The sequence below is a fragment of the Hevea brasiliensis genome, chromosome 4 (genome assembly GCF_030052815.1).
Source record: "Hevea brasiliensis isolate MT/VB/25A 57/8 chromosome 4, ASM3005281v1, whole genome shotgun sequence".
Lineage (NCBI taxonomy): Eukaryota > Viridiplantae > Streptophyta > Magnoliopsida > Malpighiales > Euphorbiaceae > Hevea > Hevea brasiliensis.
Genome location: NC_079496.1, coordinates 7,783,428 through 7,855,516, shown reverse-complemented (window position 1 = coordinate 7,855,516; position 72,089 = coordinate 7,783,428). Strand labels below are relative to the sequence as shown.

The following is a 72,089-nucleotide window of genomic DNA, read 5'->3' as shown; positions in this document are numbered from 1 at the left end:
ATGTGAGAGATAACAGACCTATTATTGGAGCTAATCAATTTGAGCTAAAGACTGGTCTCATTCAAATGGTTCAGAATTCACAATTTGGAGGTAGTCCACTTGAAAATCCTCATTCTCATTTGAAGAAATTTTTGATGATATGTGGCACACAAAGACAACCTGGAGTCTCAGATGAAGTGATTCGGCTCACCTTATTTCCATTCTCTCTTCGGGATTCAGCATTGGAGTGGTATGACTCACTTCCACAAGCTATTATAGCTAATTGGGAGCAGCTATCTCAAGCTTTTCTATCTCAATTTTTCCCACCTGGGAAGACTACTCATTTGAGGAATTTGATGGTAGCTTTTAAGCCAAGGGATGATGAAACTTTGTATGAATCTTGGATGAGATTTAAGGAGCTTAAAAGGCAATGTCCTCATCATGAAATACCTAAATGGATGATTGTTCAGAATTTCTACACCAGAGTTACTCCAGCCATAAGAAACACAATTGATTCACAAGCAGGAGGAGATTTCATGAGAATGACAAGTGAAGAATGCTATGATCTATTAGAGAAGATTGCTCATAATACCCATTTGTGGGGAAATCCTAGAGCACTTGAGCCAAAGAAGGCTGGGATTTATGAACTTGACTCAGTTAGCTACATGAATGCAAGATTTGACCAGTTGACTCAGCTTCTTAGTGATTTTTGCACAAAGGCAACAACCTCAACTCCTACAACTATGCAACAAGTTGCCTACACAGATGGAACTCAAAGTTGTGGAGTTGATTACTCTTCTTATGGTGATGATTGTTTGCAAGAACAAGCTGCTTATGCAGGAGGTTATCAACAGAAACCTATGGGAAATTCTTACTCTAATGTGAACAACTCAACATGGAGACCACAAGCAACTTTTGCTCAACAAGGTCAAAGCTCAAATTATGCTCATAACCAGCAGTATATGCAGCAGAATAGGCCTCAATTTCAGTCTCACTTTCAGTCCACAAGGCAGCCACCACCGGGATATCAAGCAAGAGCACAACAATCCCTTCCACCTCATGAACCGAAGCCAACCTTGGAAAGCATGATGGAGAAATTTTTTGCTGAACAAAGCAAGATGAATAGCAAATTGGAGGAAGAAATGCAACACATGACACAAACCATGGATAAATTACAAGTCCACAACCGCATGTTAGAGACTCAATTGGCTCAACAAGCAAGCTCATCGGGAAGCAAATCCTATGGCAAACTACCTAGCCAACCACAAAACCCTCATGAACAATGTAAGGTTGTGACCTTGAGGAGTGGTAAGAAAGTTGGTTAAGAGAGTGAAAACAAGAGAGAAGAAAAAGAGAGCACAAAAGAAGAAAATTCAGTTGAGAGCAAAAAAAATGAAAAAGAAGAAGAAAGCAAAAGTGAGCAAGATGAGGGAGAGAAACCATACATCCCACCTGAACCTTACAAGCCCACCCTTCCCTACGCTCAAAGATTCATCAAGCATAAGCTAGACAAACAATTTGGTAAATTCCTTGAAGTGCTAAAGAAGTTGTATATCAATGTGCCATTCACTGAGGCACTATCCCAAATGCCAAGTTATGCCAAGTTTTTGAAGGAGATTCTTACCAACAAGAGAAGGCTAGAAGATTATGACACCATCAACTTGGGAGAGCAATGCAGTGCTATAATTCAGAAGAAGTTACCTCCCAAACTCAAAGATCCGGGTGTGTTTTCCATCCCTTGTCATATAGGTGATAATTGTGTGGCAAATGCCTTATGTGACCTTGGAGCTAGTGTCAGCCTAATGCCTCTTTCAATATATGAGAGGTTGAATATGGGAGAGTTGAAGCCCACAAACATGTATCTTTCATTGGCTGATCATTCATTTAATTATCCAAAAGGCATTCTAGAAAATGTGCCTATCAAGGTTGGGAAATTCTACATTCCAGTGGACTTTGTTATTTTAGATATGGAAGAAGATACAAAAGTTCCTATCTTATTTGGGAAGACCCTTTTTGGCAACAGCTGGTGCATTAATTGATGTAAAGGGTGAGAAATTGACACTTAGAGTGGGAGATGATCAAATGATATTCAACATCAATCCAGCCATGAAAAGGAAACATGAAGAAGTTAAGTCTTGTTTGCGGGTATATATTATTGATGAGATTGTTCAAGAGCATTTCAGAAAAAGCTATCCACAAAACTCACTTGAAAATTGCTTAGTCCATGGTGGGAGCATTGATGATGATAATCACAACATAGCTACTTTTACACAATACTTGGAGAGCTCTCCACCACATCCTGAAGCCACAATTTTTCAACTTGAAGGGGTACAAACTTTGGAGATTAAACCACCATCATTAAAGGTAGAGGATGCCCCAAAGGTAGATCTTAAACCTCTTCCTTCCAACCTCAGGTATGCTTTTCTTGGACCAAATGGAATATATCCTGTTATAATTAATGCATGTTTGACTGATATTGAGATTGACAAATTGTTGAGAGTTTTGAGAGAATATAGAAGAGTTTTGGGTTATGCAATTGATGATATAAAGGGAATTAGTCCAACAGTTTGTATGCATAGGATTTTCCTAGAGCCAAATAGTAAACCTTCCATTGAACACCAAAGAAGATTGAATCCTACAATGAAGGATGTTGTGAAAAAAGAAATCCTAAAATTACTAGCTACTGGAATTATTTACCCCATTTCTGACAGTGAGTGGGTGAGTCCTGTGCATGTTGTACCAAAAAAAGGTGGGGTGACAGTTGTTAAAAATGAGAATAATGAATTGATACCCACTAGAACTATTACAGGTTGGAGAATGTGCATAGACTATAGGAAGTTGAACAGTGCTACAAGAAAAGATCATTTTCCCCTTCCTTTTATGGATCAAATGTTAGAGAGATTAGCCAAGCATTCTTTCTTTTGTTACTTAGATGGATATTCTGGTTTCTTTCAAATTCCAATCCATCCTGATGACCAAGAAAAAACTACCTTTACCTGTCCCTATGGCACCTTTGCCTATCGAATGATGCCATTCAGATTGTGTAATGTGCCTGGCACATTTCAAAGGTGCATGATGGCCATTTTTTCTGATTTTATTGAAGAAATTATGGAGGTCTTCATGGATGACTTTTCAGTATATGGCACTAATTTTGATTCATGCTTGACTAATTTGTCTAAAATCTTGCAGAGATGTGCTGATAATGATCTGGTGTTGAATTGGGAGAAATGCCACTTTATGGTCCAAGAGGGGATCGTTCTAGGCCATTTGATCTCAAACAGGGGAATAGAAGTAGATAGAGCCAAAATAGAAATTATTGAAAAAATGCCCCCTCCAACCACTGTCAAAGGAGTGCGGAGTTTTCTTGGACATGCCGGGTTTTACCGGCGATTTATTCAGGATTTTTCTAAACTTGCTAAACCCTTAACAAATCTCTTGAATCATGATGTTAAATTTGATTTTAATCAAGATTGTATGGTTGCTTTTTGCAAGTTAAAGACGGCATTGACAACAGCTCCTATCATGCAACCCCCGGATTGGACTTTGCCATTCGAAATCATGTGTGATGCAAGCGAGTTTGCTGTTGGAGCTGTCCTTGGCCAGCGAAAAGATAGAAAACCTTATGCCATTTACTATGCAAGCCGAACCCTTGATGAAGCTCAAGTTAATTATGCTACAACTGAAAAGGAGTTCATTGCGGTAGTATTTGCACTTAATAAATTTCGTTCTTATTTGGTCAACTCAAAGGTAATAGTTTTCACTGATCATGCAGCAATAAGGTATTTAATGAGCAAGAAAGAAGCTAAATCTAGGTTGATTAGATGGATTTTGTTACTTCAAGAATTTGATTTAGAAATAAGAGACAAAAAAGGTGTTGAGAATGTGGTGGCTGATCACCTTTCTAGGATAAAAACTGAAAATAAAGATGATGAGATTGTGCCAATTGATGAGTTTTTCATGAATGAGCAGTTGTATGTGTTGAAATCTGCACTTCCATGGTTTGCTGATATTGTGAATTTCTTGTCTTGTGGTGTATTGCCACCTGATTTATCTTGGCAGCAAAAGAAAAGATTCTTGCATGATGTTAAATTTTATTCTTGGGAAGAACCTCTTTTGTTTAGGAGATGTAATGATGGAATAATTAGGAGATGTATACCAGAGAAAGAAATACATTATGTTATTTACCATTGTCATTCTTCTGAATATGGTGGTCATTTTAGTGTCTCAAAAACTGTTGAAAAAATCTTGACATCAGGTTTCTATTGGCCTAATATGTTTAAACATGTGAGAGATTTTGTATGCAAGTGTGATAGGTGCCAAAGGGTAGGCAACATTTCCAAGAGAGATGAGATGCCCCAACAGTCCATATTAGAAGTTGAATTATTTGATGTGTGGAGAATTGATTTCATGGGTCCATTTCCATCTTCTTATGGAAATAAATATATCTTGGTAGGGGTGGACTATGTATCTAAATGGGTAGAAGCTATTGCTACACCTACCATGATGCAAAAGTTGTGGTGAAATTTCTGAAAAAATTTGTTTTGACCAGATTTGGTGCCCCACGTGCCATAATCAGTGATGGTGGTAGCCATTTTTGCAACCACCAATTTGAAAAATTGATGAGAAAGTATGAGGTAAAGCATAGGATTGCCACACCATATCACCCTCAAACAAATGGCCAAGTAGAAATCACAAATAAAGAAATCAAGCAAATCTTGGAGAAAACTGTCAATAAGTCCAGAAAAGATTGGTCCCTTAAATTAGATGACACTCTTTGGGCATATAGAACAGCATTTAAAACCCCCATAGGAACTACACCTTATAGGTTAGTTTTTGGGAAATCATGCCATTTGCCCGTAGAGTTAGAACATAAAGCTTATTTGGCCATTAGAGCAATCAATTTTGATTTACAAGCTGCTGGACACAAAAGGCTTTTGCAACTTGATGAATTAGAAGAATTGAGACTTGATGTTTATGAAAATGCTAGGATCTATAAAGAAAGAACTAAAAAATGGCATGATAAGCATATCAAGAAAAAGGACTTTAAAGAAGGAGATTTGGTTCTCTTATTCAATTCAAGGCTAAAATTTTTTCCAGGAATATTAAAATCAAGGTGGTCCGGTCCATTTAAAATTGTAAAAGTTTTCCCTCATGGCGCTGTGGAAATTTTTGGTGAAAAATCGGGTAATTTCAAGGTAAATGGGCAAAGATTGAGACATTATTCAGTGGGTGAGCCAATTGAGAAGATAGCAACTTGCTATCTCTCTCATTCTCCATAAAATCTTGAGTGAGTATGGTCAAGCTAAAGACCTAAACTTAGTATTTTTGTGCATAACTAACAATTTTTCATTGATTCTTTATTTCTTTCATATATATATTTGTTTTAGGTTTTTCTATACTCCTTATTCAGAGTTTAACATTGTTCTAATTTCCTTGTGTAGATGGGATGCAATGCATTACAAGCAAATGAGCATAAAATTTTTTTTATTTTAGTTTTAGCTTTAAATTTTAGTTTTAAATTTGTTCACTTACCATTTTCATCTTTCTATTGTTGAGTATTTGCTGGTGCATATTGCTGGATTCATTGCCCTTTTTGTTTATTTTAAAAGAAAATTTTTCCAAACCTTGTCATCTTGGTTCAACAAGAAAATTATTTGAATGTGGATGTGTGAATTGGTGCTTTGAAAAATTATTTTGTATGAGTATTTGATGAACATAATAGGTTGAACAATTAGAATTCATGTTATGAAGGTTTAATCATTTGAAATCTAATTTGTTTTGATTTTTTAGGTACTCTCTAATTCTGTCAAAATTGGGCAGCAGATTTCACAACCTGCGACATAACCGGTTTTGCTTGTGTCGTCGCTTGTGTTCACTAGGCACATTTTGGGCAGATTATTTCACAACCTGCGACATAACCGGTTTTGCTTGTGTCGTCACTTGTGTTCACTGGGCACATTTTGGGCAGATTATTTCACAACCTGCGACATAACCGGTTTTGCTTGTGTCGTCGCTTATGTTCACTGGGCACATTTTGGGCAGATTATTTCACAACTTCCGACACAACCCCTATCCTTATGTTCTAACTTGTGTCGTTTGTTTGTTTTGCAGGATAAGAACTCACTTCACCAGAATGGGCCAGCAGCTACCCCAAGCCCAAGCCCAAAAGCCCACTAACCCATTCTGATAAAAAAAAAAAAAAAAAAAACTAACTAAAGCCCATAACCCATAGCCCATGCCTAAAACACAACCCTTAGCCCATAACCCGATAACCCCATCTCACCTTCTTCCTCTTGGCTTAGCCCCGACACTACCCTCCCTTCCGCCGTAGCCCTCATCTTCGCCATCACCTCCACCACCCACCATTCCTCTTCGACTTCTTCCCATTCTTCTTCTTTTTCAGTCCCTTCCCTCCATTTTGCCATGCCCGACTCCCCACTCTCCTTCGAAAACTCCCCTCCCCATTCCTCACAGCCGCCGCAGCCCCAAACCACTCCACCCATGAATGCCGACTCACCGGCGGCCCATTCTGGTGATGCCCCCATCGCTACATACAAGAAGAAAAAGGCAAAAAGCATTAAGCCGCACAAAACAACAAGCAGCGCCAAGAGGAAGAAACCTGAACAGCCGACACAGCCCCACCCAGTCTCGCCACCAATTTCTGTCGCACCTGATGTTCGCCGTGGAATCCCAAAATCAGCGGTCAAACGCCCAGGGACATCTAAAGGTAACTTCGCCATTCCCTCCTCTTTGCCTACTGCTAGACATTGGGTGTTGCCTACTACCGAAATGAAAAGAAATAAGGCAAGAGTCGAAGCTCGAAAAATGGTTCAAACTCGGTATTTGGATGTGTTTACACTTAAATCTTTGAAAATATATGATGAAATGCAGACTCTGTTAGATGCTTTAGGTTGGGTACGATTTGCACATAAGCAGGAACTGGTTTACCCCATTCTAGTGCAGGAATTTATGGCCTCCCTGTCCACTAGTAAGCATAAGAATGACTTAGATAATGACTTGACAATCAATTTTAGATGCCTTGGTCAAGATAGGGTGCTGTCTATGGATGATTTTCACCATATATTCGGCTTTCCAACTGATGGTTTGCTCATAATACCTACTAGCCGAAGGGATTATAATGGGTATGAATTTTGGCAGCAAATAGCACCCTCAGCAGGTGTTTTCAAACCGGGGAACAGTAAGGCCTCTAAAATTGAAAGTCACTCCTTGAGATTGCTTCAAAGATTAATTGCAAATACAATTTTAGGAAGAGGAACTAGTGTTGGCACAATGTCTCAGTATGACTTATTCTTTTTGTGGTGTGCAAAAACTGGTAAAAAAGCTTCCCCTGGTTATTATTTTTGCCGTAATGTGATCCACCAAACTACTAGGGGTACTGGTAACATTGTATTTGGAGGTTTGATCACACCCATTGCACATTATTTTGGCTTTAATCCTCAAGTTCACAAGTGTGCTGCTGTTCCAACTGGTTTGCTATTTTTGGATGGACCTCATTTGGCCAACCAAAAATTTTATATAAAAAATGAGGCTATACAGCTCTATGAGATTCCTGCACCAACAGCAACACCACCTGGCTCTCCTACTGCAATTAGCTCCTTTTCAGCATCTGAGAAACCATTTGAGCAGCCTTTTACACAACCTCCACGCCAGGCTCCACCAGCTGCCCAACCTGCTTCATCAACAGCTTCTGGACCATCCATGGCAACCCTTCTAACATTCATGGAGAATCTCAGTGATGAGATCTACTCTTTTCGGCAAATGACGGATGTCTCTTTTCAAACATTAAGGGATTTAGCTGATATATATTTGGATAGAAGTGCTGAAATGCAAGACGAGTTGAAAGTCATGCGAGCTAAGCTGGAGCAGATCGAAACAAACCAGGCACTGATTTTGAGCATCATCTCTCCGCAGCAACCACCAAAAGCACCACTACCTCCACAAGATGGCAAGGGCAAAGGAGTTCTCATACCTGACTGACCAGCTTTTATTCTCAATTTACATTTCATGTCTTTAATTTTGTTGCTTAATTAATTAGTGTTTTGAACTTGTTTAGTTACTATTTTGCTTGTGTTTTTTTTTTTTTTACTTGAACCATTTACTTATTCAGTATTTTTTTTAGTTCCTTATAAAGTACATTGCTCACTTGCTTTGATTTGCTACTTCGGATTTACACTTGATGGCTGTATTTTTTAGCTTAACCTCTCTATTTCAACTTTTTGAGTTTAATTGATTTAATGGATTTCATTGCACTGTTTCTTTTGCAATGAGTGCAGCAGTTGTCCAAATTTTATTTAATTATATTGGCTGCACTTCAATGAGGTAACAATTCTCATCTCAGCTTGTGTCACTTTTAACACAAGTTGTGCTATCGCTTATGCAACAGGATAATAATTCTTTATGCACATATAGCCAAATTATCCCATTCCTTGCAATCTTTTAACATTGAGGACAATGTTCATTCTGAGTATGGGGGAGAGGGTAAATTTTTTGTGAAAATTACTTTTTCCTTTTTCATTTGCATATAGTGACATACTCATTCATTACTTCATACTTGTACATATTCACATATATACACTCGCATATAGCTTCATACACTTAGTTATGCATACTTAGTTACATATAGGTTGACTATACATTTATACACTCATGCATTTCATTCATTCATTTAAAATTTTTGGATTTTTAAACCAGTCTTTAAATTCCATAAGCCACTTATTCAAGCAATCCAACTTGCCTTTAGATGGTTAGTGGAATGAAAGTTCTAGCTGGGTACAAAGTCTTAAGCATTATTCTTTCTCTTACTTAATAGCTGAAAATTAATATATTTATCTAGGTATGCAGATTCTGATTAGTTATTTTGAGTTTTGAGTGTCTGAATTAGCCTTTAAGGAAGAAAATGGTCATTGTCGTCTCACCATTCCTAGAACAAGCATCCTAGATCTTTCAAAGCGAAATTTTTAACTTGCATTTGATAAGAATATGATTTAGGCATTCCTTCATATTTTAAACCTAACATTTAGCCTTAACCTACCTTAATCTCATTTCAACCCTTGCAAACCCCCTTGAACCTTAATTCCCTAAGTTCTTTGGAAACCAAATCATTTACCTAGCCATTAAACTTAAACACTACCACCTATTTATGAGAATAATATTTTAGCAATTAAATGCGTAAAAAAAAAATTTGGAGGATTGAAATATCTTGAAAAGTGCTAAAATAATTGTGAAAAGTTGATAAAAAAAAAGTCACCACAATATCCTAAAGGTAATTTCGGGTGTGACATGAAATAGGAACAAGTACACAATAAATATATAAAAAAAAGCATAAAAAGTAGTCCCTTTATATAATCATTGTGATAGCACTTGAGATTCATTGTGAATTTCTTTCCTCTTGGTAAAAAAAAAAATGGATGCACTTTGAGTTTCATGATTAATATTATTCTCATATTTTGTTTACCTTATTCCCTTTCTTTGCTAACCACAATTTTACCCTATTTGACCCCATTACAACCCTTAAAAAGACCTAATGATTCTTTGAAAAATACTTGTTACATTAGTAGAGTTAGATCTTTTATGCTTGCATATGGGTTTGGCAACATAATCTTCCATACATTACTCACCATCTATTTGAGACACATTGGCTATCTATTTCATTTAGGTTTGTTTTGGCACAATTGACTCTTGTAGCTGGTTGGTATTTGTTGCTTGGGTTGATTGGTTAATTCCCAGCTATTTTGTAATTGTTGAGAGTGATTGCTTCATTCTTTGTGCTTCGCTGGTGGGAACTTGGAATGTTGGTGGCTAGAGGTAAGTTGGTGGTTTGGATTAGTGATTTTTGTGTTTTCAAAGACTGATTCTATTCCCTTCCAAATGAGTTGTAATGAAATTTTGCTTGGGGACAAGCAAGAGTTTGAGTATGGGGGAATTTGATGCATGCATTTTAGATCATCATTTAGGTGTAATTTTTGCACACAATTTACCCTTGTTCATAGCTATTATTATATATATTAGCATATATTTAGTCAATTTTATAATTTTTACACTTCTTAGTTTAATTTTTGGAATTTATTTGTTTTGTAGGTTAAATTTAGAGAAATTTGGTGTATTTTGATCAGAGTAGCCATTTGGAGGAGATTAAAGTTGAATTGCAAAAATTTTTGAAGTTGAGTAAAAAATGGCCGAGAGTTACACAACCTGCAGCACAACCGATTTAGCTTATATCGCAGGTTGTGTCGATCGTCAGATATTCAGGCCGAGAGTTACACAACCTGCGACACAACCCGCGACATAACCGATTCAGCTTATGTCATTTTTACTAGAAATGGCTGACGTGGCATTTTCGTTACTCTGATTTTATACCTCACTTTCTCTGGAACCTTCCACCTTTTTACCTATTCTAAGGCAGACCCCTAACCTATATAAAGTCTCCTTTATCATTTTCTTTCCATAAGGAGGAAGAGAGGCATTTTTGGCAAGAAAAGAAGGAGAGAAAGAGGGAGCACGTGAAGCCATTTCTGCAGCATCAGCAGAGGCGTTCTGCACTCATCTAGCAGCAGATTCTTCTGCGTTTTTCTGGGTTTTTCTATTCCTTAACTTAGATTTCCATTATTTCTTCATTTATACATTTGGGTTTGTCTTGAAACTATGATTAGTGAGTGGTTGTTTAAGATTCTAGATATGGGTTTGTAAATATTGTTTTGTATTGTGGTTTTGAACTGACTTAGCCATTTAAATGAGTTTTGTTACATTTTGATTTATTGCTTGTGAGCTTGTTGCATTGCTTGATGAATGGGCCCTCATTAAGTTAAGCTTTAATCCTTAATAGATGGACTGAAAAGTGAATATTTGGGATAGATAATCTTGCAATAAACTTAGTTTTCTTGGTGTTAGAGATAAGCTAAGAGGATTAAGGGGACTTTCCAAAATCATTTAGAGCTTTAATTGGGTTTTTGTTATGTTTGAAATACCGTGAAAACAGGATTTGATTTAATGAAAACCAACTTTGAGGTGCTTGAAAAAGGTTTCAAAAATTTAAGAATTGATTTCCCTCAAAATTGCAATTCTCATGTGTTTGGCTAAATTAGGGATAAACCACATGCAAACAATATTGAAAATCCAATCTTTAGAATCACTTTAATTTTTATTGAATTTAGATTTAATTCCTCCAAAATTTATAAATAGCAATTTCAATTTAAATCTTCGTAATCTAGTTTAATTAATTTAGTTAATTGTTTGATTTAGCTTAAATTCCTCAAATACCAATTTTAATTTCAAATTTTATTTTACATCTTTAAATTTTATCATTCTAATTAGTTTATACTTTTATTTCCAATTTAAGCATAATTCCCTGTGGGATCGATATCATTTTTTAAAACTATACTACTGTGACCCGTGCACTTGCGGATTACACGCACATCAATGTGTCAATAGGATTTTAATATATAATTTATTTTTATCAAAATAAATTTACAATTTATTATATTATAAAATTTTTATTTCTAAATATACTAAATAATATTAAATGCTATTATTTTTTTGTTTTTCCAGTAGAAACGTTACTTTCATTATTTTTTTTTATTGTAATTATTTGGAGTACATTTTTTATGTTTATCTTATTATTTTTATTTTTTTTATTGTTTTCATTATAACATTTTACTTTTATTTTTTATTAAATTTTATAATATTATAAATAATTTAAAAGTTAAAGATATGTTTATCCATTCACAAGTTTACCCTTTACTCTTTTATATATATATAGAAAGGGGCTAATTTATTATTATTATTATTATTATTATTATTATTATTATTATTATTATTATTATTATTATTATTATTATTTAATGTATATTTATGAGTTTTATTATATTTATTTACTATAATTTATTTATAAATATAAAAATAAAAAATTTTTTCCTTTGCCTAACCAAATAACAAAAGTGATCTTTGAAGATTATGAATTTACCGTATCTCCCATTAATAACATTATTAATTTATTAAAATTAAATTTCAAAATTATAGAAATGACAAAATTACACTACAACTCAACTTAACTAAGCCTTTATCCCAAAAATTTGGGGTCTGCTATATGGATTCTCTTTTTTCACTCTAAACGATTTTGGGTTAAATCCTCATAAATGTGTAATGTTTCTAAATCATGTTGTACTACTCTTCTCAAAGTCAATTTAGGTCTGTCCCTTTTTTTCTTTCTATCCTCTACCTAATATGCTAAAATTACACTAATTAAATTCAAATTAAATAAATTTTTATATTATTAATTTAAAAAATTTATAAAATACTAGAATTATTGTCTTCTTATAATTGTTATGCCGATTAAGCTTTAATTCTTTTGTATAGTTTTTAATCAATAATATAATTTTATTTTATAAATATAAATGGAAAATATCTCATATTAATATAATTCCGATTATATTAGTATTCCATTTTTTTTATTTAGATTTTATATTAATTAATTAATATTTTATAATAATTTAAATAACCAATTATATTAAATATATAAGAGTGTTTAGTATTTAAAATACATGCATTGCACGTATATTAAATTTATTATTTAAAGTAAAATTTAATGTTATTTTATTAATTCAAAAAATGAAAATATTTATTGATTTAGAAATTTCTATAATTTTATACAAAGTTATATGTTATAATTAATCTAATTATAACATAAAATATTATATCAATTATTAATATGATAAATAATATTATATGCAAGTTTTATTATAGTATTAAATTTGTTTAAACTCTGTTTTTTTTTTAAGTTATATTTATCTATATTTTAATATTTTTAATAATTTTAAATAAATATTCTTTTTTTTAATGAGATTGTAAATATATCCACATATTTAAGTTTTCATTCATATACTTATAATTTATTATTTTTAATGATATACTCACACTTTCCTTAACTAACATATGTAATAATATTTTCTTAATATTTATAATAAAAAGTATAAATAGAAATAAAAATTTTAAATTTATTAAAATTTTAAAATTAATTTAAATAATAAAAATAATATAATTATAAATAATATAAAAAATAAAATATTTTTTACTATTTAAAAGTTGTCTCGTTCATATATTTATATACATTATAGATTATTATTTATTATTATTTTTTTCTTTACTTGTCAAGTGAATGGGATTTTTTTTTTTTTTTTTTCTTTCCAGAAGTGAATGGGAATCTACTTTTCTTTGTGTGGGACATGGAATTCTTGGTTTTCTACCCACGAGGAATTGACTTAGAGATTAACTTAACTCTGCTTAGAATTTTAGAATTTATTTTAATTTTAAAATTTTATGTTTGTAAGTAAAATAAATATAAATTTTAATTTTATTATTTAAATTCTATAAAATTAAACATAATTATTATAAATTTAATTAAAATAAATAAAATTTATAAATAAATTCCACAAAATTTACCATAAAAATGGTTATAGCTAAACTATTCATATTATCACCTTCATATCATCTTTTTTTTCTCCTCACAAAATCTAATTATTCACACCCGTCAATTTCTTACAATCCGTTTTAATAATATATAAAATACGAGTATATTATATATCTTAATAAAAAAAAATACAAATACAAAATTATTATGTTAAATAAAATAAATATAATTATGGATTTACATTTTATTTTTTTTTTTTAAAAATTAGTATGTGAATAATATTTTAGAAAATAAATGTTAATGAATTGTCAATTCTACCTTATTTCAAATATAATTTTTTAGAATTCAATCAAATATATGTTTTAAATTTTAAAATACCAAATATGAAAATTTATTTATGAATGAATTCTGTGTTTAGAATTTCAACTTACCCAAATGGAGTGTAAAAAAATATTATTTGAATACTATTAAAAAATAATTTTAAGAAGATTTCTTAATTACTTGAAATTTATATATTGAGAGAGAAATTTTCTTAAATAATATCAAATAAATGATTTAAAATTTTTTAGTAATATTATTTATTAGTCACAATACTTCCTTTTCATTAACAATTTATAATTTAATAATATATATATATATATATATATAAAAATCAATATATCTTCTAGACGCAAGAAAGAAAATTGCATTTTAAGCCAATAAAAGATGTTAGATGCAATTCCCTGCTACTTCTCAGTCATTGACCGGAGAAAACAAGCATTATTGGTTGGCGTAAGAGGGTGAACGTATTTCCACGTATTTATTACTTTTTAAATAATGAATAAATTCATTGCTTACAAGTCAAACGTTGACAGCGCAAAATTAGTAGAGCAATTATCGGGTGTGTTCGGCGCAGTGCGTTTATATTTCGCAGTCGATATGGTTCAATCCGGTTTCGAGCTGAAATTATAATGGTTTAAGATTGAGAAAAGGAGATGAATCAAAATCTAATTAATTTTAGGCAGTTCCAGCCAATTTCAATTTAAAATTTTTTAAATTGGTATTCGTTCAGTTCAATTATTATTTTAGTTTTAGATTTTGAGTGATTTGATTTGATCTGATCTATTTGATGAATTTTGACATGCATTAAAAAATAAATAAATAAATAATATCATCGATTTTGAATCAGAATTAACAAAAGGAGGGGTCTAAATCGATTTCATATATAAATATTTAGAGCTGATTTAAGTGTTCAGTTTAAATAAAAATTTATTTAAAATTCTTAAAAATTAATTTTATTAAATTTATTATAACTAAATCAAATTTTATAAGATTAATAAAATTTATAAATGAATTCTAAACTTAAAATTATATATATTTCAAATGATAAAATTATTTTTTTATTGTATAATATATTATTTTATTTTATTTATTTTAAATATAAAATTTATTTCATTTGAAGTAAATTTCATTTTTAATATAAAATATATCAAATAAAGATAATCATTTACAAATAAAATGAATTCTATTATAAAATTGAACCAAATCGGATTTTAGAGATTTAATATCTTCTCCATCACTTAATGTGAGCCAAATATGAAGAAAATGATGTGATGGATTTGGAAGCGGATTAATTTAATCTAAATTAAATTGAATCAAAATTAATATAAAATTAAATTAATTTAAAAAAACTTAAATTTTAACAACTAAATTTAATTAAAATCATAATCAAATCAAAATTTGGATGAAGAGAAATATTGCGGTTTGATTTTAGTCCTTGAATATTAAATTGAGATCATTGGTTTTGACTGGGAACCAATCCAGTGAGAAACTCAAATGAATTATTCAAGACATTGATTGGAGCAAATTAATGAAAACCAGAAGAAAGAAGAATTGACGGGGCAAATACCATTGAATATCAAAACAAAATTTTGTCCTGTTTTAGATATTCAAAGTTTATAAACAACAAAAAGTTGGTTCCCTGTAGAATTTTTCTTTTTCTATACAACTTAGAAGTCACATGTTCACATGTATGATATAGACAATTAACCAACTCAATTATAAGATCTCACATATATTTGATGAATTGATTAATAATTATTCTTTTTGTTTTTTTTTAACTTGTTGGTTACGTAAATGTCAATTTTATGAATATTTTTATAAAAAATTTTAACTTTAATTTATTTTAATAAATTTATTAAATTTTAATTTAATTTTAAAAAATTATTGTGATAAAAAATTAAATTTTTTTTAGATTAACTTTCTGACTTATTAATTATTTTATAAATAAAATTATCTTATTTTATTAGTTTATAAAAAAAAAAGAAATATAATGCATAAAATTTATCCTCGTCGACAAATCTCTTTCCTTTTTTCATTTCTTATTTATCAATAATTACTAGTTAGGTAATTTTATTTATAAAATAATTAATAATTCAGTAGATTAATTTAAAAATTTTTAATTTTATGATTACAATGATTTTTAGTAAATCAAATTTAAGTTCAATTAGTTTTATAAAAGAAATTAAATTTTAATAATTTTTATGAAAATATTTATAAAATTAAGTGAATACATATAATAATTTACGTATGTTGATTTGTACAACTTGAAAGATATTGCAAAGGGAAGCTAGTAAAAGAAAAGAAGAAAAAAGCCAGAGATAGAGTAGGAAGACATGGCCTACAGCTACATCACACATTGAATTTCCATCTAACCATTTTACTCTTGTAGCAATAATTAATGTTTATCCATACAAAAATTATAATATTCTTTTTAGAAATATTCAATTTTTATACTTATAAAACCTAATTTAATTTAATTTAATAATTTAAGTCACATGACTATTTAATAAGAGTCAAGTTCCTCCAAAATTTTCTACTGAAAAAAAAAAGAAATCTCCATACCTTTTAAAATTTTGACCAAGGCAGAGGAACTCAGGCTAAACTGGGCTTGTTCTAAAATTTAGCCCCAAGCTCAAGTCTACATTTTTTGGAATTGGCTTGGCTACCCATAACCCATAATCAAAATAGATTTCGAGAATTGTCACTCCTAAAAAAAAAGTTTTTATTTTATGGATATAGCTATCACTTCTGTGGAAGATAGAAAAAATGCTGCTGTATTAATGACAAAATGTTTAAATTTATCCCTTATATTTATTGGGAAAATTCAATTTTATTTATTTTTAACTTTTTGTTGAAATAGTTTAGAAGTTTCAATTAAAATTTAATTTAATCCAAAAATTAAAATTTATATGCCAAGTTTTTTATTTAACTAAAAAATGAAGAAATTCAATTTCTAATCTTGGTGTTTCTTGATTTAATTCAAAAAATCAAGAAACTTAATTTCTTGTTTTATTTATTTATTTTTAATTTAGGCTAAATTAAGCTCAAATTAAAATTTTTGGATAGAGCTGTGCGATTTTAGTTTCAATTCAGTTTTTTATAAGAATCAGAATGAGAACCGAACTTTGGTTCTTTCATTTTTTGGAACTAGAAAATGAATCAAATTTTGGTTATAGTTTTGATTCAATTCTAAGTGCTTTCAATTCCAATTCGGTTTTAGTTTCGGCTCCTATTCGATTTAAATATCAGTTTCTACATTTAAATTTATAGCATCATTATATTCATTTCAAAAGAACAAAAAGAATTATATATTTTTAACATCAAAATATCAATAAAAATAAAAACAGTAATATTTAAATAATAAGAATAATATCAAAATAAAATATTAATAAAGTAACATAAATATAATAACTTAATTAAAATAAATACTAAAATTAAACTGATAATTCTCATATAAAACAGTACAAGATAACACAAAATATCCATAAAATTTTCATTGAGTGGGGATAGATTAGTGGATCAGTTCAGTGGGCCAGCATCCTACCCATGTCTCTTCAACCCATGGGCCATGGCGCTTGGACTATTATACTATAAAGTTGTACCTCTATTAAAAGTTTAAGCTTTTGGTATGGCGATGAGTACCCATTCTTACAATTAGTATCACAACTAAAGTCATAGGTTTGAATATTTGGTAGGTGCTGGGGGTGGATTGTTGACACTGAATGAGGATAGCTCAGCGAGCCAACATACTACCCATATCCTTTTAGCCAATGAAATTTGAGCTACTATACTATAAAGGGTTAGAGTTACGCATCCGCTAAAAACTTAAATTTTTGATATTGTAATAAACGCTCGATCCTATGCATAATAAGTCATATAATATTTCCATATAATTTATAAAATAACAGCAAATCAACGAGTATAATGTGAGTTAGGATTAATATAATCTAAACTAAAAGTACAAAATTACGTAATTTTTAGCTTTAGAGAATTTCTTTATTATATTTTCATTCAATTATTTAAAGTTAAAATTTTATTAGATAATATATAATTTTTACTAATTTAAAATTTGATTCACAATAATAAGTATTAAAAATAAATTTAATTTTAATATAATAGATGTTTTATAAAAATTATGTAAATTATAATTAATTTTTTTTCAAATTAAAGTTAATAAAACAAATGTAATTTTAAATTTAATGAATTTAATTATTAACGCTGACTCTTAAATATTGTTTTAGCCTATGCACTTCACCATAATCACATACCACATAAAATATTTTATTCGAATTACACTAATATTTTAAGTGAATTATAATTCAATTTCATGAAACAATACATATATAAATTAAGTTATTTCATTGTATACATCTTAATAAATATATTCTACTATCTTATATATATTTGTTAATTATATAATTTTTAATAAAAAAAGTATAATATAAGATAAAAAAGTGATTTAATAAGATAATTAATAACTATAAAGTGATTTAATATATTTATAATTAAAAATAATAAAAATTAATATTAAGTTATGTCACACCTTACCCCTCTGTAAGGCATAACATGATCCTGTAGAATACCTAATGAACTACCGAACTTTACCTACCGATAACTCATTAAGTACCTACAAGGGATTTTAAAACAATTTTCTTATTTTTGATAAGTAGTGAGTATTTTCTAATAGGTATTGAAAACATTTAATTAAAATTAAAACTAATTAGTATTTTTAGTCCATATTATTTTTCCGCAAATTTTATAAAAATTTTGACAGAGTTCCGTTTGTATTTTGAGAAAACAGTTCTTCAAATACCTAAAAAAAAAAACACTTCCAATAATTTTTCAACCACTGCTTCAAATTCATACTCAATCTCAACCAATTTCTCAACACATTTTTCAACTTTCAAATTTCAAATCCATTATCCAATGATCATCAAAATACTAACAATCCATTTCATTCAAATTAAATAAAGTAGTTCCATTCATATTTCATTAAGGACAAAACAATTTATATATATCATTATAAAATTTACATTAAGAGAAATTGAACTAAAATTTATTACAAATTTTATACAAACTTTGTACAAGCTGCTCAAGATCAATTTTCATGTCCATATATTTATGTGCAATACATACATCAAAAGAAATATTTACAGTCAGAGTATAAATTGTACCCGATAACTCAAAGCTGTTAGATCCTCAATCCTCAGCAGCTCAGTCTGCTGCTCCTCTAGTCTCTATATCTGCGACAGCAATAAAAGCTATCGTTGAGTACTATAACTCAGTAGTGCACAACATACTAAAATAATCTTTATGCATAACTTAAATCACATTTATTCAAAATTTTGACTGAACATGAGAATTAAATACAAATCATGCATTAGGAGATTTTAATCTCAAACAATTTCATTTTGAAGTATCAAATCACATTTCATAAAACCCACAGTTAGATCATGCCATTCGAAATAAATAGAATCTCAATAGCTAGAGGCTAAAGAGAAATCACATCACAAGGCTAGCTAGCTCAAATATATGGATATCCATTCACATCCTCTTCTACTGGCACACCTCAACACTTCTCCAGAGAATGAATCAAAATTCGAAACTAATTACCCTCACTAGTCATGCTAGTGAGGTGTTCAAATATATAGTTATAACACTGTGGTTTCAAAACTTATCTTAACAATTTGCTAAACATTGCTATTTCAAATATACACAATAACTTTCACAATTTAAATCAAAATATCATAAATAATGTCATAAATAAACTTTCAACAATTCAAAGCAAAAGTAAAATACATATTTTATTCACTTTATCAATGAATTTTAAAGCATAGTGATGTTGTGCACAAACCTCAAGCGAGTCGCCTCTTGGCCTTGACTCGGTTCCTCGGGTTCTTTAACGATATTCTTTTCAACTGAAATATACAATTTTATAGTGTTTCAGTACCATAACTTAGTATAAATCCAAAAATAAATTTAACTTCACTTTTACCTAGCTCTAACGTGCTAAACTCGATGTTCTTGAAATTTTGTATTTCGGGGTTACTATTTATTATACTATTCAAGTCAAATTGTTGACTTTCTAAGGCTTAATAGGTATGGGAATTCCAACTTCACCCACATACTACATTTTAGTCACTAAATTTGTTGGTTTTGGTTGTTTATTCAAATTCTAAGTCTTTTAGGCAAATTTGATAAATTTTCAGTTTTGGTGTATAAGGTTGCACTGTTCCATTGGTTACTTTTCTGTTGGAATTTGACAAAACTTCCTTCATAGAAAATGTTCCCTAATGTCTTAAGTTTATTCTCCTTTTTGAATCACTCCAATTAGAGTTTTGTAGCTCAAGTTATAGCCATTTGAACTATGGCTGCCGGATTGGATTCAACCGAGATTTTCTGGGCAATTTTTTATGCTGGCAGTTTTAGGTCACCAACTTGGGGTGACCAAATGACTTGGTTAATGGCATAATTTGAGTTTGTGTTATTCATGAAAGTTTTAGTTCTATATCTCATCTAACCACTGGTAAAATTTCAGGTCATTTAGACCTTCTTAGCTCATGTTATGACCAAATGAACAAACACTGTTCATTTGGTCAGTTTGTACAGAGGCAAACTGTGATTTTTCAAGTTTGGTCAATTTGTTCACTAGGTTTTGGTCACTTTTTGGGCATGCTTCCTAAATGAAAATTGTGTCATTTAGTGTCTATTTTCATTTCCAATTAGTCTCACACCAATTGGACTTGTAAATTTTCATATTTGGTCCCTCAAAGGAAATTTAGTCATGCTGCTAGCAGCATGACTATACTCCATCCGAATTTGGTTTTAATTCAAACACCTCTAACACTCTTCATTAGGTCACAAATGACCATTTCTCACTTCAAACTAGATCAAATACATCAGCATGACTATACTCCATCCGAATTTGGTTTTAATTCAAACACCTCTAACACTCTTCATTAGGTCACAAATGACCATTTCTCACTTCAAACTAGATCAAATACATCATATGGCTCATTCTCAAATTTTTCTCCCCAAATCTTAGGTGCCAGGAACCTAAATTTTCAACTTCTCAATTCTAAGCAATTCAAGGTAACCTCAACCTATTCATCATATAAGCATCACTAATCAAGTTAGAAGGCATGTTTAATTAAATCAAAACACATCAATTCCATAAACTTCCATGGCTGCCAAAAATTCATTATTTCCATACAAGCATCAATTCTACAATTACATATGAAATTTCAACTCAACTTCACTTAATTAAACTAAAGAAAAAGATTAAATTAACTTACCTCTCTTGTGAGATTTCCAAGCTAACCCACACTTCACTTTCTTCCCTTCTTCTTGGTCCCAAACTCTTATTTGAGATCTATAATCAAATTTATGTGTTGGAAACTTAAGAGTTTATGGTAAGAATATTTGAAAATTTAAGCTTAAAAACTCAAAAATGGAGGATGGCTTGGGTGGAGAATGGTTCGGCATATAAGTGGGGGAAGAAGAAGAATATTTTGAGTTTTTACTTTTCTTTTGTCATTAAGTTAATATTTATCCCCAAAACCAATAATTATAAAGTAAAAGTTTAATTGTGTCATGCTTATGTCACTTGATGTCACTAATGCAATTTCTTTTCCTTTTTCTCTTTTTTTTTTTTCATTTATCTATTAGTTCTTTAATTTAATTTCCGACTCCAAAGTTTTATTTTCTCTGATTTTATTTGACAGTTAGGTCAAGAGTCAGCTCTCGGGGTCAATTGACCAAATTGCCCCTCGTCGGTTCAACCCGGTTTGTAAATAATTCAATATTTCTTCCGGCTCCCTGACCTAATTATTTGACTGGCTTAATAGTTTTTTTTCGTGATTTTCTCTTTTCCACTGTGTTCGTAAGGGTCCTAAGGACCGCAGCGTTATATTTTACGATTCAAATTTTGAGTTTAAATTGACTTCGCAGACCTTCCCGAGAAGGTCACCCATCATTGTGACTCTCGGCTCGTTTAACTTCTTATGTTCTATTTTTCTTATTTATACTTAACTAATTGACAATTACTAATTATTTGTGTTTATGGCTTATCTAGTTGTCTTAAGTGTGGTTATAATTCTCTTAATTGTCCGGACTGACACCGATCACCGGAACAGTGAAATATACTAGGCTATACAAATAGGAGTGTTACAAGTTATATACATACACTTATAATTAATAACAAATTATAACTATCTTAATTACATATCATGTATATAATTTTATTAAAATTATGTAATATATCAAAATTAAATAAAATCTACTATAATTTTGGATAAAATTTATTATAGCTTAGATAATATATTATTTATAAATTAAACAAATATATGTAATTGGATTAATCACTTTTAAATTAGTTTTATTTGATTTAAAGTCATTTATCTATTTTACATAAAAATAAAAAAATTAAAAATAATATCTACGTGTCACGAGCTCATTAAACTGATATATGTAATTGATCCATAAAAAAATAAATAAACAATTGTCCATCTCTATCACTAATCGGTCTCTATCACTAATCGGGAGAGCGTGTTTTTTTCTCCAAGAAAAGAATAAAAAAAAGGCCATAACAAATTTGTACCTAAATCGGGTTCACTAAATTAAAATTCCAACAACAGGAGACGGGCTTCTTCTAGCGCTTGCGGATAAAATTTTTCCACGGGCCGTCTGCTTCATCTAGGTTTCTAATTTTGCGCTGCCATTAGACGGACGGCAACCGTAAAGAGTTGTCTAGTCGTCGCCTTTCGCTGCCCATCCCAACCCAAACAGGCAATCTCTTCACTACGCCAACTGCTTTTCAAGGTACACCATGCGTTAAACTTTCTCCCCCCTCTTTTTCTGTTTTAGAAATGTTGCTGATTTCAGTATTACTATTGAACTCTTGCTTTTAGATGAATAACTCCGGAATTTCTTCGATTAGAACCAAGAAATTGAGTGCCAATTATCTTGCATGAATTTTAGTTCAGTGATAATGGCCCATTCTTTGTTTTTTGGTCCCCTATTACTGCAAAATTGCCCTAGTAATGTTTCTTTTACCCCCTATAACCCTGATGTATTAGGAATTCGTGGGGGCTTTTTTTATTTGTTGTGCTGTTGTTTGTGGGTTTCTTGTACTATTCGTGTCTTGGTTTCATGGAATTCAGGGAAGCTGCTGTTGAATGATAGTTTGGCAAGTTCATGCACACTGTTAGGATCTTAATTAACATTGTCAATGCCATGCTTATACTGAAGCTTGTAAATCTTTGTATGTTGTTTTAACAATTCCCTGGTCTGTTCTTTTGGCACTTGATTGTGTTGTTCTGCCTGCTTTGTTTTTTGAAGGTCTTTGGCCTGTTTAGACAGATGGAGCATTGGCTAACATTTGCTTGATACTGGTTCCATTTTCATTCTCTAGGTGCAGTAGTATTTGCAAAAGAGTTAGTTTGAGTAACAACCAGCATTCAATTGGCTGTCCTGTCTTGTATGTTATGCTATCAGACTAGATTAATGGCCTGAATGTTTTCCATCCTTCATTAGGGCAGCAGAACTTGTTACTGCACTTAGTTTGAATCGGGACAAATGAGCAGATCTGCCAGTCATAAAGAGAAGTATGGAAAAATTAGTAATTTCCCTCAAAATCGCTACCATGAAGGAACTGCTGCACGGACAAGGCCTTTAAGCTTTGATGAGATTATGTCAAAAAGGAAAAACAAAAAGAAACTGTTTGAAAATGAAAAAGAGGGAGTTGTAGAAGATATAACAGGTGATGGAAATGCTGAAAAAATTTCTCTTCATTATGGATCTGATAGGGTTAATTCACGAGGTAAAGATTCTTTCCCTGTTCTCCAAAAGCATTTGTCAGAGGAAGATGGAAAGGCAAGTTCCAAAAGGAAAGAAGAAAATACCTACATGAAGGATGGCTATTTAGCTAGAAGCAAAGATAGAGAAATTCGGGATTCAGAAACCAAATTGAAGGCCAAAATGGACAAAGATCAGAAAGCCAAAGGCAAGACTGATGAAAAAAGTTATGACAGGAGAAAAAGAGATGAGCAGAGAAGCAGTAACGCTGAAAATGAAGCTCTAAAGAAACATTCAAGAGAATTAATGGAGAGAGATAGACATGTGGATGAAAGTAGGGGAAAATTTGAGAGAGAAAACAAGAGAAAATACAGAAATAGAGTTGAAGAGAAAAACAGAGATAGATATTCCAAAAGAAAACACGATCCAGGAAAAGGGCATGATTCAGAAACTTCAGACAGAAAGGAAAGGAAGGAACTATCAAAATCTCATTTTGAGGAATTAAAGCTTAAAAGAAGACGCTCAAGGAGTCGAGAGCGTGTGGACAGAAAAAGAAGGTCTATTTCGCCATTGCCAAGGTCACAAAAGCATGCATCTTATTATGGTAGGGAACGTGGGGAGTCATCCTTATCTCTTAAAAGCACATCTGGATGGCAGCAGTCTGATACTGACAAGAAAAAAGTTACAAACAATGGTCTGAGTGGCCATTATAAGAGACATGGTGGCTCAATAAGTGGGCTTGGTGGCTATTCTCCAAGGAGGAGAAGAACCGAGGCTGCTGCCAAGACTCCTTCACCAACTAAACGATCTCCCCCAACTAAATGCACACCGGAGAAGAAAAATGCTAAATGGGACCTTGCACCAGAAGGAGCAGACAGCACCTTTTCTGTATCAGTTCCTTCTAGTTTTCAACTGTCAAACCAAATTGCATCCTCAAACACACATGAAGCAGTTAGTGTAGTTCCTGTTGCTTCAACTACAGTCAAGCCTCTTTCACTGGTTTCTTTCAATATTTTATCAACCAATAAGAATGACTCCATTGACTCTGTGCAACTAACACAAGCTACCCGTCCTATGAGGAGGCTTTATGTGGAGAATGTACCAGACTCAGCCTCAGAGAAAGATGTAATGTCATGTCTTAACAATTTTTTGATTTCTTCAGGTGTCAACCATATCCGAGGAACCCAGCCATGTATTAGCTGCATTGTAAGTTTCTAAACTTGTCAGTTAATGTGCTTCATATTTCTTGTTAAGTGTGTGGTTGTGATTTGGGGTTTTGGCATGTCTTACCAGTTACCGTGTTGTAATTGCAGATGCACAAAGAAAGGGGCCAAGCTCTTGTGGAATTTCTTACACATGAGGATGCTTCAGCAGCTCTTGCTTTTGATGGTTGTTCATTCTCTGGTTCCATAGTAAAAATCCGACGCCCAAAAGACTTTGTTGAAGTGGCAGTAAGAATGACTATCCTACCATTTTGTTATTTTTTAATGTCCTTGCACTGATCTTGTACAATTTTTGTTTATTGCATAACTTTACAGTATTTTGTGGGAATTTTTTTGATATTCTTCATTCTAAAGGCACTTGGCAATGCTGGATTCTTTGGAATGGATTAAAGCTTGTCATGTGTACTTGTTTCATATATCTGTATCAGTTCCTTATTATTTTTGGCTCTGTAATGCAATTGCTATAGGATCCTTTAAATGTAATTTGATTACTTTTCTGTTCATCTGATATTAGCCTATATAAAATATGGTTGTTTTGGCTAGTGAAACTTCTTGGTCTGTGAAAATGTACAGGCAAAGAGAGTAAATTTAGTGGAACTGCTTGTGCTGCTATTTGTAATCAATTGCTTAGCAAATCATATTGGGAAAGTGATGGCAGTATTTATTTCATATATGCATATACATACATGCAGTTCTCTGTGTATATTAGTTAACTTATTTGATGCTACTATCACTTGGGAAATGGAAGTTTAGCGCTTTCAGTTACTCATATGATGGCTGGCTTGCTTCTTCTTCTTCTTCTTTTTTTTTTTTTTTTTTTTTTTTTAAATCTTCCTCCCCCCCATTTTCTAGCGGCATGATTTGGAGCCGAGTGCCTTTTTTTTTTTTTTTTAAAAAATTTTTGTCTAGGCTATTCAATGGCTTGTTTTATGATGTGAGCTTAATTGTTAGACTATGACTAAAAGTTTGTAGGAAATGTACTAACATGGCCAAAATTTGAATTCAAGTGACTCAAATGAAATATGGCCGACTTTCAAGTACACCTATTCTGTATAGAGTTTTATTTTGTCATTCAGTTTTCTCATTAAAGATTACTGCAGTGCTAATCTTCAAAATTGTATGTAATGGAAAAAGTCATGATTAGATAATGGCATCTAGATTTTTACCTTGAACTTATATGCACTTTTTTAATGTGGTTCATGAACAATAATAGTGACCATTCCTACCTTCTGGTCACATTAGCTACTCTTTGGTATTGAGATGGCACTATTTAGTCCTATGTGCTGAAGTCCCAAGAAATTGCTGATAGGATCCGAATTAATTTCCAGCAAAGTAACTGATTAATTATTGAGAGACACATGTGCGATTGTCCCCCAAAAAGCAGGAAGTGATCTCAGAGATAAATATTAGTCCATTACTTGCTTCGAGTCCACTAATATTAGTCCATTACTTGCTGTGAGCCCACTTACAAATTGCTGATAGGATCCGAATTAATTTCCAGCAAAGTAACTGATTAATTATTGAGAGACACATGTGCGATTGTCCCCCAAAAAGCAGGAAGTGATCTCAGAGATAAATATTAGTCCATTACTTGCTTCGAGTCCACTAATATTAGTCCATTACTTGCTGTGAGCCCACTTACCATGTCAACATTGAGTCAATGTTTTTAATAATCAACCCCAGCACTAATGTAATACTGGAGATTAGCTTAGGTGTTAGAAAGTATAAATTAAGTTGTCACCTTTGTATTCTTCTAGTACTAGATTGTGTAAAATTATTGTTCTAGGACCACGTTGCACAAGTTTATTGAACTTATGTTAAAAATCTGGATTTATGCCTTAGATAATCCTAAAGATCTAGGGAAGGTTCTTGTAATTGTGAGATTTTGCATGATTTCACCATTGGCTTTCCCAGGTTTCCTTAATTTTGTTTGAATTGTAGATACAATTCAGATTCTTTGTCAACTTTAAAACTAGGAACAGTTGCTGTAGCTTTACTAACTTTATATTGCAGATGGAATATTCTGTTTGTCTAGTTACATGAGATATATTCTGATTGTCATGTTGGAATCTCTTAAATAGGGTGTTTATGTTGGGTGTGTCGTAATTCACGTACTGGATGGTGGTGAAGCTGTCTCCTAAATAAGAAGATATCCAGGTGTAGTGACAAGTTTCATGTGCATGGAGCTTCTTTTTCTGGCATTGATTTTGGGCCACTGTTCTAGGCTGCCACAACAGTAATTTTTTCTGATAAAATATAGTGCAGTATTTTCCTTACTCAATACTTAACTTCCAAAATGTTTTTGAGATGTATTGCTTTAGGATATTTGGTGGTATTTTGAGTTATATATTATGTAAATTTGCCAAGGCTATGCTTGACTTTATGTACCAATTTGCTTGGCATAATGTTTTGATAATGATCTCCTCATCATATTGTCGATGCAGTGTTATCAGACCCAGCTAGGGCCTTGACCCGGTTGAGGGACTGGGTCGATGGATCATTAGTTCAATAAGTGGATCATAAAAAAATTAATTAAATATTTATTAAGCAAATATTACACTTATTAAATTAATTTTAAATATATAATGCAAGTTTAATTAATTAATTTCCAATATACATAAATTTAGTTAACCACTTTTTATTTTTAAATTTTATATAAAAATATTCAAATTTAAATATTATTAAATATTTTTTGTTTTTGATATTTATAATTAATACATGAAATAAAAAATATTTTTATAAATGAATAAGTATCTTCTTAATATTTATGAAGTATTAATTATATATATTAAAAATAAAAAATAAACATTATTTTATAAATTATTTCTATTATTATAAATAAAAAGGTTATAGTGAAATAACGTCTTAAGTTGGGAAAAGCATATTTGTTTTAATACTTCAAAAATCAAATCCATATTGACTTTTTTTAAAAAAATTTCAGTTTATAAATTATGGATCAGGTCAATGCTTGGGTCACTGGGTCACATGGGGTTAATGAAAAACTCAGCCGGGTCACATGGTTTATTCCAGATCAATTTCTCACTGAGTTCAATGAAAGACCCAGCCTAGTTTAGTGCCTGGTTAACCTAGTCAACGTGCCAGACCAGGTCTGATAACACTATTGTCCTGTGATTGCTGCCTTTTCCAATTATTCATTATTTCGTTGTGACTGAAAATGTCCTTTTTTGAGTGCGGTATGTATGTTTTCACTCTTGCATTTAAGTATTTGTTATTTGGCATTTTCTATTGAAGGGAGCATGTGATTTGTAAGGGGGGCAATATGAGGTTTGTAGTTCCACTAGAATGACATGCTCTTTTCATTGTTTGCATGTGAAGATGATAATGGTTTAAGTGAATATAATGCTAGCATTATTTTTCCAGATCACTTTGGCTCTGAAATGAATGGATGGGACCATCCAAAAGTTTTTATAATCAATTCAAATCCTGATCCTTTTCCAACCATATTGAGGCCCAAGGAGATATAGAACACACATATGCTTTGTGGATATTTAGTTTTCTGAGAAGACTTCCTGGAGTTCTTAGGTTAGACAGTGCTTCATATGCTCAATTGAGAGTGAGCATTTGTGGAGATGTGTCAACATTGCACTAAGTTTCATATGATTTTTGCTTAACAAGTATTATTATTATTATTATTGGCGTATTTATGTTGTAATTACTGCAAAATTTCTTTTCTAATGCAATATTTGTGCATTTAATGTACGTGGTATTTGGCTTATTTCTAGTGGAAGTTGGCATTTGTCAACAGACTTAATATTTCAATATTCACCACGTAATTAGTCCTCTACTATATAACCTTTTGGCATTATCTATCCTGTCTAAAACATGAGGATGATGACTTGGGGTTTTTACTTTTGCTGTATGCACTACACACACTGATATGTGGGTGGATTACTTATCTTTTGGCTTTGTTCTTGTGAGATAAATGGTCTGGTCCCTTGTTTGACAACATATATCAAATTATCAGGGATTGCTCTCTTTCATTATGGAACCAGCCTTGTGCAATTAAAGGCGTCGCATTTTTTTCTCCATACATTATTGTGTTTTGCTTAATTTTAAATTTTTTTTGGGAGGTAACGCTATGCTGAAGTTTGTCTCTGTTGTAAACAGAAGCCATTTCTTTAATTCAACTAGTACTTTCTTCCTTGCATTTCTGTGCTGCTTTGTGTTTTCTGAGGTATATTTGTGGTTATTATTCATGAGCAGGTTTTCAGACAGTTGCTATTTTCATGCAGACTGGTGAACCAGAAAAATCAATGAATGCAGTCAATGCAATAAGCAATATTGTGAAGGATTCACCACACAAGGTATGCATCATCATCTTTCTTCTTATTCTTCATCATTTTACTTTATAAATGTGTTTGTTTCCTTCTGTTTCTGGTTGATGTGGATTTACTGCCAATTTATTTAAATAAATCTACAATTTGTGGATTCTCATATAAATTCTGAATGGTTTTCTTTGGAATCATATGCAAGAAAATGAATTTCTATACAATTATGCTTGATTTCTGTTTCTTTTAAAATGAATTATTTTTTTTTTTGAAAGTTAGAAAGAATTGAATTTTCTCATTCCAAACATGAAAATTGACCAAAAAGAAATCAATTGAATTGAATTCTTGTAAAATTCTAGTTTCCATACAGGGGGAGTATGTTCTAGTTTGAGCCTAACCTACATCCTTTTTATCTTTTGCATTCTTTGATTGAATGGAAGTTAAGAGTCACAGCAGAAATTTTGACCACTTGAGCTAGTTGCCCAAGGCTTTGAGAGAGTATGTTTACTTATAACATAATACTTTTTGTGATATCATTTCTATTCCGTTTCTTGGGCTGCCAGAAAGTCACCTTATGTACACTTTCTTTGACTAGTGGCTCATCTTCGTTGCTTTGTTGTTGTTGTTTCGCGGGTGGGTCTTTGACTAGTGGCTCATCTTCGTTGCTTTGTTGTTGTTGTTGTTGTTTCGCGGGTGGGGTGGGGTGGGGTGGGGTTATCAAATGCATTTAATCTCTGTGTTGACATTAATTAGATGAGGACTTTGTCTGGATTGTATTGTGATTATTGCACTTACCTCTGCTTTCTTCTTCTTTTTTTGTTCTCTTAAATTTGAGTTGATGCAGATCTTTGTTGGTGGAATTTCAAAGGCTCTTTCTTCTAAAATGGTAATATGGCGCAAAAGTTTGTGATCTTTAGTAGACATCATTGTTTCTAGGGGGGCCTATAGTATCTCTTCCCCCTTCCCCTCCCTCCCCCACCCCCCCCACCAAAACATAAAAAAGGTTCTGAACTCCTTTCCATTTCTCTTTATTTTCATTCCTGACACTTTTTTTTTTTTTTTTTTTTTTTTTTTTGTGGTGGTGCTTTTCTAGATTATGGAGATTGCAAGCGCTTTTGGACCTTTGAAGGCATACCATTTTGAAAACAGTGATGATCTTAATGAGTCTTGGGCTTTTCTAGAGGTAATGGAGCATAGTTTGCCATTCCTTAACATTTGCTTTGAGAGAGGCATGCCCGTTGTGCCCTGTTTCCGGGCCATACTGTTGCTTTGCATATGTATTGCAATGTTTCCAACCATTCTTTGTGGTTTGTTTTCCTTTGTTGTAAATTCTCTCTCCTTACCTGGACTGTCTAAGCATTTTTATTATTATTATTTTTTAATCTCAGTATGCAGACCAATCAGTTACACTCAAAGCTTGTGTGGGTCTGAATGGTATGAAGTTAGGAGGGCAAGTAATAACTGCAGTTCAAGCTGCTCCAAATGCATCAACCTTGGTAAGTCATACTTTTCTATAGATTCTTAATTAAATAGATTATGTAATACACGTGCATATGCACTGACCTAAGAAATGACTTGCGCTAGGAAACTAGTGGAAACCCACCATTCTATGGGGTCCCTGAGCAGGCAATGGTACTTCTTAAGAAGCCTACACAAGTTTTAAAGCTTAAAAATGTGGTATGGTTTATATTACTTGGACTTAGATTTAATGTTCTATTTCTTCACTTATTGTTTGACGACCCTTTAGTTTTTGTCAAATTTGATTACTGTTTTCCTAAACTACCCTTTGTATCTGTGTTCTTTTTGGGATGTGAATTAGTTTGATCCAGAAGCCCTTCCATTACTCTCTCATACAGAAATTGAAGAAAGACTGGAAGATGTACGTCTAGAGTGTGGAAGGTTTGAGAAAAGAACCATTCTTCATTTGGTTTTACCTTCTTTGTTCTTCAAAACATGGTTTGGATACTTTCTAAACTCTCTATACTGCAGGTTTGGCACTGTTAAATCTGTTAATGTTGTCAAGTGCGATGTAACTCCCATGTCCACCTTAGTAGCATGTGGAGTCGATGAGGATATGGAATCTGCTAGGTCTCAGCAAGACTTGGGATGTAGTGAAACAAATGCCAAAGCAGAGACGATGGAAGAGACTGTGGACTTTAAAATTGTGGAAGGCAATGGCGGAGAGGATGTTAAAACTACATGCAATCTTTTGGAAGATGAGTCATTTCAACCAGTTTCAGTTGATGGTGACACATCTGTTGAAAACCTATGCGGCAAGAGTGTATTTGAGTCTCAAGAACTTGCTCAGGAGGCCTCAAAAGATGAATCAGACCGCTTTGATGACAAGGTCATTGATAATATTCAAATGAATGGTACGAGTGTGGAAGACAAATTGGCCAATAGAGAAGAGTTGAATTTGGAGGTAGTCAGTGGAAATATAAAGGAATCATCTTTAGATGATCATGCAGTAGGATTAGATGCTATTGAGAAGGGGGGCCATAAGGAAGAGAGTTGTGATCTTGGCCACATTTTTGAGCCAGGCTGTGTTTTTGTAGAATTTGGAAGAACAGAAGCGTCGTGTATGGCTGCACATTGTTTGCATGGCCGGTCATTTGATAACCGCACTGTGACAGTGGGATATGTTCCTCTGGATGTCTACCAGGCTAGGTTCCCGAAATGACAGTGGGATATGAATATTTTTCAATGAAAATGATTGGTTAAAGCACATGTATTCAGAAAGATGATGGAAGGCAGCAAATCTGCTCTCTATGCGTGGCAATGCCAGTACGCAACACATTTTCAACTTTCTGGGGCTGTGATGTTGCACATATCAACATTTGCCTATATGAAATGTAGGAAACAATCAATTTCCAATCTGTTTGTTGATGCTGAAGCCAAAGTTGAATGGCCGGAATCTGGAATTACATGGGGGGTCAGAGTGGTCTACAGAAATTTCAGCTGTTGTGTTGATGAGTCACATCAGGTTTGAGGGGCCCCTTTTCTAATACATGGAGAGGGTAATGCTGGAAGAGTTGTTTCCTGACTATTTTTTTTTTTTTCATCTTTTTGGGTGGTGCTTTCTGATGTACACTTTCGTTTTTGAACTATACTGATTTAATGGAACTTTCCATTATACAAGAAATTATGTGACTTGTAGTTGAATCTATCCACATTATGTGAAGAGGATGGCTGGCCCTTTGCTGCTACTTAAAAATTACGAGTTAATTATGATCGTGTAATTGGCAATGCGGTTTGATCCCCTTTTTTTGCTCCAAAAAATGAATAAATCGTGGGGCTTCACTTGTCTAGCACATGAAAGCGAGAAAACCTAAAAGGTTACCAAAGTAACTAGAGGGGAAGTGGCGGTGGTGTTAATGAGGCGTAGATATTATAAATAAATTTTAGGAAGTTACTTTCTCAACAAATCAGAGTGGCGCAGCGGAAGCGTGGTGGGCCCATAACCCACAGGTCCCAGGATCGAAACCTGGCTCTGATAAAGAGAAAGGCTTCCTGTACTTTTTTCTAAAGTAGGCTTTAACCCGCGAAAACGATGCAAAGAATATTTTAACTTACATATCTCAATATTTATCATGTAAAAAGAATATATAAGCAATTCATTGTTATTGGGGATCCTTTTAGCTTTTATTTCTTTTTTTTTTTTTTTTATCAATATGAAGGTCCTTCAAAATTGCCTAACTTAGTGTAGTTAATTTGATTAGAAAATGAAGAAGAAATAGAGAAAGAAAGCATCTTTATTTTATGCTTGCTATATGGAATGAAATTTATGTTTTTCTCTTCATCTTTAAATTTGTCTTTGTTTATAAATTTTGCTCTATTTTGATAAAGTAAAATCAAGTTCTCACCTTCTCCATAATCCAACATAAAGAAACCTTAACAACTGAACTTAGATTTCTGCTCTATTTTGGAAAAGTAAAATCAATTTCTCACCTTCTTCATAATCCAACATAAAGAAACCTTGACAACTGAACTTAGATGTTGTAGAATTACTAGTAAACCATTTACGAGTTACTGAATTAGGTGAAGAAGGTGGCTGAATATTATTAGTAAGCTACTCTAGTTTTGAGTTATTACACAAACACCCCCATAATAGATATTCTGGTATGCAATTAGTTTTTTTTTTTTTTATAACTTTTGTAGACCTGCATTCAGAAATCATACATACATTTACATTAACAATATCAAAACATTCTTTCGAAATGCTAGTCGTACCTCTGCCTGAAACAGCTTAGATCCTTGGAGTGATAACGGAGAGAGCGTATTCACAGCTACTTCAGTGCCATCTACTTCAGCCACTTCATTTTAGTACACAAAGCTATTTCATCTAAGTGGCATTTTATCAAATATGTAGTGGCCATGGCTGAAAATTCATAGCTACCAACGCCATTGTCTATCCTTTGCTTTGTACTGCTTCTTTTCCGAAATAGATACCGAGGAATGACAATGAGATGAGTTTTAATGGTGGCAATCTACAAAAAGTAGCTCAAAATTTCAATTTTGGGAAAGATGCAATCAGAAGCTGAGATTGTGAATTACACAGCAGTGGATGCCAATAATAGTTCAGGAGACATGACTTCTAAACCTGGAATAGTGTGAGCTGAAAGTGGTATTGCTTCTATCTTGAGGGTCTGCACTTTTCTCTCAATGTTATTGGGCATGTTTAGTAAGAGAAAATGAAGGGAATAAGAGGATGAAGAGGGAAAACGACAAGAGGAATAGGAATTGAAGGGTTGTTTGAGAGAACTCATCTTAATTATTAAGAGTTGAATGTTTAAATTCTAACAGTTCCATTTTTTGTTTGATTAATTGAATTCTACTAAATACACACTAACCACTTAGTAAGAATAAGTGTGGTGTAAAATTATTAGGGGAAGAGGGATAAAAATGGGAAATATAAAAAAATTTAATGGAGAGCCACTCGGCACTTTTAGGTGAAGTTCTTTTAGAGACCATTTATATAGATATTCTCGGCAGTAATTTTACTCTCCCCCTGTTTCGTATTGCTTTTTCGTTCTTCAACTGCTCTTTTACCACTTCTCATTTTCTTTGATTGATTTTCTTTGATTGACCTCTATTGTGTTTCAGGAGGTTTATGCACAGGCAAGGATTTCAGTCGTGATGGGTTTTCATACAAGTTTTCAACTTTCTGGATTTAATTATATTTTCAATTGTTTTTTAGCTCTCTCATCTCTGTAGACAATACATGGCAAATAACAGATAACCCCCTTTGAAGGTGATGTATGCTTCAATTTGTATACTGCATAATCGTTTGTATAAACATCCTAACATGCTAGTTTCTTAGACTAGGCATTTGTCCCAAATATTACTTGGAATTCTGTTTCTTTGAGCTCTTCGATTGGTCTTTTGAATTCTTCCTGTAATATGCCATTGGTACATCCTGCAAGTTTTGTGAATTCAATTTTCTCATGTGATATCATGGAGCTTTTGATCTATGTTGTTACTAACTCGAACTCATTAGCATTTCTTTAATAATTTACCAATTCAGGGGTCTCTCTCTCTCACAAATATGCATAGCATTATATAAAACTCCATCAAATCGGATAATACCATTCCCTTTCCCTACATTGTGTAAGCTCCAAAGCAACGTAATCAATAAATACATATAAATTTACTCTTTCATTAATATAAGCTTAATTAAGTTAAAGATTACAACAAGTGGGATCTGACTTTCAGTGAAGCAAACAACTACATAACACTTCTTTCTTTTTCTCCCATCTATTCTTTTTCCCGCTTTTGCACTTCCAGTATCATCCAACAAAACTTTCAACAACATGCCTAGGTATGGAATAACCTTTTCAAAGTAATAATTTAAAACTACACGAGAACTTACAGAGACAAAACGTACGTCTTGTGTCATCTGAAGGGTTCAACTGGTGCAGATTCTTCCAAAACAGCTGCAGCCTGGAAGCATTCCGCTGCCTCAAGTGCTGATGCACTGGCATCATCCTTGCAGAGCAGCCCCAGATTGTACCATGCAGAGTGGTTCATATTGTCGAGTTGAAGAGCATCAGTAAGAAAGCTTCTGATAATGGGCTTCGATTGGCTACCAAGCAGTCTGAGGACACTAGCAGTAGATATCAAACTTGGGACATGAGTGGGGTCAACATCTAATGCTGCTCTGAATGATTTCAGAGCATCTTGGTGCAAACCCTTTGCTTCATAGAGTAAACCTAACAAAATCACCAGGTTTTCAAAAACCATAACATAATTGAATCAGGCAGAAATCCATTTTGGTTTCATTATAACAAATTATCTCAATAACCTAAAACAATTATGACATTTCATACTTAAAAGGACAATGCTGTAAGATATGTCACCAATCGAGCTCATGGAACAGTAGCTAAAATTAAAATTTCAATCTGATCAAACAATAGAGAATTGATAACCACAAAAATCATATGCAGCTGGGTGTTGACGTAGTGTGTGCATACGCACAGACAGAAATAAGGCATGAACGAAAAATCTGCGAACCATCTAGTCACCTGTGGTGTGCCATCTTGAAGCAGAGTAAGGACTGATAGCCTTGGATTTTGTAAGACAGACTTCAGCATCCCACCATTGAGACAAACCTGTGTACACATTAGCTAGATCATGCCATGTTTCCATTTCCAATCTTCTGTCATGGTTTCCTCTACTCTGCGAATTGGAATGGAAAAGAAAAAAAAATTGTGATATCTAAAAGGACAACAAAAAACTATGATATGTGTCACAATTGATTACAACAAACTTAAACTGATGAATTCAAATTATCAGGGATTAAAAGTTCATGAGAGTTAAAATCCTCAGCAAATGAATGGACCTTCACGGTTGCTAAAATATATCCCCAATTCGCAAGAAAATAACCTCCAGATGCTCTAAATATTATTGCTAAAATCAATAATGAACTTCCATTTTTTATGCACCGATGACTACTGGTTGCAAGATAAAATACTGAAAATCACTTGTTACAGGAAAAGAATTGCCAACTACACAAAATCCAAATTGTCCATTTCTCAAATCCATTAAAAATGCTACAAGAACAAGCCTAATCTGCATGTCAATCATCTGAATACCTTTAGAAGCTTCTTTCCACCACCAAAGGTTTTAGTTCGAACTTGGACAACAGCAAGAAGATGAGTATAGGTCTGTATGGCATCCTTTAACTGGCCCTGAGCAATCTGGAGTTTAGCTTTGGTTCGTAACAGTTCTCCTTGGTCCCACTTCCCAGTCTGATCTAGAGCAGCATTGATTACTGTCTCCGCATCAATAAACCGTTTTTGAGCTGACAATATTCGCGCTAAAAGGATGAAACTTCTAACACTAGATCCAGCCTCCAGTTTCAAAAGCTGCTTTGCATAATGAAGTGCAATATCCAACTTCCGCTGCTCAGCATTTTCTAGGCTAAGATGGAAAATGATATGAGAATCTCTTTCCCTCATTATCTTCTCAGCAGTTTCAAGCGCCTCAAGTGCTTCAGACTTCTTAGAAGTCCTCTCAGTATCAGAAGGAACTGATCTGGACTGAGTTGACAGTAAAAGACCCAGCAAGCAGTTTGCCACACTTACCATCTGGCCACATATACCATGCAATTCAGAAAGTGCTTTGGAAGTGTATGTCATCCCTTCTTCGACACAAATCATATTCTCTGCACAAATCTTTGAAGCCAGTAATAATTCAAGTATGCAATCTGGATTCTCTCTGTTATTAAGTAAATTCCTCAAAAGATTCAAAGCCACCGTATCCTCACCCTCTCCATGGTAACAGAGAGCTAGAGTGCAATATCTTTCTCTTCTCTCCATGGTTCCAGGGAGCAACTCTTCTATCTGATGGGATAGTGCCTTTAGTTCCCCAGAAACAGACAGGGCAAAAGAAAGGTGATCAATGATCATTGGATCCCATCCAATCCTTCTGTAAGCAAATTTTCTTAACAGAATCAATAACAAAAGAACAGCCTCTTCTATATTGTTTCTTGGCACAAATGATCCTTCCACCTGCAAACGGAGATTTGGAGGGCTTGCCTCAGTACCGCTATACAAAAGAAAAGTAGCAAAATCTTTTTCAATCTTGGTTGTGGTTTCCGTCTCCAGATTCCAATGATAGAGTAGTGCCCGCCGGTATGATAAGATAGCTTCCTGTGGAGCCCCAGCAAGCATCCACAGCTCTGGAAGTAATTCAACAGCTTTGTTTAGAATTTCTTGTAGTTTATGATCTGTAGGAAAGTTCTCAGGCAGGCCCTCTGGCAATGCAGACTCAACAGTATCCAAAATCACTTTACATGATTGAGCAGCTTCTGCACAAACAGGTGAGGAAGAAATGTTAGCCACAAAGTAGTGGTAATACCAACTATGCTGCCACAGAAAGCCTTTGACTCGTAATTTCCTTTCTTTCTTTTGTGGCTGTGTTTCAGGAACTCAGGTCACACACATATGCAAATGTAGATGTGTGTGTGTGTGTGTGAGAGAGAGAGAGAGAGAGAGAGATTACCATGCTCAAAGAATAATAGATCATGGTACCGTATAGAAAAAATATTATCAAAGTCAACCAACTTTACATTACTTGATATATAATGCAAAAAAATTTGATAAGATTCATGTTTGCATTTTTTAATTCTTTAACTAATATTGCTAGAATCACAAATGCATAATCAAGTATATTTACCTTTCTTAATAGAAAAAGTATTTTCATTTATTTATTGATTAGATTTGAACAAACTCATAACCTGAAGCATTCAAGCAAAGTGAATTTCACGAGAATTTCATCACCCACAGTTGGTACAACAAACATGGGGATCCTGCAGCTGCAACTGCAAGAAGAAATTTGCTTGAGCAGGGACTCCCAAGACTCAAATATATGCATTTATGATTGGAAGCAACAAGATTTTATACCACTGCACCAACCAAAAATAATTCTGTAAAGAAAAATGGGAACTGAAAATAAGATGACAAATATACCTCTAAACCTTCCAAGACACTGCAGTGATTTTGTTTTCAGAAAAATAGCTTCAAGAAGTAAACTAATAGCATGCACAGACATAGTTGGGGCATCATCACTTTGAGAACGGCGTCGGTTTTGTTCACACTTTCTAGAAATTGAGACTTTCATCTTGGATGTCACAGCAGGAATGTCGATTCCTTCAAACACATGAAGTGCTGCTTCTATATTTCCTTTCTGATACTCAAGCCTTCCCAACAATGCTCTTGCCTCCTATATAATAAGATGGCACTTTAGCTAAGAGACATGTTTGGAAGGTATTCTTTAAAGTAAATTAAATCACCTATTGCAAGAAGATAACAGCAAAACAAACAGATATCATAGAAATGAGATTTGAAATTCTAAAAGACCCTATAGAAATCAGTCTTTATTCCATATACAAATTTTAACATGAGATCCGAATTTCACACAGAACTTAGTTACACATTTGATTTTCATGTCAAGTGGAAACATTTTATAACAAAAGAATAATAATAACAATAAAAGGCATTGAAAATAAACATGTTACATGTGTGACACATGAATTAATATTTTACAAGTATTCCAGCAAGAGGAAACTGCTGCATCCAGGATGTTATAAAATGCATGGAAAACTGAATTTCTAATGTAAACAAGAGAAACAAAATTGAACCCCAAACCATAAAACTTAACCAACAGTACTGTTGCATCACCGCTATATCAACTTTGCAGTAAGTATGTTATCACCATTTTCATCATTTAGATGATCCATTGAAAGGAATTGCCCAACAAGAAATTATTCCAGTGTATGACTATTAGCTGCTCTATTGAAACAAAGAAGGCGCTAGAAGTAAATATCATCCATAAAACCCTAACCAGAAATGACAACTTGCCAATGACATTTTGATGATAATGATTTTGCCAAAATTAGTAGTAAGCATCTCTGCAGTATTGTAGGCAATTTTTGGACAGCTGTTCTTCACAAGAACATAGATGCCAAGAAATTGAAAGGGTATAGTACACAGACATCCTGTTTAAACTGATTTATTAGCAGAAGTTGCTACTCTCAAAACGGTTATGCCATTGGCCCATTTTGCAACATGATGATTCATGAAAGAATTCGGTTGTCCAGACCTGGCAAGGACACAGCTAAATAACTAAGACACCAAAAGAGTTTTGTCAAAACTTTTTTCCAATTACAGCATTTCCATCCACTGTCAAGAAAATGATATAATCCATTAATGCTTGCATCTTCAATATGATAGATTCATTCAAGTGGCAGCCATCACCACAAAAGTTACCATTAAATTCACATATGACACAGAAGCCATAATTCTTTCACCTGGTTAACATTTACTCATAGCAATCAATATGCAATAGAAAAACAAAATTTAAAGGGAGAAGAAAAAAGTACTGACCTCATAGTTGAGATAACCACTCTCGCGAAGAGATGACTCTGCTTCCTCAATGTTGCTATTATCAATCTTTGTATCTATCTCACCAGCTCGAGAGGAATAACCACTCGCTGAGTAGTCCCTAGTTGCCAAGGACTCCGATGAAGCAACCATGTCATCTACTCTTAACTGCTCCCCCGAACGAATACACTTCATCATCTTCCACAATCTCTCCCCAGCGCCAACTCCCCACTTTTTCATCCAATTCTTAAGTCTCATAATGTTTCAGTACACTTGATATTCTTCTAAAATAACATCGACGGTAAGACATACAAAGTTAGAAGTGATTCAGAAACTTAAACAACATATCGTTCATGCAAATATTACTTCCACTGTCCTTGGATGAGGAATAAAACATAAACACTTAAGCCATTTAATTTGTAAGAGTAAAGTTTAAATACTTTTTCCTACCAAAGCAACGAAATTGACCTCCCAATCAACCAAGAATAAAGTTAGAGAAAATAAACCCAAAATGTCATTTTTTTTTTGTTGAAATTTTCCTAGAATTTAACACGCTGCAACTCTTCAAAATAATAAACTGAGAACTCATTCATCCAAAAATTTTTTTTCTTGAAATGAAAATCAATTTCACTGATGCAGCATGATCAATCAATCAGAGCATAAAAATATAATACTAGCTCAAGAAAAGATAACTTTGAAACGTAAGAGAAGAGGGAAACTTCAAAACCCAGAAAAAAAAAAATCCAGCCAAACCCAGACGAATTTGAGCACAATATACGTCACAAATGAACAAAAGATCATGATTGGCAACTATACTCGAAAGTGTATTACAGTATAGACAAAAATAACAGCTGGGATAAAAAATATATATATAATAAAAAAACTCCAAAAGAAAGTACCTTTCATCGAAAAAAAGCATGGACTGAGCCCACAACACATCAAAACCACCACAGTGCATCTCCACAATTCAACCAAGAATCCGAAGCACCAAAAAATAATGTCTTTTCCTTCACTATTTGTTAATTTTTCCCTCTTCTTCTACTCTCCCCGTAGAATTTTCTTTATTCTTTTCTTTTCATTTTAAATTACGTAAGCTCAGTAGTTGTTGAAGTTTGAAACAGTAGATAGAAACTGCAAAGGTTGGATCATGGATGGCTGAGGATGTACCATTCAATTTATGAAAAATCAAGCCCTTGGTATTCTTCTGTGTCAAAGGCGTGAACAGGGGATGATTGGAGAAGAGTATTGCAAATTAATAATAGTATTTGCATACCTAATTGGTTAAAAAAAAAAACAAAGTAATCAGGAGCTTGTTCAAGAAGAGATGAATGGGACCCAGTTGGATATCTACCACTACCACTCCAATTTTGGTCAACTGCCGGCCCCATAATTATAAATCAAACCATTGCTTCTCTCTCTCTACTGTTTTTCAGCGGCGGGTAATTATTAATAAGACGATGGGGAAAGCCAATCTTCAAAGCTATTGATCCCTTCCTGAAACCCTTTGTTTGGTGAAGGAAACGGAGAAAGAAAATTTTTTTCTTTTTATTTAGTTATTAAATGAATAAAAAATTAAAAAATAATTGTTAATTCCGTCAAGAAAAATTACAATTTTTTCATATTTTAAAATTTTATTAAAATAATACAGAGTAAATTATTTTTTTTTCTTTTTATTATCCCCTTTTTAATTTCTATCCATTCTCTTGCTAAGTTATAAAGAATAAAAAAATAAATATTAATAATAAATAGAATTTATCTCTAAACTTTTAAAGATGTTATTAAATTATTTATAATTAAATTAAGATATTGTTAATTGATTTTATTATTTTTATTTAACTTAACTTTATTTAGTGATTAAAAGTATAATATTTACTTTATAAGTCGTTCCTTTTTTTTTTAAATTAAACTTTATAATGTTCACAGCTATATAATTAATAAGAAAATAACAAAATATATTTATTGTGATTTGATTTGTAAGGCCAAACCTAATTAATAAAATGAATAAATATTATTTTATCAAGCAGGTTAATCTTCAAATAAACTCACTAATGCCAAATTACAGGATAGACTAGCTGGTTTTTCTTTTGTAAAAAGTGAAAGGGTGATGATTATCCCTTCATGCAAACTATCAATTATTAATTAAATTTTTATTAAATAAATAAATAGACTCATTAATTTAATGATTAATATTTATTTAATATTTTTAAATTTTATTTATTTAAAAAAGTTTTATTTTTTAACATTTGAAATATTTAAAAAAATAGATTAATAAATAATATTTTTTTAGTTAAAAAATAAATTATTTTTAAGAGAAATGAGTTCCTCATTTTAGAAGAAAAAATTAATTTTAATTTTCTGAATTTTAATAATATCATTTAAATGGATAATTCAATTTTAATTTTTAAATTCATAATTAATTAAGTTTAAAAAATTAAAATTTAATCATGGTGCAAGCATTATTATTTAATTATTATACTATTATGGAAATAAAATTAATAGAGTAGGTTTAAAAATCCCATTAGGTTCTTCTAATTCAAGGAGAACCCATTAATATCTTAAGTCGTTTTCGGCTCCTTTGAGCCCAGAATCCAATTGACGCCCTCCACAAGGCCACAACAAGCTGCTCCAGCCTTTTTTGACTTCATCAACTGATATCATGAACTGATAATTGTTTAGCTTCGGCTTATTTAGCCCAATAACTAAATTTTTCATTCATGATTAATCAAAGGATTAAAAAGCTCTGAAGCGCAAAACTGTGTTGTTTTCATCAGAAAAACATCCAAAAGTCTCGAGCTTTGTTATTTTCAGGGTACCCACATGCTTTGTTATAGCTAGCTAGGCAACTCAAGTTTCAGTAGGCATAGTGCAGGAGAAGTAATAATGAAAGATGACACGTGAAATAGCCTTCCTTCTTACTCCAGAGGCCATTAATTTGTTGCTGGACATTCGAATTCGAAGCAAAGCTTCTGCTGGTCCCATTCCATCATAAATTCTAAAGAAAAGAAACTTAAAGACAAGGCATGGGATGAACAAGGAATTGGCTTCAAATTCCCGTGTTTTGGATTTGTAGCCATAAATGCAATAGGGCACATACAACAACAGAAGCCCAGCCATAGCAATAGATCAACTCATAGCAATTAATACAATGTCTTTCCCTACAAAATTATAATTATATTCTTAATTCTTATTAACTCATGCATGATATTACACATCAGTAATTCTACCCTGATTAAGATCAAATCATATATAGCAATAGAGAAATGATTTAAACTTTTTCAAACTAAAGCTCTCATCGTATAGCTCATTCGTGAATATTATATATGTTAATATTGCATGCATGCAACGTTCAAGTTTAGTGATTTCCAATTCCACCACTTCTTCCAACTCCAAATCGACCTCTTCACCTGTCGGCTTTCTCTAGAACAAAGTTTTCTTTCCATATTTGTCTTGCTAATCAGGCCTCATGCATATTTCATCATGTAATTAATGAATTCATTTTAATTTTCAAAGTGGATTAATTTAATAATTTTCTTAGCTTATGGCGACCAGGGCTTATGTAATTCATAAAATGTTAAGAGTGTATATAATTATTTAATAATGTCTGACTGATCATGCAAATTAGGAAATATCCATTTTGATTGTTTTTACTATTTCAATGTTTTATAAACATAATACTTTCAACTTTATACGTATATATATATATGATAAATTAATAATTTTCACAGTAAATTGTACTGTACTTTATCTAAAATGTACTTGGGCCTTGTAGTAATGCGGGTTTTTTAATGGGCTGTGGGCCTTACGGCTCTATTCCTTCAATGAAATATTTTTCTTACTTATGAAAAAAATTAGAAAAATTTAATTACAGAGGTATTATTATTATGTGCATCTAATATAAATATATCACCTCTTATAACTATATGAAACTCATTCTCTATTTACAAAAAAGATTTATTTTTATATAAAAGATGAAGCATTACGTTTATATATAATGAAAGTATTCTATAATTTTTCGTTTAGATATTACAGTACACAAGCATTTACTTCAATACTATGTACGAATCTTTTTAGAGTTTTAGATCGAATTGAATAAACTGTATTAATTCAATAAGAAATATATCAACTGAATTTATTACTTATAAAAATTAAATTGAGATTATATCCAACTTGTATCAAAAATAAGTTCAAAATTTATTTACATGTTCATATACTATTGACTTATTATTTCATGAAAATTATCTAACATGAAATTACAATGATATTATATAATTTTTCTATTTGGCAGAGATAATAGTTATATGATATTATTTTGATGAGATTTTATAATTTTTAACTTAAAATGGCTTTAGGATATATTTAGATAATTCAAAATTTAAAAGAAAACCTATTTAATAATATAAAAGATTTGATATTTCAATCTTTATAAGCTTATCCCCGATTTAATCCAGTTTAAGCTGAATATAAATTTAAAATATATAATTTTCATTTCTCCAAAATTATTCAGCCCGTATTTGTATTTTTCGCAATATTAATTAATAAATTCATTCCATAAAATGAGTTAATTAAGATCAGTGAGCTATAAATTTGAAATCTGCTCCACGTTGATTATTTAAATCAGCTATGTGGATGAAGGCCCATGAACAAGTTGGAGGCTTGAAATTGTGTTGCTCATTGATATATGTGGATTAAGGCCCATATATGACACATGTCAGGATTTGAAAAGCAAATCATAAAGCATGAGAACAGACGCGCCTCGTATACCTGTGTCGTTACCGTCGCAGGATTCTTCTTTCTCTTTCCTTTCCGATTCATCGAAAGTCCAACTAGCACCCTCTGCCCTCTGGCCTCGACTAAAATGACCATTAACTCCTGGTTTCTCTATGTTTCGTTTTTTTTTTTTTTTTTTATATGGAAAAATTACAATATAAAGTTTATACAATTTGCACTTAGATCCTTAAGTTTTCTTCAAATTAGTAAATTATACAGTCTTTAATGAATATAACTAAGGTATTACTGCGGCAATTAATGGGTTTTGTAAATAGAAATATATTAATAAGAGAATTGCTAAAAAAAGATAAAATACTATAAAAAAATTGATTAATTATTATGTCCATCCTTCCCCACCACAAGCTGCTCCTGCCAAATGTTGGACAGTGAAATTACCACTTAGTACAATATGCGCGTTTGCCTTTTTTTCAATATTAATATAATGGATTATATCATGATGTCATTTCAAAAACTAGATCCCGCCACGGTTGATTCTGGCTTGAACCGATCCAAATTCATAATTATGGACTCTAATGTTTTGATTCGGTTTGATTTAATTTAAATATAATAATCTAATTTTTTAAATTTAAATTTAAATTTTTTTAAATAAAAAATAATTTAGCTTGAAATGGCATAATTCAGTTTCACTTTAATTTTAGTATGAATTTTTTATAATTCAAATTAAATATAATTTTGATTAATTTTGATTTATAATTTACTCTTAATAATCTAAAATTTTTATTTTCATCGCTGGTTAAAATTACCAAATAATTAAATTAAAAATTTATAAGTATAGCTTTTTACTTTTTAATTTACTTTTTCTTTATTGCTCCTCGTATGATCCAGTTCATCGTATATATTTACGAACTGACAATTAGTATAAAGACATGTAATTTTAAGTAAAACACACACAGGCACCCCTATTAAAAGAGATAACTAATACCCTCTTCGTCTCGTAAAAATAGCTTTACTTTTTTTTTATTTGTTTTATAATATAATCTCAATTTCCTTTGTAAAAAATAATAAATTCTAATGCCAATGTAAAGTGATTTTATAAAATATTATTTTATTTAATAAATAATATAAATATTTATAAAAATGTTATATTACATCTATTTTAAGGTAAATTTTATGGTTATTTTTGTTTAAAATAAAGTAAATTTACTTTATTATGAAAATTAAATGTTTTAACGAAATTTTATAATTCAATTCACTAAATTTTTGTAAAATGATAGATTTTTTCTATAAATTACTTGTGAAAAATTTATTAATTTAACAAAAAAAAATCCTCACGTAAAAGAATATATATATATATATATAATATTTTTTAATAATATCAACAAAATATTATAAATAAAATAAAATTAAATAAAATATATTTATTTAATATTTCATATTTAATATTTATTATTGTAATTAAAATTAAAGATGTTGTAAAACATATAATTATTTAAGATGTTGAAATAAATTTCCATAATTAACTACTTTAGAAAAAAAATTATCATTATATAAAAATTTAATAAAATGAATTATAAAATTTTATTAAATTATTTTATTTTTTATAATAAAATAATTTTATTTTATTTTAAAACAAGTAGCTAGATGACATACCTTAAATACAGTAACATTTCTATTTTAAATTCAAAAATGTTTTTTTTTATAATTTTTATTTTTTTTGATAATATATATTTTTCAATTATTAATCCATTGGGGTGGAATTTGATCGGTGGGGACACTTTTGTCATTCCAATACAAAGAATGGCATTCTAGACATTTTGTTAGGGACACTTTAGAATCACCGGCCATATAAAATTGAAGAGCACCGATTTTCCTTATTCGTCTCTTCTTCCTCCTTTATAAATCAGTTTCAACTCTCTCTTCCTCTTTCTCTGTTTTCACTCTCGCGTCTCTCTCTTCTGCTCTCTTGTTTGAAACCTCCACCGCCGCTTCGCCGGTACGAGTGGTGGCGAGGCTTTCAAATATATTTTCTTGCAACTGATCCGGCAGGCAATAGTCGGATTCCGGTTGCCGTTTTCCTCTTATAAGATTCATTTCTTAATCAAATTTTAACCAGATAGCATTTGCTTTCCTTTCCTGAAATTGGCTTTCTCAATTTTTGCTTTGGAAGGAAGGCTTATTGGGAAAACGTTGTGTATTTTTATGGTTTTAACCTTTGCATTTGGTGGTTTTTACCATTTACTTATTAATCAAGCAAGTTGTTGAGTCATTCCATCTCTCCCTCTCTTTCTCTTCCCATTCTGGACGTTTTAGCCCACTTCTCGATAAAAGATAATTTGACAGCTTTACCCAAAACAAAACTCCGTTTGACGCTTTTGTCCAACAATTAATTGTTGTTTGACGGTTTTACCTCCTCAAGGTCTTGGTTTTTTTTTTTACCTTTGACGTGGCATGTTTTCACTTTGAAGATGAGCTATCATCCTCGTAGGATTTTGCCACCTGGCGCTTCCAAGAAGCGCAAGGAGCGAGAGGCATTTTATCCGACGAAGCCATTGTCTTTGGCTCAGCTCTCAGCTAAGCCGGCTTTAAAAGCTGATGAAGAGTCCGTTTCTTCTAATCGGTTGCTGGCTGGGTACATGGCCTACGAGTTTTTGACAAAAGGCACTTTGTTCGGGCAACGATTCGATCCGGCACGTGCTGAGGAGGTGCCTTTAGCCGGCGGCTCGGTCCAATCTAAGAGAGGGAAGCCGGGATGGAAGAAAGAGCACAATAAGAGTTATGCTGAGGTGGCAAGCATATTGAAGACCGATGGGGCCCACATCACGGGTATCGTTAACCCTAGTCAACTAGCTAGGTGGATCCAGCAGTGACTCTTTGCGTGGCGGTATCTGGTTGGAGGATTGAAATCAGTCCAGGGAAGAACATGCTGGGTACTCAAGTGCATGATTAACTCTCGCTCTCGAGGTGGTGAGTTCATCTCATTACCTAAAATAGGATGGAAATTGGATGCCATTAATCTCTCTCTTTCACTCTCTGAAAACAGAACTTTGCTTTCTCTCTGTTACAAAATTTTTACGTGGAAGAAGCATTGTTGAGTTGGTTTTATGTGTTTAATTAGCTCCATGTCCATAATAACTGTTTAGATGTTAGTTTCTTTACTTAATTATTATTTTCCCTTGAAATTAAGATGGTTTGTGTTTTTTGATCAATCAGATGTGTGTGAATGCTTGCGTGCAGATGCTTTGTGTTAGCCTGTAATTAAAGTGAATGGTTATGTGCAAATGCTTGCGATTTGTGGGAGTTGATGGGGCGACATGTGGGTCATTGATGAATGCACGCTTAGAGCTAGCAGTAATGCATGTCGTGCATGCATGTTTTTGTATGTTTGTGTATCTGTTGATAATTGGGGGATATGATGATGAATGCTTGGGATCGAGTGATCGAGAGTTGAGTACGTCGACCCATGGCCACGGATCGAGTGGGGTGAGATTTGATATGCATGCATTTTAAGACTTCATTACTTATTATGCAATAAAACTCGAGACGTGATTATGCTGGAAAGTAAGGAACCTTCCATTTTGTTGGCCTAATTACGAATTATATATCCTTAAGAAAGAATATCTTCTTAAGCAAGGTTGTCTTTTCTGGAAACCCCTTGCTGGAGGTAATATATCGACAAAGTATAGAAGTTTCCTTGGGCTTTCTTATTATCTCAGGGTTATTCACACACATATTATAGTAGACAGAATAAAGTTTGGAGGTGGAAAATCCGATTAGATACAAATTCTCTTCTCCGCCTGATAATATAGAGTGTCAAACGCACATTAGAAGTTTCTTTGTGCTTTCCTCCATTGTTAATGTAGATGCACACTACCAGCATTCATATTTAGGGCAGAGAATACCACTAACCTCTGATAGATATCTTGACATTCATATTATCCTCACATTACATCTAGAGGCTAATTAAAGTTGTTGGTAGCCTTGATTTAGTTTAGTTTGATTTGTTTCTGTGCTATATTGAACCACCAAATTGATGAAATTTTGTTTTTCATGGGAATCTAGTTGTACTTGAAACCCACTATTTTTATATGTTAATCCAAGCTATTATTAATATTACTATCGACAGAATGAATCCCACCCACAACCACTTGTCAGTGTTCCTATTAAAATAGCACATTATTCACATAATAATTACCATTTCAAACTTCAAATTTTGCATGGTTGACTGCATACCATCAATGGACAATCAAGGGGGAAAAAAAAAAAAACACTTTTGTTCTAAATGGGAAGGTCCCACGTGTAATTTTCCTTTTTTTTAATCTATAAAATAAAAACAAAACAGATTTAAAATATATATACATATTATTTCCATCTTATTAAATATGAGAATTCTCTTCTTTATCGAATAAGATTCGATTCTATTTTTAATTTTATTAAAAAGTATTTTAAAATTATTTAAAAATTTTAAATGCATCACATTATGTGAGAGAATATGGGTTTAAAATCACTAAAAAATTAAAATGAATGAATAAATAAATAAATAAAAATTCATTTGTCAACATAGATAATCAATTAGGATAGCTTTGTTTGTCACCACCTTAGTCATAAAATCAAATGGAGAAGGGAGGGGTTGGGTTATCCCACCCTCTTTAAAAAGTAGTGTCATAGTGATTTATTCTCCAAATATTCAAAACACCATTCCAAATCAGGCTTCTGTGGGAGAAAATCTAACAATAGTACACAGTATTTGATTGAGTTGGGATACTGTACAATCGAGTTTTAGAAGAATTCTAATTTTATGTCGCAGATATTAATTACTCGAATTTATTTATATAGATTTTATTTAAAATAAATTATTTATAAAAAAAATTTAAATGAATTATCACAGAATAATGTATGAATTTTATTTTTTTTTAAATAAAAAATTTTTTAAGTTAAAAATAATTAAATTCTTTTGAATTAATAAAAAAGAAATAATTGAATTGAAATCTTGTAAAATTTTACATTTTAAATGATAATAGTATTTATAATTTTAATATTATATTTAAAAAAAATTAAATTCAATTATTATAGAATTAGTAATTTTAAAAATGATAAATTATTAATATATATAAAAATAAATTTTATATAAATTATTGATTAAATAGAAAACTAAATTGCCAGAAAATAAAAATTATTCAAATCGTTTACTAATCAAATCGTTTTCACAGAAAATAAAAATAAATAAGTCAAGTTTAAATTTAAATATTAAAATTAAAATATATTTTTATTTATAAAGTTTAACTATATACCGTTAGGGATGATAACAAAATAAAATATTCATAAAAATCATCTTATCTAAACCCAAACTCGATTAATATTCTTAAAACCTCAACTCATCCCAAACTCAATTAAAATTTATTTTTAACTACTCAAACTTGTCTCAAATCTAATTATTATTACTCGAAAAATAACTAAACTCGTTTAATTTTATATATTTTAATTAATAATCTACATAAAAAATTATTTTTATTAATAATTTGTATTTAAAAATGTTAATAATTCCATAAAATATTTAATTTCTATTTTATTTAAAACAAAAAATATAAATATTTATAAATATTATTATAAAAAAATATATTTTATATTTAATTAATTATTTATATAAACGAGTTCGGGTAACGGATACTCAACATTTAAAACCTAAACCCACGAGTATTATTTTTTAAACTCAAATTTATCTTAAAGCCGATTATATACTACTCAAACTAATTCTATTACAATTCAATTGAGTCAAATACCTTAAAATCTTGACCCCTTGCCATCCTTATTGGTTTACATGTTAACATTAGAGGATATTGCCAGCAATTTATGTAGAAATTTTAATTTTATATATATATATGTATGAAAATTTTCATAATATGAATTAAGTTAAAAATTAAAATTTCTAAATTATCATTGAAAATTGCGACTTCATTTTAAAAAATGAATTTCCTTTATTCTTCTAATTTTTAGACTTGCATAGACAATTTTACCCCTGAATTTGTGTGAAATCTCAGTGGCACCCATAGGCCCCTATGTAGGTCCTTCCGTTTACCATATAATCCCAAGAACACGATTAAACATTATATATTCTTTTTATAATTTAAAGAAATCACTTTACAGATCTTAAAGCAAAGGTGATTGCTTTAGTGCATAAATCACGAGATTAAACTAACATCTACTACTCAAAGAAGAACATAAAGTCTCAGGATACCAACAAACAGCTGCCAAATTACAGGAATAAATCAATCTATCATTCTAAGTTCTATCAAAACGTGGGGTTCTATGCTAAAAATGCATAAAGGAAACTAGGAGAAAAAGGTTGCCCCATTCTATGCCTGCTCAATTGTGGCAGTCCTTGCTCTCAGATTTAGAAAGATAGCCCTGGAGTCAGTACAAAGAATCAAGAGTGCATTAGTACTACACGATCAATACATAAATTATACCAAAGGGTAAATTAGTAGTAGTAGTAGTAGTAGTAGTAGTTGTAGTAGGAGTAGTAAGAAGGAAAAGGGAGAGGCTTAAAAGGACATGGAGAAGACTAGTATAAAAAAAAATTATAATTTTTGAATATTAATGACAAACTGGTCTCAAACAAAGCTGAATAGTTAATAAGGATTTATATGGTCGACTCTAATTAATTTGGAATTAAGGCTTAGTTGTTGTTGAAGTGGTATTGCACAATCTGTATATTAATTATCTTTATATTTTAATGCTCTATATAAAGAAAAGGCAAACTCAAATGCTACTCCATCTGTGATATTTGCCAATCCACAAACCCAGAATGTGGTCTTGACACAAGCAGACTTGCAACATTTTTGCCAAAAAAACGTTCTGCAATGTGATTTTGCTAGCCTTACTTGAATTGTCAAGCAATATTTGCTCTACTCCTAGCTATTTTAATTAGTATAAGCATCATCCAGATTCAAAAGCTAAAGAAAGAGCTCCATTAGAATCATTGCACAATTAAGAGATGACACCGACATTCTTTTCAAGAGACAACAGGTGTGCACATCGAGTGAAAACTAATTGTTCAACTTTCAAGTTCAAATATAAAATGTATCTGATACCCCCCCTCCCCAACCTTCTTCCAATTTTTAACTTACTTTGAGTGTTCCATTACATAATGCTTAGGATCAATCACTTGTGTGTCTCTCATATAATGTGTCAATGTACGCTAGCCAAAGTATATGGTACATTTGCGGGAGAAAACATATTAACTAAATTATCATATTTATCCATCCATCCATGAACTCCGCCTAAGTAGTTTGCGCTTAGCCGGTCCCAAGCCCGGATAAAGGAGGAGGGTTGCGGTAGGTGACAACCAGCGTAAAAATTTCGTCACACCCTATGATATGGATGATATAAACATTGGGGCGTCCTCTACTAACGACGCGCTACATCGGAGCCCGGGTGTAGTGATAAATATGCAAGGGTGTAGGGCGTTCACCGAAAGCGACGCGCCATGCCGGCGCCCGGGTGTGGTGTTAAGTGAGCAAGGGTTCCCACATCATGGACGGGTGTGGGTAAAGAAGTTAGTCCATAAGACAGATAATAGAACAAATAGTGGAACAGAACACAAGATAGACATAGAAAATAATAGAAGATATCATAGAAGGAGACCAATTAGGAAGGAGCAGGATAGGAGGAGGATCAGGGTTGGTACTTGGAATGTTGGATCACTTACAGGAAAATTAATGGAGCTTGTGGATACCTTAGAAAGGAGAAGGGTGAATATTGCTTGCATTCAGGAGACTAAATGGGTAGGAGAGAAAAGTAAGGAAGTGGGTAATTCAGGGTACAAATTGTGGTTTACCTGAAAGGAGAGAAACAAGAACGGAGTGGGTATAATCATAGACAGGACATTGAAAGACGCAGTAGTAGCTGTGAAAAGAGTAGGAGATAGAATTATACTAGTAAAGCTAGTACTAGATGGAGAAACAATAAATATAGTTAGTGCTTATGCCCCACAAATAGGACTAGACAGTGAGAGTAAACAAAGGTTTTGGGAAGATATGGATGATTTAATGCAAAGCATACCGAATGAAGAGAATGTTTTCATTGGTGGAGATTTGAATGGACATGTAGGAAGTGATAGGCAAGGTTATGAGAATGTTCATGGAGGTTTTGGTTTTGGCAGTCGAAATGAGGAGGGAAAAAGCATCCTGGATTTTGCTATGGCATACGACCTAATACTAGCAAATACCTACTTTATAAAAAGAGAGTCACATTTAGTGACTTTCAAAAGTGGGCAACATAGAAGCCAAATCGACTTCCTCTTAACCAGGAAGACAAATAGAGCTCTATGCAAGGATTGCAAGGTTATTCCAGGAGAGGCTTTAACAAGTCAACATCGGTTAGTGGTTTTGGATGTCAAGTTTAGGAATAATTCAAGTAGGGCTAGAAGAAATATGGTAGCTCAAACAAAGTGGTGGGAGTTCAAAAGAGTAAAGCAAGTGAAGTTCAAAAATGACCTTCTTGAGTCCGAAACATGGAAGCTGGATGTGAAGGCCAATGATATGTGAATATAGATGGCATCAAAGATTAGGGAAGTAGCTAGAAAAGCACTTAGAAAGTCTAGAGGACATGGACCACCCTCAAAAGAAAAATGATGGTGGAATGAGGAAGTACAAAAGGCAGTGAAGAGAAAGAGGGAATGATATAAGAAATTACCTAAGTGTGATAATAATAAGGCTTATGAACAGTATAAGATAGCAAAGAAAGAGGCAAAAAAGGCAGTTAGTCGAGCAAGAGCACAGACCTTTAAAAAATTATATGAGAAACTTAGAACTAAAGAAGGGGAGAAAGATATTTATAGATTAGCAAGGAAGAGAGAAAGGAAATGTCAAGATCTCAATCAAGTTAGGTGCATTAAGGATAAAGAAGGAAAAGTGTTGGTGAAAGATGAGGACATTAAAGAAAGATGGAGAAATTATTTTAATGATATATTAAAAAAAAGTAAAATTGGAAATAGCGTGAATATAGATTATAGAACAATAGAAAAGAATGTAAATTATACTAGAAGGATTAGATCTTTAGAAGTAAAGGAAGCACTTAAGAGAATGAAAGTAAGTAAAGCCTGTGGACCCGATGAAATACCAATTGAAGTGTGGAAGTATTTGGGAGATATGGGAGTGGCATGGTTAACTAAATTATTTAATAAGATTCTAAACTCAAAGAAAATGCCTGATGAATGGAGGAAGAGTATTTTAGTACCTATTTTTAAAAATAAGGGAGACATACAGAGTTGCTCAAACTATAGGGGAATTAAACTCATGAGCCATACTATGAAGTTGTGGGAGAGAGTTGTGGAGCATCGACTACGTCATGATACTTCCATCTCTCTCAATCAATTTGGTTTCATGCCTGGTCGTTCAACTATGGAAGCGATCTTTCTCATTAGAAGCTTGATGGAGAAATATTGAGATGGGAAGAAAGATCTACACATGGTTTTTATTGATTTGGAGAAGGCTTATGATAGTGTTCCAAGAGAGGTCTTATGGAATGCGTTAGAACAAAAGATGGTATCTATTAGGTATATACAAGTATTGAAAGATATGTATGAAGGAGCAACTACTATTGTGCGCACAGTGGGAGGGGACACAAGAGATTTTCCGATTTCAATTGGATTACACCAAGGATCAGCCATAAGCCCTTACCTTTTTACATTAGTTTTAGATGAACTGACGAAACATATACAAGAGAGTATTCCTTGGTGCATGATGTTTGCGGATGATATTGTTCTGATAGATGAGACACGAGAAGGAGTCAATAGGAAGCTAGAACTTTGGAGAAGTACTCTAGAGTCAAAGGGTTTTAAGTTAAGTAGAACGAAGACAGAATACATGCATTGCAAGTTCAGTGAAGGTCAAACTGGTGATAGGGAAGGAGTTAGTTTGAATGGAGTGGCACTGTCCCAAAGTAATCACTTTAAATATCTAGGCTCAGTCCTTCAAGTAGATGGGGGATGTGAGGAGGATGTTAGTCATAGGATTAAAGCCGGATGGTTGAAGTGGAGACGTGCCACGGGAGTTTTATGTGATCGTAAGATTCCCAATAAATTAAAAGGAAAATTTTACCGTACTGCCATACGACCGGCTATGCTATATGGTAGTGAGTGTTGGGCACTGAAAGAGTCGTATGCATCTAAGATAAGAGTTGCAGAGATGAGAATGTTAAGGTGGATGAGTGGCCATACTAGACTAGATAAAGTCCGTAATAAAAGTATTAGAGAAAAGGTTGGAGTGGTGCCAATTGAAGATAAGTTGAGAGAAGGGAGATTGAGGTGGTTTGGTCATGTGAAGCGTAGACATACGGAGGCTCCAGTTAGACAAGTAGAGCACATTAGGCTAGAGGATAGAAAGAAAAAAAGGGGTAGACCTAAATTGACTTGGAGGAGAGTAGTACAGCATGACTTAGAAGCATTACACATTTCTGAGGATTTAACCCAAAATCGTTCAGAGTGGAAAAAGCGAATCCATATAGCCGACCCCAAATTTTTGGGATAAAGGCTTAGTTGAGTTGAGTTGAGTTGTATCCATCCATCCATGCATACAAGGTAAGGGGACTAAAAGATGGAGTCATTCAAGGAATTAAGATAACCAATGGAAGTAGAACCAAGCTAAAAGATTGAGATTGCACCAGCATGAAGCAACAAAGCCTTGAAATAGAACACGGAACTGCAAAGGCATATACTGGTGATTCACCCAGCTAACTATAGGCCAGAACTGCAAAACATAAGCATCATAGTTTTAGAGTTGCCAATCTGGACAATACCTTAATGTTGTGTCGTGTCATTTAAACCAGAGGGTTAATATAACAAAAAAAAAAAGAAAATCAATAAGAAAATGGTTCATATTTCTGTACCTTCCATGCTGTCAATTGAACAGAAGGGTGGTCCTTACGAACCTTACTCTTGACTAAACCCCATGGTCTTCCCGCAACAACAAACCAAAGTTTTTGGATATAGTAGACTCTCTGTAAATATTCTCTTTTTCCTTCTTAACATCTTGTGTTTTTTACTCAACATTTGATAGCACAGTCATTTTTCAGCAAATATTAAAATCAGCCAAACTTTTGATGATTTTGGCTAGCAAAAATATGCAATGATAACAATAGCCAAGGGAAAAATCTGCCAGAAAAGCATGTAATATAATAGATCTTACTTTCTGTTCAATGATTGTGAAAAAAAAAAAAAAAGAGATATTTATATCTTCTCAGGCATAAACACAAATTAGAAAATATTCCAATTGTCCAGATCAGGCAGGCTGACACAACGCAATTAAGTGACAACAAACATGCCTTTTTGATGTTCAAGGCTTCAAGCAACTCTTTGGGTCATTTTCTCAAAAAACAAAACTACTACACATTATAGACTGCTCCTACTCATTCAAAAAGTTAGATATGTAGAACTTAGAATAAGCCTCCACCAGTGCATGTCATTGTTCTGACTTAGGTTGTGACAATTCATAATTAACACAGTTTGGGCAAAAATATCTCCTTTACAAGCATAATTAAAAAGGTGGCGATTAGAAAAACGATTACTAGAGATGGTTAACCACTTGAGCTTAAGTTAGAAACATATCAACTTTATTGCTTTTGAAACTTGGCTACTATATAAAAATGCTGAACAATAAATCATGCTATTGATTCTACAAACCATACCTGGCTTTAAAAACATCAACAACGAGAAAATAAAGCTACTACAGGATGGGGAGACCACCAAATGAGAAATAGCACATTTGACATGAAATGAGAACACTGTATCAAACATACAACGTCAAGATTTCTTAATAGATGCACGTACCCTCAACTACCAAGCCATAGTACATCATAAAAACCATGTTGTTCCAAGCAGAAGAAGTTAATTGTTCCAACAACACCTAATAAATTGCCAGGAAAACTTCTAATCATTAATTTCTAATCTCATAAGCCTCAAACAAAATCTCAAGTTAGACACGAAAATTATAAGCCAACAAAAGAAACAAATCTACACGAGAGGAGGGAGGGTTACCTTCTTTGCTACAGTTTCGTGTTCTTCTTTCCCTTGAAAATAATATCCATCAATTTGTGAAGGAAGTGCCCAAAAGGTCCTCCATATGCAAAGCCATAGATCTAAAAAAGCAAAATAAAATCCTATCATAACTTCATTCTTTTTATAAAAAAAAGAACTATATAAATCAATTTAGTTTTTGTTTGGTTACTAAGAAATTAACCTTTGGTGTCAATACTTCCACTATTTATACACTCATTAAAAAGAAGATGAATATACAATTTCATTAGCATTAATAATACGCAAAAAGAATTTCATTATCCTTTTTATACATGTCATAAGAATCAGATACCTTGAATTGAAACTACAAATGAAGAAGTCAACTTAACATGATAAGAAGCAATCTTCTCAACTGAAGCCTTTTGATCACAGAAATCTTTTGGGCAATTGCATCGCTGCATCCAGCCAACACCCCAGCAGTTATTGCCTGACACACCCACAAATTCACAATCAAACGAAAAACTAAACTTCGACAAAAACCAGCACTAAACAACGAGAAAGGCACTAATTTGAAAACAGGGATGGATCCAGAAGAGGGGAAAAAAAAGATACGGGCAATGATCAACAACCGCCAAAAGACCTTGGTTCTAAGAGGGCGGGCTTGAAGTTGAATCAGATATTTTCTCCGTACCTCTTTAGCTATGTCAGACATGATGTGATCAACTCTCTCTCTCTCCCACGTAAATACGAAATGGGTTTTGAGATATATAGCAACAGAGAGGGAATAGAAAGGGAGAGGGAGAGAATTGACAGAGTCGTTGAGTCTTCAGGAAAAGCGAAAATTAATGACAAGCTGGGTTTATGTGAGAGGCAGATGCAGTGACTTTGCAGGAGGCAGGTGAGACCAAACACCAACACCAAGGTCACTGTGACTGTAGTTTCCTTCAAAATGATTTACTCGAAAATTATTTTAAGTGAAAATTTTAAGTTTAACACTTCAAAAATATTAATTAAGATTCCGATTCTCCAATATTATAAAAAAATTTTGATAAAATTTATGATAATAGAAAAAAAAATTTAATATAATAGTTTATTATATCATGCAATGTTAAACGAGGATATCTATTACATAAATATAAGATATAATTTAAAATATTTTTATTAAATAATTTAGATTTGATTTGTTAATGAGAATAGGGTGAATTGGTCTACATAATTTTTAAAATGATAAATTTGGATTCCATCGACCTGTTTTTTTTTTTTTTTAAGGAAGGAAAGCAAATGAAGAATAAGTTGATAAAATTATAAAGGAAATAAAATTTTTATAGGAAAATAATTATTATTTTCCACATAAATTTTGTTTATATAAAAGAAAAAGAAAAATATTTATTTTTATTATATTTTTATTATTATGTTCTTATTAAATAAATAAAATTATATTAAAAGATAATTATTGAAGGGCAAAAATTATAGAGAAAAAAAAAATTAACTCTGTTATCTACTCTTTTTCCCCTAATTTGGGTGGATAATAAAATGGTTCAGGCACATAAATCCTCATAAAATTTTGTTGAATTTTTAATTTTTCTTTTTTTTTTCTAATTCGGTTAATGACTGGCAGAATTAATTAATAAAAGATATAAAGATATATAATATTTAATTTTACATTTTGAAATAAATTATTTATATTATTTTTTAAATTATAATAAAAACTTATAAAATTTTTTAAGTTGGTTAGTTTGGTACATGATAATTTTTTAAATTAATTAATATGTTATGTAAAGATTTTTTAACAGAGGGTGATATAATTTAATAATAGCAACAAATATAATTTTATTGTAATACCTGTTATAATTTTTTAATAGTGACTGACATAATTTTGTAATAGCAATATGTATAATTTTGTATTTAATATAATTTTTTAATAGTGCCTGATACATTTTTGTAATAGCAATATATATAAGTTTGTATTTAATATAATTTTTAAATAATAGCTAATATAAATTTTTTAGGTTGACTAATATATCACGTTATAATTTTTTAAAAACATTTGATATAATTTTGTAATAGTATCTAATATTATTTGATATTATTTTTTTTTAAAATTAGCTAATATAATTTTTAATAGTATCCGATATAATTTTATATTTTTTTTAAATATTAATACCTCATCAACACTATTTAACAATGTTTAGTTCTTTAGCTAAAAATGTGGTGGGACATCTTCCATCCACACCTGAACTAAATATGAGGAATTAAAAGCTTCCTTAGGTAAGTGATGTGCTAGACAGTTTGCAACTCGATCGGGGAGAAAACTGGAAGGGAATCCAGGGAGAAGAGTCCAAATATCTGTAACACAAAGATCATGATATGGAGATACCAGAGGCCCACCCTTGAGTGCTTCCATAGTAGACTTACTATCTCCTTCTACCACTAATGAAGAAAAGCCAGCTTCAAGAGCTACTTCCAACCCAAACTTAATGGCATGAACCTCAGCTAAACTTGCCTCCCAGTTCACATGCAGACATTTCGTATTGAGTTTAAACACACCTGAAGGTGGTGGACACCAGCAGATCATATTGGAGGATTCACTTGTTCTTGATAATCACCATAACTTGTGTAACTTGCCCATAGGAGCATCGCTCTGTGGAGCACTCTGGGTTCCTCAAAGTAGAATGTCGGAAGATCACATGATTTCGTTCCTGCCATATAGACCATGCTACAATAGCAAAAAGCTGTTAGAACTCAGGATCATTATTAGCAAAAATTATCTCCCAAAGGAGGTTTGATTCTGCCATCATGTTGGTTCAGTGATGGCTGCCATCCGGAGTATTATTGGGCACTCAAAAACCAAATGATATGATGTCTCCTCCGATTGTTTCCTACAGAAAACGCACAAATCGTCAACTTTAATCTGTCTCTTTCTTAAATTATCCTTGTTTGGCAAAACATTCATTCCCAGCTTCCATAAGAAATGTCTAATCCGAGGAATGACGTCTAGCTTCCACAGACGTTCCCAAAAAGAACTTGAACTAGGCATTGAGGGAGAACTCACTTGGAGCAGTCGTTGTTGCTCCTTTATCCAATGCTATGCACTGCATACAGTATAATTGCCGTGAGTTGTTCCAGACCAGTACACTGAATCAGATGTCCTGCGTAAAGTGAGAGGCAGCTGCATTATTTGATCACATTCAAAAAGAAGAAACATTTCGCTGAGAAATTCTAGTTTAAACCGATCTACTATGGATATAAAATATAAATATATTTATATATTTTATGTTTTAAGTTTATAATAAATTAAATTTAGATAAAAAAAATCTCAATATTCACCATTAAAATATCCCCATTAAAATTAGAACATTTACAGCAATGAGAATTTTTATATTTTAAATTTATGATAAATTAAATTTAAAAAAGAAAAATCCTTACTAGAGTGTTGAAGCAACCTGTTTCCGCTGCTTATATATTTTAATTCTTTGGTGATTATTAATTTTTGTGATCAATATATAATTGAAGATAATATATCAAATAAACATATTATTTTTTTAATTTTTCATTAAAATATAATAATTTCTTTTTATATAGAATTGAATTTAATATACTTTATGCCACGAAAAAATGAAATAAAATTGAAATTAATTAAAATTTCATATAATTATACTTTATTGAAAATTTCATTTATTTTATAATAAAAATTAAATATTTTGTAAATAAAATAAAAATGTTTTATAAGCTACAAAACCATAGAGCTGAGGTTTAATTACTCTTGGGTCACCCTTCGGTCTATGGGCCATTCAATATGTAATGGAAAATAGAATAAATAGCCCAATCTTCACTTACTCTAACCCAAGTTCTTGTTGTCCTACACTCAATATGTATTGAAAAATAGAATAAATATGATTTCAACTTGAAATTTAAATCCCATTTAATTATTAAAAAAAAAATTTAAAAAACTAAACTACACTATTAAAAATATTTCATTTTTCACATATTATTAAGACCTCACAATACTTAATTCAATATTAATTTTAAGTATTAAGAGAATTATTTTCATTTAAAAAATTGATTAGCTTTATAATATCATATCAATTAAACGTCTTTGATTAAAAGTTATTGAATTTAATAAATTCTCTTTATTAATTAGATTGAATGGGAATATCATATCACATCAAAACTTGTTCTAATACAACAAGAAAGGATAGATTAATTTTCAATTTTAATCCATTCACTTTCCCATCCTGATGATCATAATGGCGTCATCATCACGTCTTCATCATTTAATTAACATCACCAAATGACAGTGCCCAAAACCAATCTTCGAAAAAAAAAAACTCACTCACTCACTCTTTTCCATTATTGTATATATTTTATTTCCATCCAATAACTATACCCATTATTTTTAGGGAAAAAAATGAAAATAATGCTCGCACTATATATTAAATTAAATTAAATTAAATTAAATGATTTATAGCATGACATAGTATAATCCTATAATAATTCAACCTGTGGTAGTAAAACACTATTTTTATTTATAATAAATAAGAGAATTGAAATTAATTTCTCCATTTACATATTAAGTATGAAAAGATCAATCAATTGATGATTATATTCAGCAATTGCCATTAATTATGTTGTAACACATTGGTTTAGGATAAATAGTTTATAATATGTATAAAATTTGAGTAAATTTTTTTTCTTTGAGTTAATTTTTAAGGTAGAGTTAGGTTCGATCATTTTTTTTACATTATATAGAACTTACCCTACTTGAATATTGAGTTATTTGCAGATGTATTTATCTGTAGACTTTACGCTCTAAATGTTCATTTCTGAGTGTGAAGATATGTGTTATCTCATATAGATGGGCAAATTTTCTCTTATTGAACAAATTTTTAAGGTAGGGTTAGGTTGGATCCATTTTGTTTACATTAGTTGTTCATAATTGAGAATAAAAAAAAAATAGTAGCATAATTATTATTTAAATTATTTATTATTAAATTTTGAAAAATTAAAAAAAAAAGTATATTTTTGTTCTTCACCAAAAATATGCATATTGAGTTGACTTAATAATATTCATATATTGAACAATCCAATGGCTTTTGGATACTCTTTTATGATACAGTGAAGAAATATGTAAAGCCTGTAATGGGTTTTCTTGGTGCATAATAATTACACATTTCAATTATGGTGTTTTGAATATAGTTCATATATTTATTTCTTATGACGGCATTAACGCTCAATTTCACATCAAAATTATTAGTCCAACATTCTTAAATCATTGACTGATGTTAAAGATTTTATTATTATTATTATTATTATTATTATTATTATTATTATTATTATTATTATAGAAGTTAGTTTTCAGTTGTTGAGGGGTTTTAGGTCTTGAGAGATTAGTGTTTTTCATAGAGACCAGCTAGAAATTAAGGGGAGAGGGACCAAAGAAACTCTTTTATTGCAACCACTAAATCTTTAACCTTGTGTTCTTGTTCAAGAGAATTTAAAATATGAGATTTAAATTTAATAAAAGTATATATTCTATATAATCGATTAAAGTTATAAATATATATTAAGTGCATAAATATAATAGACATATTATCCACGTATGAATTTAAAATAATTTATAAAATAATATTTAAAATTTATAATATATTAATAAATTATGCTAAAATTAATTTCAAATCTTTTATTTTAAATTTTGGTATCAAACATAGGATAAATTCTTTGTTTCTTTTGCTCACTTAAGTGGCTGAGTCTGTTTCAGTGTTTTATAAAAGCATCCCACTATATTAGGCATTGAGTGGTCTTGTCTTTACCTTATTAGTCCTAATGCATTTCAATGTTCCCCACTTAAAAGGTGAGGCCTTGGATTAGTTTTGTTTTCTTAAAATTATTTTAATATAAATAATTTGTAAAATTGAGATTCATATTATTTAAGAAAAAAAAGAATACAACTAATTTTTTATTAAAAAATATTTTTCATCTACTCATAAGAAACTTCAATAACAGTAAGTGGAATTTGAATTAGAGTACATCTTTTTTTTTTTAAGCTACTTCACAGATATCCTCAAATTAATGGACCAGAAATAATCTTGCTCGTGCTAGGTCGATTTATTAAGGAGTAAAACACTCTCAATGAGTATTTTCTCTATTCATAATGATCGAATACTGAACCTCGCTTAAGGAACTAGAGTATATCGTTCATGAGCTATTTACAGTAGAGTTTGTGAATGCTATAATATAGTAAATAATCTTTAATGCATGGGAAATCAAATGTTATTGTGTCAACTGTCAATTACTATCAGGAGTCGGCCTGATATATGGATTTTGGTTGGATTGAATATGTCTCCATGATGCTTGGATTGTACAAAGTTGACCAAATATGACCCTCTATTTATCTATGTATTTTCTTCCACATTTGAGACGTCATTGAGGAATTCAATAGTAGATTACAGACGTATAAATTGTATAATAATAATTAAATATAATAATGGTGAAATATCAAAGGTCTTTGTCATCCATCCATGGGAAACCGAAGGCATATATACATGCCTCATGAATTTGATTAGGGTTAAGCAAACAAAAGGGAGAAAAAAAAAACAAAAATTAGCAACTGGATTCCACTATTCCCTTCAAGTACACTAACTTTAGCAGCCTTTGTAACCCGCTATGCCCTAGCAGCCCTTACTTTCATTGTATAAAGCAAGTTTTAGAATTATGACTCAAAATCTTAGTGAGATTTAGAGAGGCTTTTTCTTAATTTTAGTGAGAGAAATATTTTTTTAATATGATAGAGGAATATTTCCAATATACAGTAGAACTCTTATTTTAATGTTATTTCTAAATTGAGTGGGACTCCTAATCAGATTAAGATTGAGAGAATTAACACTATAAATAGGAGAATTGTGGAAATGATTATTTGGCTTGCAGCTCATAGAATGAGATTATCGCCTATTGTAGAGAGGAATTTTGCTAATTACTGCTGATTTGGCTCTACTCATTGATGAGGGGCTTTTGGCCATTGCAGTGGAGAAAGGCTTCGGCCTAATTTGGAGAAAGCACATAGAATTTAAGAGGAAGGGATTATTGTCCATTGGTGAGAAGGCTCTTGCCCATATAGTTGAAGACACCCTTTGTGGTTTAACAGTAAATATATTAAATTATGTGTAGAAGAGATTGAGAGGTACTAACTAATGTATTTACTATAAGCAGTTTGATGTAATATGAGTTCTCTTGGATGTAATTGGATTTATGGGTAGTATAGTTTTGAACTTGTAATTGATGATTTATTATTTGTTAATAGTAGAAGATGGCATATCCGTGGATGTAGCTCTATATTGAGAAGGTGAACCACAAAAATATTGGTATTTTGTATATTTGCTTTATTTCTTTACAGTTTAAACGCTTCTGCAGTACACAACAATAAGAAAAGGTTAAATTTGGGTTAGCATATTTCATTTATCCTTTGAATTCAATCAATTCGATCGAAGCCTTTGGGTTAGTATAAGAGAATGAAGAAACTGGAGAACTCATCACCGATTGGTCACACTGTCACACTAATTTTTTTTTTCCTTTAATCCACTAAAGAGTACTCATATATTTGATATGATTCACTTGAAGACTCATTCATGGCCAAAGATTTGCCCCCTAAATGAGGATGAGAAAATAAAGTTTTCATGTTTGATATAGAATATAGGTACCCTTAAATATGATAATATTGGAAATAAAAATAAAACAAGAATATCAAATTAAGAAGAAGATGAAGTTGGTATGTACAGATGATTGTGGGGATCTATATACATGCGTTGCATATATAGCTTTCACTACTGGTATTACTTTTGATATACATGTATGGATGAAATTAGAAGAACCCTAGATTGTGCATTTTTGTCATTTATATACTCATGTGGAAGGCGCTAGTTTACGTAAATATACACAAGGCCTTACATCTGGGCATTTTCTACAAATTGATTCATGTATTCCTCCTTCTCTCCTTAGATAACTACAGGTAGATTACTCGTGAAAATACTCTTTTCATGCATTCATATCACACAGAATTATCTACTGTTATCTTGATTCATCGATTCATCATTATTAAAAATTTGAGATAGAAATTGTAAACGAATTTTTTAATGAAAAACCGGACAGCTGCAGCCTGACTTGTAATTTAATGATGACGAAATAGTATACATGTCACCCACAGCTTAAATTTCAGTCGTGTAAAACTCAAAAAGTACATTAATTTATTATTTATGTGCGTTAAATAATATAGTTAATTCCATAATATGGCGTGTAATGCACCACACCCAATTAAGTGCATGATCAATTTAAGAATTTAGCCAGCCATCACGAAACCTGTGATTCTTTTAGCAACAATTAAAATTTAAAAACATGTTCTTAAAGGCTACCAAATTAATGGAATGTTACCTACTTGACATATGGATAATAAGATAAACTTTATGATTCGCCATGATAAACTTAATTTTTACATTCTAATATATGTATATTTATGGGTCAATTCCCCATGTGAAGCTTAATTTACATTCTAATATATACATAAATTATTTGTAATATACAGAAACATGTCTATCAAATTTAATATATTTGATTTTCTCATATGAAAAAATTCAATTCAATTTAAAAATTTAAAATTGAGTCAAATAGTCTGTAACACCCTAGGCAAATCCCAAATCGGCAAAACACATGAGAGATGCTGGGTTTATAAGTTGGAGGTTCGTAACCCCTAGTGACGCATTTTAAAACCGTGATGGCTTCGGCATAGAGCGGACAATATCACTAATAGGCCGGGCCGTTACATTTGTGGTATCAGAGCCGCTCCGCGTGCAACCTTGAGCGATGGTGGGGCAAACCTCAGCGAGGACGCTGAGTCCCATAAGGGGGGTGGATTGTAACACCCTAGGCAAATCCCACATCGGCAAAATACGGGAGAGATGCTGGGTTTATAAGTTGGAGGTTCGTAACCCCTAGTGACGCGTTTTAAAACCGTGATGGCTTCGGCCTAGAGCGGATAATATCACTAGTAGGCCGGGCCATTACATTTGAAAAATTTGGACTATTTCTCGATTTGTGCATGTCATCCTTGCGCAAGGGCCTTCTAATTTTACCTAATGACGCGTTTTAAAATCGTGAAGGCTTTGGTCCAGAGCTGACAATATCACTAGTGAGCCAGGCCGTTACATTTGTGGTATCAGAGCCGCTCTACATGCAACCTTGAGCGATGGTGGGGCAAACCTCAGCGAGGACGCTGAGTCTCATAAGGGGGGTGGATTGTAACACCATAGGCAAATCCCACATCGGCAAAACACGGGAGAGATACTGGGTTTATAAGTTGGTGGTTCGTAACCCCTAATGACGCGTTTTAAAAACGTGAAGGCTTTGGTCCAGAGCGGACAATATCACTAGTGGGCCGGGCCGTTACATTTTGATGCATGCATTTTATATCATCATTTAGATGTAATTTTTGCACATAATTTACCCTTGTTCATAGCCATTATTATAGATATTAGTATATATTTAGTCAATTTTGCAATTTTCACTTTTCTTAGTTTAATTTTTGGAATTTATTTGTTTTGTAGGGAAAATTTGGAGAAATTTGATGTATTTTGATCAGAGTAGCCATTTGGAGGAGATTAGAGTTGAATTGCAAAAATTTTTGAAGTTGAGTAAAAATGGTCGAGAGCGACACAACCTGCAGCACAACCGAGTTAGCTTATGTCGCAAGTTATGTCGATCGTCAGATATTCAGGCCGAGAGCTACACAACCCGCGACACAACCCGCGACATAACCGACCCAACTTATGTCATTTTTACTGGAAATAGTTGACGTGGCATTTCCGTTACTCCAGCTTTTTACCTCACTTTCTCTGGAACCTTCCCCCTTTTACCCATTCTAGGGCAGTCCCCTCACCTATATAAAGTCTCATTTTATCATTTTCTTTCCATAGAGAGCAAGGGAGGCATTTTTGGCAAGATTAGAAAGAGAGAAGGAGGGAGCACGTTCTGCATTTTTTCAGCAGCAGCAAGGATCACGTTTCTGCACTTTTCTGCAGCAGATCCTTCTGCAATTTTCTGGGTTTTTCTACCCTTTAGCTTACATTTCCATTATTTCTTCATTTATACATTTGGGTTTGTCTTAAAACTATGAATAGTGAGTAGTTGATTGAGATTCTAGAGATGGGTTTGTAAATATTGATTTGTATTGTGGTTTTGAACTGATTTAGCCATTTAAATGGGATTTGTTACATTTTGATTTATTGCTTGTGAGCTTGTTGCCTTGCTTGATGAATGGGCCCTCATTAAGTTAAGTTTTAATCCTTAATAGATTGACTGAAAAGTGAATATTAGGGATAGATAATCTTGCAATAAACTTGGTTTTCTTGGTGTTAGAGATAAGCTAAGAGAATTAAGGGGACTTTCCAAAATCAATTAGAGCATTAATTGGGTTTTTGTTAGGTTTGAAATACCGTGAAAACAGGGTTTGATTTAATGAAAACCAACTTTGAGATGCTTGAAAAAGGTTTCAAAAATTTAAGAATTGATTTCCCTCAAAATTGCAATTCTCATGTGTTTGGCTAAATTAGGGATAAACCACATGCAAACAATATTGAAAAATCCAATCTCTAGAATCACTTTATTTTTTATTGAATTTAGATTTAATTCCTCTCAAATTTCATAAATAGAAATTTCAAATTAATTTTTGGTAATCTAGTTTAATTAATTTTAGCTAATTGTTTGATTTAGTTTTAATTCCTCAAATACCAATTTTAATTCCAAATTTCATTTTACATCTTTAATTTTTGTCATTCTAATTAGCTTATACTTTTATTTCCAATTTAAGCACAATTCCCTGTGGGATCGATATCATTTTTTTAAAACTATACTACTGTGACCCGTGCACTTGCGGACACACCGTATCAAGTTTTTGGCGCCGTTGCCGGGGAATTGTTTGTTTTTAAGTTGGATTTTAATTGTTTTAAGCTAATTAGAATTTTTATTTTCTTTTATTTTCACTATTGTTCCTTGTGTTTTTCAGGTACTTTTCTTGTTTATGAGACGATCGAAAAGCACAAGTGATACTGAATTGTTGTTCAATCCTGAAATTGAAAAATTCTGTCGAGCCAACAAAAAGGAGTACAAGAGAAGAAAGGAAGCAGAAAAAGAAGAACAACAAAGATTTGAGCAAGAGGAGACAATTAAAAATATGGAGAATCAAAATAGAGCTATTGGTGGAAACAATGGAGGAAATGAGCAAAATAGGCAAAATGAAGCAGTTAATCAAAATGATCCTCAAAGAAGATCCATGTTGGATTATGCTTTTCCTAGATGTGCAGATGTGAGAGATAACAGACCTATCATTGGAGCTAATCAATTTGAGTTAAAGACTGGTCTCATTCAAATGGTTCAGAATTCACAATTTGGAGGTAGTCCACTTGAAAATCCTCATTCTCATTTGAAGAAATTTTTGATGATATGTGGCACACAAAGGCAGCCTGGAGTTTCAGATGAAGTTATTCGGCTCACCTTATTTCCATTCTCTCTTCGGGATTCAGCATTGGAGTGGTATGACTCACTTCCACAAGCTATTATAGCTACTTGGGAGCAGCTATCTCAAGCTTTTCTATCTCAATTTTTCCCACCTGGGAAGACTACTTATTTGAGGAATTTGATGGTAGCTTTTAAACCAAGAGATGATGAAACTTTGTATGAATCTTGGATGAGATTTAAGGAGCTTGAAAGGCAATGTCCTCATCCTGAAATACCGAAATGGATGATTGTTCAGAATTTCTACACCAGAGTTACTCCAGCCATAAGAAACACAATTGATTCACAAGCAGGAGGAGATTTCATGAGAATGACAAGTGAAGAATGCTATGATCTATTAGAGAAGATTGCTCATAATACCCATTTGTGGGGAAATCCTAGAGCACTTGAGCCAAAGAAGGCCGGGATTTATGAACTTGACTCAGTTAGCTACATGAATGCAAGATTTGATCAGTTGACTCAGCTTCTTAGTGATTTTTGCACAAAGGCAACAACCTCAACTCCTACAACTGTGCAACAAGCTGCCTACACAGATGGAACCCAAAGTTGTGGAGTTGATTACTCTTCTTATGGTGATGATTATTTGCAAGAACAAGCTGCTTATGCAGGAGGTTATCAACAAAAACCTATGGGAAATGCTTACTCTAATGTGAACAACTCAACATGGAGACCACAAGCAACTTTTGCTTAACAAAGTCAAAGCTCAAATTATCCTCATAACCAGCAGTTTATGCAGCAGAATAGGCCTCAATTTCAGCCTCAATTTCAGCCCACAAGGCAGCCACAACATGGATATCAAGCAAGAGCACAACAATCCCTTCCACCTCATAAACCGAAACCAACCTTGGAAAGCATGATCGAGAAATTTTTTGCTGAACAAAGCAAGATGAATAGCAAATTGGAGGAAGAAATGCAAAACATGAGACAAACCATGGATCAATTACAAGTCCACAACCGCATGTTGGAGACTCAATTGGCTCAACAAGCAAGCTCATCGGGAAGCAATTCCTATGGCAAACTACCTAGCCAACCACAAAACCCTCATGAACAATGTAAGGTTGTAACCTTGAGAAGTGGTAAGAAAGTTGGTCAAGAGAGTGAAAACAAGAGAGAAGAAAAAGAGAGCACAAAAGAAGAAAATTCAATTGAGAGCAAGAAAAATGAAAAAGAAGAAGAAAGCAAAAGTGAGCAAGATGAAGGAGAGAAACCATACATCCCACCTGAACCTTACAAGCCCACCCTTCCCTACCCTCAAAGATTCATCAAGCATAAGCTAGACAAACAATTTGGCAAATTCCTTAAAGTGCTAAAGAAGTTGTATATCAATGTGCCATTCACTGAGGCACTATCCCAAATGCCAAGTTATGCCAAGTTTTTGAAGGAGATTCTTTCCAACAAGAGAAGGCTAGAAGATTATGACACCATCAACTTGGGAGAGCAATGTAGTGCTATAATTCAGAAGAAGTTACCTCCCAAACTCAAAGATCCGGGTGTGTTTTCCATTCCTTGTCATATTGGTGATAATTGTGTGGCAAATGCCTTATGTGACCTTGGAGCTAGTGTCAGCCTAATGCCTCTTTCAATATATGAGAAGTTGAATATGGGAGATTTGAAGCCCACAAACATGTATCTTTCATTGGCTGACCATTCAATTAAGTATCCAGAAGGCATTCTTGAAAATATGCCTATCAAGGTTGGGAAATTCTACATTCCGGTGGACTTTGTCATTCTAGATATGGAAGAAGACACAAAAGTTCCTATCTTATTGGGAAGACCCTTTTTGGCAACAGCTGGTGCATTAATTGATGTAAAGGGTGAGAAATTGACACTTAGAGTGGGAGATGATCAAATGATATTCAATATCAATCCTGCCATGAAAAGGAAACATGAAGAAGTTGAGTCTTGTTTGCGGGTAGATATTATTGATAAGATTGTTCAAGAGCATTTCAGAAAAAGCTATCCACAAGACCCACTTGAAAATTGCTTAGTCCATGGTGGGAGCATTGATGATGACAATCTCAACATAGCTGCTTTTGCACAACACTTGGAGAGCTCTCCACCACATCCTGAAGCCATAATTTTTCAACTTGAAGAAGTGCAAAATTTGGAGATTAAACCACCATCATTAAAGGTAGAGGATGCCCCAAAGGTAGATCTTAAACCTCTTCCTTCCAACCTCAGGTATGCTTTTCTTGGACCGAATGAAATATATCCTGTTATAATTAATGCATCTTTGATTGATATTGAGAATGAAAAATTGTTGAGAGTTTTGAGAGAATATAAAAGAGTTTTGGGGTATGCAATTGATGATATAAAGGGAATTAGCCCAACAGTTTGTATGCATAGGATTTTCCTAGAGCCAAATAGTAAACCTTCCATTGAACACCAAAGAAGATTGAATCCTACAATGAAGGATGTTGTGAAAAAGGAAATCCTAAAATTACTAGCTGCTGGAATTATTTACCCCATTTCTGACAGTGAGTGGGTGAGTCCTGTGCACGTTGTACCAAAAAAAGGTGGGGTGACAGTTGTTAAAAATGAGAATAATGAATTGATACCCACTAGAATCAAGTACAGGTTGGAGAATGTGCATAGACTATAGGAAGTTGAACAATGCTACAAGAAAAGACCATTTTCCCCTTCCTTTTATGGATCAAATGTTAGAAAGATTAGCCAAGCATTCATTCTTTTGTTACTTCCATTCTGGTTTCTTTCAAATTCCAATACATCCTGATGACCAAGAAAAAACTACCTTTACCTGTCCCTATGGCACCTTTGCATATCGAAGGATGCCATTCGGATTGTGTAATGCGCCTGGCACATTTCAAAGGTGCATGATGGCCATTTTTTCTGATTTTATTGAAGAAATTATGGAGGTCTTCATGGATGACTTTTCAGTATATGGCACTAATTTTGATTCATGCTTGACTAATTTGTCTAAAATCTTGCAGAGGTGTACTGATAATGATTTGGTGTTGAATTGGGAGAAATGCCACTTTATGGTCCAAGAGGGGATCGTTTTAGGGCATTTGATCTCAAATAGGGGAATTGAAGTGGATAGAGCTAAAATAGAAATTATTGAAAAATGCCACCTCCAACCATCACAAAGGAGTGCGGAGTTAGACATGCCGGATTTTACCAGCGATTTATTCAGGATTTTTCTAAACTTGCTAAACCCTTAACAAATCTTTTGAATCATGATGTTAAATTTGATTTTAATCAAGATTGTATGGTTGCTTTTTGCAGGTTAAAGAGGGCATTAACAACAGCTCCTATCATGCAACCCCCGGATTGGACTTTACCATTCGAAATCATGTGTGATGCAAGCGAGTTTGTCGTTGAGCCGCCCTTGGCCAAATAAAAGATAGAAAACCTTATGCCATTTACTATGCAAGCCGAACCCTTGATGAAGCTCAAGTCAATTACGCTACAACGAAAAGGAGTTCCTTATGTAGTATTTGCACTCAATAAGTTTCGTTCTTATTTGGTCAACTCAAAGGTAATAGTTTTCACCGATCATGCAAAGAATAAGTTATTTAATGAGCAAGAAAGAAGCTAAATCTAGGTTGATTAGATGGATTTTGTTACTTCAAGAATTTGATTTGGAAATAAGAGATAAAAAGGGTGTTGAGAATGTGGTGGCTGATCACCTTTCTAGGATAAAAACTGAAAATAAAGATGATGAAATTGTGCCAATTGATGAGTTTTTCATGAATGAGCAGTTGTATGTGTTGAATTCTGCACTTCCATGGTTTGCTGATATTGTGAATTTCTTGTCTTGTGGTGTCTTGCCACCTGATTTATCTTGGCAGCAAAAGAAAAGATTCTTGCATGATGTTAAATTTTATTCTTGGGAAGAACCTCTTTTGTTTAGAAGATGTAATGATGGAATAATTAGGAGATGTATACCAGAGGAAGAAATAAATGATGTTATTTACCATTGTCATTCCTCTGAATATGGTGGTCATTTTAGTGTCTCAAAAACTGTTGAAAAGGTCTTGACATCAGGTTTCTATTGGCCTAATATGTTTAAACATGTGAGAAATTTTGTAAGCAAGTGTGATAGGTGTCAAAGAGTAGGCAACATTTCCAAGAGAGATGAGATGCCCCAACAGTCCATATTAGAAGTTGAATTATTTGATGTGTGGGGAATTGATTTCATGGGGCCATTTCCATCTTCTTATGGAAATAAATATATCTTGGTAGGGGTGGACTATGTATCTAAATGGGTAGAAGCTATTGCTACACCTACCAATGATGCAAAAGTTGTGGTGAAATTTCTGAAAAAATTTGTTTTGACCAGGTTTGGTGCCCCACGTGCCATAATCAGTGATGGTGGTAGCCATTTTTACAACCACCAATTTGAAAAATTGATGAGAAAAT

At 32.5% G+C, this 72,089-nt stretch overlaps 4 protein-coding genes and 3 non-coding genes across 10 annotated transcripts; 3 read left to right on the top strand and 4 right to left on the bottom strand.

The window, feature by feature from the left end:
• Positions 1-320: 320 nt before the first annotated feature.
• On the bottom strand, positions 321-427 carry LOC131179675 (small nucleolar RNA R71). Its single transcript, XR_009148563.1, has one exon. It is a non-coding gene; the product is annotated as a small nucleolar RNA R71 (small nucleolar RNA).
• Positions 428-22,317: 21,890 nt separating this feature from the next.
• Positions 22,318-32,258, top strand: LOC110673618 (splicing factor U2af large subunit B). 3 transcript variants are annotated; one of them, XM_021836748.2, is made up of 10 exons: positions 22,318-22,543; positions 23,258-24,724; positions 24,832-24,969; positions 28,995-29,066; positions 29,875-29,916; positions 30,124-30,213; positions 30,419-30,526; positions 30,615-30,707; positions 30,850-30,929; positions 31,020-32,258. In XM_021836748.2, the coding sequence occupies exons 2-10, from the start codon at positions 23,300-23,302 to the stop codon at positions 31,708-31,710; spliced, it is 2,739 nt and encodes a 912-aa protein (XP_021692440.2). In that variant the 5' UTR covers positions 22,318-22,543; positions 23,258-23,299; the 3' UTR covers positions 31,711-32,258. The 3 variants fall into 3 exon arrangements, with proteins under 3 accessions (XP_021692440.2, XP_021692441.2, XP_058001175.1); XM_021836749.2 differs by having other exon boundaries at positions 23,136-24,724; XM_058145192.1 differs by having other exon boundaries at positions 23,063-24,724.
• A 196-nt stretch (positions 32,259-32,454) lies between these two features.
• On the top strand, positions 32,455-32,526 carry TRNAM-CAU (transfer RNA methionine (anticodon CAU)). Its single transcript has one exon. It is a non-coding gene; the product is annotated as a tRNA-Met (tRNA).
• Positions 32,527-34,666: 2,140 nt separating this feature from the next.
• Positions 34,667-40,763, bottom strand: LOC110673620 (protein NPGR2). Of its 2 annotated transcripts, XM_021836752.2 has the most exons (6): positions 40,312-40,763; positions 39,416-39,696; positions 38,000-38,252; positions 36,122-37,338; positions 35,552-35,705; positions 34,667-35,239 (listed from the first exon to the last, which is right to left on the bottom strand). In XM_021836752.2, the coding sequence occupies exons 2-6, from the start codon at positions 39,668-39,670 to the stop codon at positions 34,923-34,925; spliced, it is 2,196 nt and encodes a 731-aa protein (XP_021692444.2). In that variant the 5' UTR covers positions 39,671-39,696; positions 40,312-40,763; the 3' UTR covers positions 34,667-34,922. The 2 variants fall into 2 exon arrangements, with proteins under 2 accessions (XP_021692444.2, XP_058001176.1); XM_058145193.1 differs by lacking the exon at positions 40,312-40,763 and having other exon boundaries at positions 39,416-40,195.
• A 5,842-nt stretch (positions 40,764-46,605) lies between these two features.
• LOC110673624 (uncharacterized) lies at positions 46,606-47,007 on the top strand. The gene has a single exon (XM_021836759.2). The coding sequence runs from the start codon at positions 46,606-46,608 to the stop codon at positions 47,005-47,007; it is 402 nt and encodes a 133-aa protein (XP_021692451.2).
• Positions 47,008-50,234: 3,227 nt separating this feature from the next.
• Positions 50,235-56,862, bottom strand: LOC110673609 (peroxisomal membrane protein PMP22-like). The gene is made up of 8 exons (XM_058146185.1): positions 56,763-56,862; positions 56,503-56,637; positions 56,172-56,272; positions 55,965-56,040; positions 55,823-55,918; positions 55,025-55,155; positions 54,800-54,885; positions 50,235-50,542 (listed from the first exon to the last, which is right to left on the bottom strand). The coding sequence occupies exons 1-8, from the start codon at positions 56,860-56,862 to the stop codon at positions 50,491-50,493; spliced, it is 777 nt and encodes a 258-aa protein (XP_058002168.1). The 3' UTR covers positions 50,235-50,490.
• A 10,953-nt stretch (positions 56,863-67,815) lies between these two features.
• On the bottom strand, positions 67,816-67,922 carry LOC131179761 (small nucleolar RNA R71). Its single transcript, XR_009148647.1, has one exon. It is a non-coding gene; the product is annotated as a small nucleolar RNA R71 (small nucleolar RNA).
• Between the last annotated feature and the right edge of the window lie 4,167 nt (positions 67,923-72,089).

Excerpts from the sequence above, each read along its gene's own strand:
- LOC110673624 (XM_021836759.2), top strand. The coding sequence starts at position 46,606 with ATGAGCTATCATCCTCGTAGGATTTTGCCACCTGGCGCTTCCAAGAAG.
- LOC110673620 (XM_021836752.2), bottom strand. The coding sequence starts at position 39,670 with ATGAGACTTAAGAATTGGATGAAAAAGTGGGGAGTTGGCGCTGGGGAG. Across the intron at positions 38,253-39,415 it reads GTGGTTATCTCAACTATGAG|GAGGCAAGAGCATTGTTGGG; the intron begins GTCAGTACTTTT and ends CTTATTATATAG. Across the intron at positions 35,706-36,121 it reads GTGGAAAGAAGCTTCTAAAG|AGTAGAGGAAACCATGACAG; the intron begins GTATTCAGATGA and ends TCCAATTCGCAG.
- LOC110673609 (XM_058146185.1), bottom strand. The coding sequence starts at position 56,862 with ATGTCTGACATAGCTAAAGAGGTACGGAGAAAATATCTGATTCAACTT. Across the intron at positions 56,041-56,171 it reads ACGAAACTGTAGCAAAGAAG|GTGTTGTTGGAACAATTAAC; the intron begins GTAACCCTCCCT and ends GCAATTTATTAG. Across the intron at positions 55,156-55,822 it reads GTTGATGTTTTTAAAGCCAG|GAAAAAGAGAATATTTACAG; the intron begins GTATGGTTTGTA and ends GATGTTAAGAAG.
- LOC110673618 (XM_021836748.2), top strand. The coding sequence starts at position 23,300 with ATGAGCAGATCTGCCAGTCATAAAGAGAAGTATGGAAAAATTAGTAAT. Across the intron at positions 29,067-29,874 it reads TGAAGGATTCACCACACAAG|ATCTTTGTTGGTGGAATTTC; the intron begins GTATGCATCATC and ends GAGTTGATGCAG. Across the intron at positions 29,917-30,123 it reads AGGCTCTTTCTTCTAAAATG|ATTATGGAGATTGCAAGCGC; the intron begins GTAATATGGCGC and ends GTGCTTTTCTAG.